Source organism: Ochotona curzoniae, unplaced genomic scaffold (genome assembly GCF_017591425.1).
Source record: "Ochotona curzoniae isolate NIBS_2020 unplaced genomic scaffold, NIBS_Ocur_1.0 patch392, whole genome shotgun sequence".
Classification (NCBI taxonomy): domain Eukaryota; kingdom Metazoa; phylum Chordata; class Mammalia; order Lagomorpha; family Ochotonidae; genus Ochotona; species Ochotona curzoniae.
In genome coordinates, this window is record NW_024466964.1 from 82,616 (window position 1) to 153,161 (window position 70,546).

The 70,546-nt window shown below is 53.3% G+C and overlaps 1 protein-coding gene across 1 annotated transcript; it reads left to right on the forward strand.

Annotated features, from left to right (window-relative positions):
* Positions 1 to 4,231: 4,231 nt before the first annotated feature.
* LOC121167579 (von Willebrand factor A domain-containing protein 5B1-like) lies at positions 4,232 to 35,101 on the forward strand. The gene is made up of 21 exons (XM_040997065.1): positions 4,232 to 4,370; positions 6,276 to 6,428; positions 7,491 to 7,761; positions 9,787 to 9,932; positions 10,663 to 10,794; positions 11,336 to 11,460; positions 14,803 to 14,979; positions 19,127 to 19,237; positions 20,991 to 21,193; positions 21,383 to 21,497; positions 22,639 to 22,824; positions 24,631 to 24,817; positions 25,228 to 25,442; positions 26,857 to 27,058; positions 27,499 to 27,813; positions 28,772 to 28,909; positions 30,203 to 30,334; positions 32,129 to 32,203; positions 32,706 to 32,775; positions 33,210 to 33,327; positions 34,601 to 35,101. Exons 1-21 carry the CDS (start codon positions 4,232 to 4,234, stop codon positions 35,099 to 35,101), a joined length of 3,711 nt encoding a protein of 1,236 aa, XP_040852999.1.
* The last annotated feature ends 35,445 nt before the right edge of the window (positions 35,102 to 70,546 follow it).

Consider the following 70,546-nt stretch of genomic DNA (forward strand, 5'->3'; position numbering starts at 1 on the left):
ATTCCCCAAAGTAAAAGGCCCCGGTAGAGACAGGTGTGTGCCAGGCCCCGGGGAACCCCCTCTACTCGGACATATGCAATCTGCTCCTGCCACACTGGGCACCCCCTCAGCACTTGCACACTACCAGAGAGCCCTGGTAACATTCTGCCCGTCCTGAGACCCACTCCAGGCCCAGCTGGCCTGCGGTCCCTATCTCTCAAGGAGCCAGTCCTAGGTGCCCCACCTGTCCTCCAGGACCCCAAACTCAAATTCACAGCTAAGCTCACCCCTTCTGAGGCCTCAGCATCCTCATCAACAGGCAGCTCTATTACCGGGAGATTAAATGAGATGCCACGTGGGCCCATTGTGCTTATTCAATCACTTCCTGCTGCTTCTATGTTAACCTCCCTGCCCCAGTCTCCCTCTGCTGCTCACCTATTCCCTCACCAAAGCTGGCTGGTGTCTGATTTTCCTAACACAACAGACACACTCGGACTCTGGGATACGGCAGGTGCTTCCCAGTGCTGGCTGAATCTAATTCTTGATGTCAGACCTCACTCGGCCAGCCCCACTCCCTGATCGCAGATCATGGGGGACAACTGGGTTGGACGAGATGCTCCTGACCAAAGATGCCAAGCTGGGTCCCAATCTACCACTCCTCTCATGATACTGGTTCCTTCATTCTGTGTTCTCTAGCCAGCATTCTGGATGGGGATAAGCTAGGACGGTGAGCAGGTGAGTAGGAAAGAGTGGGCCTCAGGAATTGTGGTTCCTCCAGAAATGAACGCTGCCATCTTTTTCTGCCCCCACTGGGAGGAGCCAAGCCTTGCACTGCCGCTGGGTCAGAGAATTCCCAAGAGGAGGCGGCTGAGAACCCAGACACCTCTTCTTTTTCTTGGGGCGGGGAGGGATCCTCCTTTTTTTGGTTATATTTTTATTTTGGATTTTTTAATTTTGTAATACAATTTTGCATAGACTGGGATTCCCCCCCAAAACTCCCACCCCCTGACAGATTTTCCCCATGTTGCCACAACAGTATAGTCCCTCACAAGGAGTCACAATTCCATCAGTCTCTTATTTAAGTGTGCCTGACATTGCTGGTACAGACAATGTCAGACAGTCCAGCATCCCATTGTCTACACATTTCCAACAGTTTCATTGGGAGTCCATCTTTTGTTTGGAAGCAGGAATGCATGTTGCATTGTACCCCCACATCTGGATATGGTAGACCCCAGTACTCCATCACTATACATTTCCATAAATGAGAAGCCATGAAACAAGGTCAACAACTGGTATGAATTAGAACAACAGCCACCACAGCAACAGCAACAACAAATTACAGCACCATGAAAAAAACATGCCACTGAGTAACCAACACATGGGTGACAAAAAGGAAACACAAAAGTCTCTTGGGAAAAATGATGCCACTGTGTAATCCATGAGCCAGCGATGAATTCAACAAGAAAAAAGAAAGCATTTGTAATAAATATAACTGAAATCAAAAACATTAAAACACTTGGGATGTAGCCAAGAAAAAAACCAGTGTGAATCGGGTAATTGAAATTACACATTGAATGATCATTTTCTTATATTAGATTGTTCTTTTGTGATTGATTCATGTCACTGAGCATAATGGTCTCTAGTTGGGACCACCTGGTTGCAAATGGCATAATTTCATTCTTTTTAATAGCTGAATAATATTCCATGGAGTTGATGTACCACAGTTTCTTTAATCACTCTTCTTTGGACACACATCTGGATTGCTTCCATGTCTTTGCTATTGTGGATTGTAAATATAGAATTACAGATCCCCTTCTCATATGCAGATTTCACTTCTATTGGGTATATTCCTAGGAGTGGGATAGCTGGGTCATATGGCAGGTTTATTTGCAATTCTCCAAGCACTCTCCATACTGATTTCCACAGTGGTTGTACTAGCCTACACTCCCACCAGCAGTGAAGGAGGGTACCTTTCTCCCCACATCCACACCAGCAGGTGTTGTTAGTTGAGTTCTGAATGTAGGCCAGTCTCACTGGAGTTAGGTGGTACCTCAACATGGTTTTCATTTGTATCTCTGATGGCTAGGGAGCCTGAGCATCTTTTCATATGTCTGTTAGCCATTTGAATCTGTTCTTTTGAAAAATGTTCATTTCCTTTGCCCATTTTGACACAGGGTTTTTTTTGTTATTGTTTTGTTTTTTGTTTGTTGTTGGGTTTTGTTTTTTGTTTTTGTTTGTTTGTTTCCTGTCCCTGGGTTCCTGAAGCTCTTTGTAAATCCTGGATATTAGCCCCCTGTCACTTGCGTAGTGTGCAAAAATTTTCTCCCATTCTATTGATTGCTTCCTCACTTTGTTAATTGTTTCCTTTGCTGTACAGAAGCTTTTTAGTTTGATGTAGTCCCGTTTGTTCATTTTGGCTTTGATTGCCTTGCTTCTGGCGTTTCTTTTTTTCTAAGAAGTCTTTCCCTGTTCCTATATCTTGCAAAATGCTTCCTATGTTTTCCTTTACTAGTTTAATGGTTTCTGGGTATAGATTTAGGTCCTTGATCCATTTAGAGCTGATTTTTATATACTGTGACAGGTGTGGGTCTTGCTTCTTTATTCTGCAGGCTGCTATCCAGTTCAGACGTCTCTTCTTGGCTCTTATGTCAGCTGTAAGTCTCCCTAATGGGAGATAAACTATCTAGCAGCTATCTGAGTCCAAGCCACCAGGGAAAGCATAGTTTTAAAGATGCTGCTAGCCTGGCAGGTGCAGGGAGCACCTGAGAATCTTAGCTGGGGGACAGGAGGAGGATCAAGAGAAGATTCCCTTTCTTGAGAAGGGGAGAGCAGTGTGAACATTCATCTAACAGCCTTACATCCAAGTGGCCCCAGGGAACCAGCACGTGGAAGCTCACACAGAACAGAGAGAACCCTATGGCCAACTTGTATCCTACACTCTTAATGGCTTCCTCTTCCTGTGGTTCCTGGTAAGGGTCTCAGATCCTGACAGCATCAATCATGACAGCCACCTGAGGGTTCTTTGGCACTGCAGGCTGCAGAGAGCAGAACCACTGGTGCTTAGACTCCAAAGGCACAAGGGGATGTAGAAGGAGCCACGGCCCATCAGCACCTGCATGAGGTGTACTCCTTAAAGAATGGCCATCACCACCAGAATAACCTCGCACCGTACAGCACAATGCAGCAGCCTGGAGAGATGATGACATTCAGCACGAAAAGAGCTTAGCTCTGTGAGACCACAGCCAGGGGACACCAGCACAGAGGCCTGACACATGTGCCAGAAGTCACTATCTGACCGAGGGACCAGAGGTTGGACTGTCCTGGAAGAGTGTGGAGCACCAAGTCCCAGCCAGCAGGACATAGCTAAAGAATGGATGCTGTGTGCTTGGGGCCCACCACCAGGTTGGCTGTGGAGACCAGCAAAGCCTAAGCCACACTGGGCTCTGGGGCCACCATAAGGGTTTTGGACTCTGTCCAGAAAGCCACTGGAAGCCACTGGTGAGAGACAGGTTGGTGGGAGTGGCAGGGATCTGTCGTAGCTATGCTTCATTGCTCCGATGCTGGCCCCAGACTGGAGAATGGCCTCCACGGGCGCTGCCATTGGTGGCTGCAGCTTGGGCTGAGACGGCAGTGATGTGGGCCATAGCCATGGGCAAGTGCATCCTTAACCCAGGGAGAAATCTTTAGTGATGGGTGGGGTAAGAAAGAACTGAAAGAGTGACTCGCCTGTACACTGGATGCTCCAGGGCTGTCCCCACATGGATGTCCCCCTGCTCCTCCCCGCCATCACAACCCAGGTGCCCACTGAGAAGGGTCAGCTTGGCAAGCTGATTCCTTGTCTTTGTTTGGCAGAAGACACCCTTGAGGCTTGGGGACTGGGATAGTTGGAGCCACAGACCCCAACTTCTGTCCCAGCATGGTCTAGGGTAGGAGGAGGATTCCTGCTTGGATGGGAACTGTGTGGGTTTTAGCCCCAAGCTGCGAATGAACCCCAGCACATCACAAGTCCCCCAACCTCAGTTTCTCCACCTGGAAAGTGGGAAGAGACTGGCTGCTCCTCTCTGGTGGTTGGGAATTTGCATGAGATTCAGTTCCTGGGAAGCTTCAATGAAGGGAAGGATGTTGTGATTGCTCCGGAAGAGGAGGATGGTTCAGAAAATGGAGGAATGGGGTTGGGGAGAGATGGGGGAACCCTCCGCAGGTCCCACCTTTCCTCTCTCTTGCAGGCTCTGAAGGCCGAGTAGCCAGCGGCATGCCTGGCCTGTTGAACCTTCTCACGGGAGCGGCCCTGCCCCTCACCGCGTCCGATGTCACCTCCTTCGTCAGCGGCTACGCCCTGGGCCTGACCGCCTCCCTCACTTATGGCAACCTGGAACCTCAACCCTTCCAAGGTAAGCGCCCCAGTGGGGATGGAGAGGGGAAGTACCGTTCCCTGTGCTAACACTGGCAAGTCAGGGAGCTCTCAGAGCCATTGGCTCCCCATCTATAAAATGGGACTCCATTTCTGCCCTGCGTGCCTCACAGCTAACAGCAGGAAGGGGCAGGATTCAAACTGGCATGGTTTGGGTACAGCCCCAGCCAAGTGTTCCAACTCTCCGACTTCCCCACATGTACGGGGAGCCTCATGGCAGGACAGGCACTGCGACTCAGGAGAAAATAGGCGTGCCCAGCCCAAGGCAAGGCTCTGGCTCCTGTGACCTTGAGGAAGCCACTGTCCTCCAAAGGTTAGGATACTCCTCTTTACCGGTAGGAATGCTGGGCGGGAGTGGGGGCGGGGCAGATGAGGTAATGCAGCGGGGAGGTGGTGCGGACAGCAGGCAGCTGCGACTGAGTCATCAATGCAAGGATCAGGCTCTCAGATGGACAGATGGACAGGCGGCTGCCAAGAGGCATCAGTGAATTAGATGCCCCGCTCCCCGAGAGTGTTCGGTAGGGTGCCATGGGGGATGGGGGCTGGTGGCAACCAGGGTCTCCTACTCCCCTGCAGAGATGGGACCTCCTCAGCACCAAACGCCTTCCCTTTGGCACCTACCTGCAGCCCCAACCCAAGGCTCTGGAAACCAGTCCAGGGCTGCCCCGTGGCCCTACCAACCTGAATATACCTGTCAGGAAGTTCTCCTCCCAGGCAAAGCCAAGTCTGCCACTTTCCAAGGAGAGCTAGAGGGAACAAATAAGGCCAGTCTGGGACCCCAGGGAACTAAATTCTTGAATACCCTGGAGATAGTTCTCTCTCTGGCGTTCCACATGCAGGAAGAGAGGCTCAAACAGGAAGTCAGGGTTGGGGAGGGCTCACCATGTCCAGTGTCATTCTCTCCCTATCTTGGAGAGCAGATTAAGACCTTGATACTTCCTGTGGTCCCTGAACCATCAGCACCACTTGCAAGCTGCTAAGAAATGCAGTCTGAGGTCTTGGGGGTGGGCCAGGGTTTATTTGAAAAAGAAAGAAAGCTTCCATCTGCTGGTTCACTCCCTAAAAGGTCACAACAGCCAAAGATGGGTCACGTCAAAGCCCAAAACTCCATCTGGATCTTCCACATGGCAGCAGGTCATCGTCCCCTGCCTTCTCAGGCACTTTAGCAGGAAACTGGATCAGAAGCAGAGGAGGTGGGACCCGAACCAGTGCTCTGATCTGGGATGCAAACATCCCAGGTAGGACTCGAACCACTGCACCACAACACTAGCCCTGCCTTTTCACAAGACCTCCAGGCGCTGTACACAGTCCTAAGGCTGGAGAACAGCTGGGTGACAGATAAGCAAGTGCACACTGAGACACACATCTTCACCCGTGGCAGCCACTTCTCCGCATGTGGCTCTTATATTCTTATCTTAGAGACAAGCCAATGAGGCTTTGAGAAGTTAAACTGCTCGCACAAGGCCACCTGGACTGGAAAGGAGGCAAGTCTTGGACTTGAGCCCTTGTCTACCTCCTCCACAGCCCCAGCTCCCAGTGCTACTGGTGGCAAACTAGTGCCAGTGGTGGAATTGCCACACAGGTGTCTTCTGTTAGGCTTACAAAACAGATCCACTTTCTCTCTCTCTCTTTCTCTGTCTGTCTCAGCAAATCAGAGGTCCTGGGCACACCACACCTGCCAAGTAAGAGCTGGCTGGAGCTGAACAGACCCCACACACACCGTTCCCCTCCCAACCTCCCCACCCCAACCAGAGCCTTGGTCCCAGGTCCCTTACATCCCTAAGGGACAATCCCCTGCTGGACAGGTCTAAGTCTCAGGGTCCTTTCCAGAAGCAGGTGTCTGGGATGGGACTGGACACCCCAACACAGAGCTCCACCCCTACAGGTCTCTTTGTGTACCCACTGGATGAACACACGACTGTGATAGGCTTCGAGGCTGCCATTGCCGACCGGGTTGTCACGGTACAGATCAAGGACAAAGCCAAGTTGGAGAGAGGCCAGTTCGAAACCTCCGGGGTGCGAACAGCAACTGTCACAGGTAAGGACACACCAAGGGGGCTCTAGCCTGGGGCACATTGCAAGGGTATCCAGGGCATATGCTAGAGAGAATGTGCTGGTCTCAAGTCAGGACTCCAGAACCAGCATCCTGTGTGGCCTTAGGCTCAGAAGTAACTTCTCTGAACCTTAGCTTTGGACTAAGTAGGCTTGGTGGAAGACATTATTATTCAACTGATAACACATCTAATGTGTCACTGTTTACCCACTTGAATGCATCTTGAAGTATGGGGAAAGTACAATAATGAACTAAGTAGGGTGTAATCAAATAAGCGATTCTGTCCACCAGTGTGCCCAACCAGGCCAGCTTACAACGAACACTTACATCATTGTAAGCACTCAAAACCTGGATACTGGGTCTGCCACCAAGGAAAGTGGGACTCAGAGAGGGAGAGTGTCTGGCTCAAGGCCACACAGCATGATCCTGGCAGAGCTAGGGAATCCTATGACATAAGACAGTCTGACCGTTGGAGCTCTGACCCTGGTAGAGTTTGTTCACCTGATCCTAAGCTGCTTGAGAATCTAATTTGCCCACCTGAAGAAGGTGGGCAACTGGATCGGGCTATCCCAACTTTCCCCAGGCTGGAAAAGCAGATGGGCACAAGCAGGGAGAGCCCTAGGAGGAGCCTGAATGGTACTGGAGGAGAGAGAGGAGGGGAGCAAGGGAGGCTTTGCAGAGACCTGGGTGGGTAGGTGGGAGTGGCAGGACTAGAAGGTCAGAGCGTGAGAAAGCACGGCTCCCAGCCATCAGAGTGCTTCCGTTTGAGTCTGGGGTTGGTGGGTGAGGGTGGGAAGGTGAGCCTCTGTTGAGGCTTTCCTTGGACTGCCAGCAAGGTATAGTAGGGAAGGCACAACCCAAAGTCAGCCCCATGTGGCCTAGCCCACAAGTAAGTGCTCCATTGGGTGACTTGGGCTGGTAATACGCCCACACAGAGCCCCGGCTTTCCCTTCAGCAAAGTGGGACGACTCCAAGCTGCCCCACAGCAAACATGGAGGGGACCAGAGTTAACCAATGCACAGCCCCTGACGCCAGCCTGGCACTTAGGGAACATCCTGCAAGAAGGGGTTTCCATCACCCCTCACTCCTGCACACCGGGAAAGGTGGCCTTGGACGAGGATTTGGAGCGCATCCTGTTTGTGGTCAACCTGGGCACCATCGCCCCCATGGAGAATGTCATCATCTTCATTAGCACCTCCTCGGAACTTCTGACGCTGCCCAGCGGGGCCGTGAGGGTCCTGCTGCCCGCTGTCTGCGCCCCAACTGTGCCCCAGTTCTGCACCAAAAGCCCCAGCTTCTCCACTCACCAAGCCCAGGGGTAAGACACCCTGCCCACACAGGGACATGAATCTGAGGTGGGCAGCATCAGTAGGGTGAGGGTGGTGGACACAGAGTGGGGAGATGGGGACCAGAGAGGAGGCTCTGTTCTCTGTGCCACTGCTCAGTAGTTTGCACTTCTGCCCTGTCCTCGGGCAATTGAGAATCCCCCAGAAGCGACCCTGTGGTGGCACCAGCTACTTCTAGAATTAGGGTAGCTTGGGATCAGCATTTTCAGGCTTTGCTTGTGAATTTGCTCAAGAGATTTTTTTTTTTAATGGTTTATCTAAAACATAAAATGACAGAGGGAGAGAAAGGAGAGGTAAATTGATTTGCTGATTCACCCCCCAAATGATTACAATTGCAGAAGCCAGGAACTCCATCTGGGTCTCTCACGTGGAAGCAGGGGCTCACGCACTTGGACCATCTTTTGCTGCTTTTCCAGACTCATCAGTAGGAAGCAGAAGTGGGGCAACTGGGATTGCAAATAGTGCTCATACTGAATTCAGGCACCTCAGACGGTGCCTTAACTTGCTGCACCACAATCGCCAATCGCAAGAGATATTTTCTGAGTACCTACTATGTGCTGGAGCCTGGGCAGAGCATTAAGGATAGAGAGAAAATGAAACTGGGTCCTGCCCCATAGGAACTTCCCCATAGGTGGAAGAAATTATTATTCAACTGATAACACAACTAATGTGTCACTGTCTACCTGCTTGAATGCATCCTGAGGTATGGGGAAATACAATGAATAAGTTTGTTGAGCTAAGAGTATAGAAGAGGGACCCAAATCAGGGTCAGACCAGGGGTACAGAGGAAGCACCTCTGCAGGTCATGACGCAGGGACCTAGGGAGCAAGCTCGGGATCGCCACGAGGAACTGAAGCATAGATGCTGCGCAGTAACCCTGACCTTGACCATGGCAGAGATTCTGTTCTCAGCAGGGTGAGGGTGTGAGCACTCAAGACCAGCACCAGGACAGCTGCTTCTCAGGATACCCTGTGGGAAGCAGATGGAAAGAGAGACAAAACACAGTCTGAGGCCCCCATTGCCAAGGTCACGTGCTGTCAAAACAACTGCTCTCAGACACTGAGGGGAACAGACGGAGTAGCCTGTTTTAGCTGGCATAGATGAGGCTTGGGTAACAGCCGGGGCCTGCCCTGAAGGAAACAGCTAGCCACCAAAGTCCTCTAGAGGAAGGACAGAGAGACGAGCAGGTGTGATGGGAAAGCCAGCACAGCTGCGGGAGGTATGAGACAGGGACTGTGACTCGAGAAGGGAAACGGGTAAGGAGCGAGGTTAGAGAGGTGGGGAGGAGTCAGAAAGACCAGGGTCCTGAAAGCCAGGAGGAAGACAGATGGCCAAGCAGGAAAGTTCTGGGCACCAGCTGGCCTCAGAACAGGGTGCACAGCTGCGTGTTTGGTGCCCCTTGAGCTCCGCTACTGGCCATTCCTTGTGCATCTGAGAGGCAGGGCCTCACTGGGACACTCAGAACTATAGCAATCCACAGACAGGAAGCTCCAAAGTGGGTTCTGTGAGCTCACTGCTGCCCATCCAGTCATGAAATTAATAGTGATTGACACACCAGAGCCAAGATTGTCTCATCCCTGTGTGCTTCACATAGAGTGATGTCAAACCAAGTCTGAGAACAGATGGCATTTAGAGTAAGTGAGGCCGCAGGAGACAAGGTACTCTCGCTCACCACTGATAGGCATGGGAACTGGGGTGGCCGCTGTGGTGACAACATCACTTGAAGATCCCAGGAAAGTCACCATGATCTGACACAGAGCAGTGGAGGGAGAGCAGCAAGTACCCACTGTGTCACAGAGGCCTGGCCCAGCACAGGTGCGTCTCAGAGGTGGCTGTGCCTTCTGACTCCAGGCTTTCCCTGTAGCCATGTTGAGGAGGATAACATGGGTCTGAGGGGTAGCAGGAATGTCCCAGGCCCCCTTAGCTGGAGCGCCAGGGACTCACCCCCACTCCTTGTCTTCTCATGCCCCTCCCTCACCTTTGTCTACCCTCCCCAGCAAAGACAGGCATTGTTTTGGCCCCCGGGCCCTGGACTCCTGGAATAAGCTGTGCCTGGCAACTTTGCTAGACACTAATGTGTCCAACCCCATGGAGTACGACTTCAACTTCCAGCTGGAGATCCGGGGGCCATGCTTGCTTGCAGGTGAGCAGGGGCTGCCCAGGGCAGGGGGCTCCCTGGGTCAGCAGGGCTTCAGACCCAAAACTCCCAGGGATGGACAGAGAGTGTGGGGGGAAGAGCTGGGGAACCCCTCCCTGGACAGCTTCAAAGGCCGTCCCTGGTATCCACAGGGTCACAGGTGTCAAGGAACAGGGACATTTGGTCATCTCCAGGAGGTTGCAGCAACAAGTCTGCTTCCCACACCCTACTCAGAGACTCTGGGATGTGTCCGGTTTGGGTAGGGGAGGCATTTAAAAGCATCGCCGCCCCACCCCCATGTAGTGGTTCTGCCCTGCAGCCAGGACCAAGGGCCATCGTTTTTGTAGTCTCTTCATCCCTCATGGGCCTTTGCCAGGATACCAGGACACTGGCTGTGGCTGGTGAGCACCCACGATGTGGCCTTCCAATGTGAGATGCATTGTGATGCACCTGCCAATGGGTAGACACAGATGGAGCTGAGCTGTCCGTGTCTGCTTGGGACCAGCCTGGGTGCTTTGTGGGCCCTGATGGAAGAGCAGCCTTTCTAGCCTCTGGATTGTGAGGGCCATCAGACAGCATCTTCCCAGGCCCACCACATTATACATATAGGGAAACTGAGGCAGCATGTCTCCCAGAGCAGGTTAGGGGGCTCTCATGTGGGCAACATGCCAATCAGCTCCAACCCAGGCCCAATTCCTGTCTCTTCTTCCCCTCTGTGCCCCACTGAGCTGCTCAGGAGTGGAAAGTCCCACGCATGAGATTCGTGCCGACGCTGCCCCCTCAGCCTGTTCAGCCAAGAGCATCATCATCACCCTGGCCAACAAGCACACCTTCGACCGACCCGTGGAGATCCTCATCCACCCCAGCGGTACAGTGTCCCTGGCGGGACCTGGGCTGCCTGTGGGAGGGAAGAGGGGCTGACCCAGTGGGCCAGAGCATGTGAGCCTCCCAGCAGCTGATGGGTCCAAGACTCAAGGCTGTGGCAGAAGGGAAACTTATTATGTGCCTCCTGGGAAATGACTCTGGCAGGCAGGCCAGAAGCCCCTGGTCTCAGCTTCTGCCTGGGGCTTTTAACTTCAAATCAGCTGACTAGAAGCTCTTTGAAACTCTCCTTGGAAGCTCTGAAACCTCAGAGTAAGACTCTTGGTCTCTTGAAGAATTCACAGAATGCCAGGATCTAAGAAGACTGCAGAGTAGCTAGCTCAATCCCACTCCCCTTTTACAGATGGATAAATGGAGGCTCAGAATGAGGCCCACCTAAAACATCAGCCCCACTCCCTCCTGCTCCAGGCAGCCAGCAACTCCAGCCCCTTCTTCCAATGAAGGGGTCTTACCCCTGTGTAGTTCCCAAGGGCCCTGGAGTCTCCCCCAGCCCCAGACAGTGCTAAGCGCTGGTCTCATCTCTGTAGAGCCCCACATGCCTCATGTCCTGATGGAGAAAGGGGACATGACCCTGGGGGAGTTTGACAAACACCTCAAGGGAAGGACCGACTTCATCAAAGGCACCAAGAAAGACAGCAGCGTCGAGCGGAAGGTGAGTGGATGGCAACAGAGTAGAGCCAGAGAGGAAGGAGGCTGGGCCTGGGGAAGGCATGTGACCCACCCAAGGTCACACTGAGGGGTGGCAGACCCTGGGTGAGAGGTGCTTCCCTCCGAGGCAGAGACGCTGCAGAGCAGATGAGCAGGGCACTTCCAGATGCCGTAGACATCTGCTCTGCCTTCCCGCCTCCTTCCAGCACACTTCCACAGTGCCTGAACCAGGCAACATGGGCAGCAGTAGCAGAAACAGGCCATCCTGTCCCCAAGGGGCAGCTGAGACCCTGCGGATGCTGGGTGCCCTCCCAGCTCAGCTTCTGCTTTATCTTCTGCGGCCCCTCGCTTCTCCTCTTACAGATCCTCACTCGCTCTCACATCAAGGACACACGCAGAGCTGGTCAGCCCAGAGCAGGTTCCCACGGTCCTCATGGAGCTAAAGGAGGAAGGGAGTCTGTCCAGGGAAGCAGAGATGGAGAAGGGAGTTGGCCTAGTGACCTCCATTCAGCACGGTCCAGAGAGCCCAGATAGGTTCATGGAGACAACATGAATCTTTCTCTCAGCTCCCTTCTTAGAGAAGAACACCAAGGCCCACTGCCCAAAGAGAATTAGTAAGCTGGAGGAAGAAGGCGTGTCCTCAGAGTTTTCCCTGGTAACAAAGCTGAGGAATTGGAACCCACTGTGCCATTTAGCTGAAATTACCAACCCTTGCCATGAGGAGCTGGAAGACCAACAGTGGCTAGGAAAGCATGGATAGCTTTCTGCCATCCTGTGGTTGGAGAGCCCTGTGGAAGCCCCTGACTTCCCAAGTGGCCCCTCACCCAGGTGCATCACTTGGGAGAGGAAGCTGGATAGAGTCAGTGATGCCAGGATGGCACCGAGCTCCAAGAACTGCAGCAAATGGGCAGGCAGGGGCAAGAGGGGCTCCCTGGCCCCAGAGTGGCTGCTATGCCTGCCGAGCTTTAAATCCATTAGCTCGGGGACTACAGAAGCAAATGAGAATTAATTTGCCACCTTAGATTGATTATGCAAATACACAGGATCCTCTCAAGCCCCAGGGTCTGCGCACAGCTGCTCAGCAAGATGAGTTTATTGTAACTGGGTAATGGCAGCTGGAGGAGACCCCCGGGAGCCCCACCCAGGCCCTCCACCCGGTCCTCTCAGAGGCAGAAACCGGGCTCCTGGAGGTGGCTGTTCTCCCTGACAGATGCAGCAGTTGCTGCCCTGGGCTCTGTCATTGCAAAGCCAGGCTGGGCAACAGCCCTTGGCAGAGGGGCTCTGCATGGGCGGGAAGGGCAGTGATCAAATCCACCTGGGAGGATGTAGAAGGTTTTCCAAAAGCTGCAAGTGGAAGTAGAGATGTGTCCACAGAAGGGAATCAGTAAGTCTGCAAAAGCACACTCACTGCTGAGAAAAGCCAGAGCAGGTTCCACCCTGAGTGGAAGAGAAGGAGGCCATTACTTGACTGAAGCGGGCTTCTTGCTGGTGCACCAACTCGACACATTCTCACAGTTGCCCTCAGGTGTGGCTGTGTGTACTCTGGCTTACTTAGACATCTTAAAATATGTATTTATTGATTTATTTGAGTTAGAGAGAGAGGAAAAAGAGAGGGAGAGAATGAATCTTCCATCTGTGAATTCACTTCCCATTTCCCAAATGATTACAATTGCCAGGGCTGAGTCAGACCAAAGCCAGGAGCCTGGAACTCCACATGGTTGGCAAATGCCCAAGCACTTAGGCCATCTTTCATTGCTTTGCCAAGTACATAAGCAGGGAGCTGGATTGGAAGTGGAGCAGCCAGGACACAAATTGACATTCCAATAGGGAATGCTGGGCCCAGCATGAAAGCTGAATGGCTGAATCCTCACCTTGGGTCCACCAGGATCCCATATGTGTACCATTCATGTCTAGGCTGCTCCACTTCCCATCCAGTTCACTGCCTATGGCCTGAAAAAGCAGTGGAGAATGGCCCAACGCCTTGGGACCCTGCACCCATGTGGGAGACCCAGAAGAAGCTCCTGGCTTCAGATTGGTTCAGCTCTGGCCTCAAGCAGGTACAGCCACTTGAGGAGTGAACCAGCAGACAGAGAATCTTTCTGTCTCTCCTTCTCTGTGTATATTTGCCTTTCTAATTAAAAAAAAATCTTTAAAAAATTAAAAAGCAATGTGGGATGCTGGTGTTGCAGATGTTGGCTTAAGCCACTCCACCATAGTACCAATCCTAATTGGCCCCACTTTAATGGGAAAACAGACTTAGAGGAGGGGCTTGCCCAGGAACATGTAGTTGGATAGTGGCAGATCTGGGGTTCACAGCCACGTTTGTCTGCCTGTGAAGTCTGAGCTGAGCATTGAAACCTGGGAAAGTCTAGCTCACAGTAGAACCGAGGATGCTCATCCAGGACATCTATGGAACATAGTGGGAGAGGGAATGTTGACTTGGGAAGGGATAATGGGACCAGCGTGAGTGCCCCAAGGATCTCCAGACCCCTGGACTGCCTGGGAATGGAGATGGCATCTTGGGGATAAGGACCAGCGTGAGTGCCCCAGGGATCTCCAGACCCCTGGACTGCCTGGGAATGGAGATGGCATCTTGGGGAGGGATAAGGACCAGCGTGAGTGCCCCAAGGATCTCCAGACTCCTGGACTGCCTGGGAATGGAGGTGGCATCTTGGGGAGGGATAAGGACCAGCGTGAGTGCCCCAGTGATCTCCAGACCCCTGGACTGCCTGGGAATGGAGATGGCATCTTGGGGATAAGGACCAGCATGAGTGCCCCAGGGATCTCCAGACCCCTGGACTGCCTGGGAATGGAGATGGCATCTTGGGGAGGGATAAGGACCAGCGTGAGTGCCCCAGTGATCTCCAGACCCCTGGACTGCCTGGGAATGGAGATGGCATCTTGGGGAGGGATAAGGACCAGCGTGAGTGCCCCAAGGATCTCCAGACCCCTGGACTGCCTGGGAATGGAGATGGCATCTTGGGGAGGGATAAGGACCAGCGTGAGTGCCCCAGTGATCTCCAGACCCCTGGACTGCCTGGGAAAGACCCCTGGACTGCCTGGGAATGGAGATGGCATCTTGGGGAGGGATAAGGACCAGCGTGAGTGCCCCAGTGATCTCCAGACCCCTGGACTGCCTGGGAATGGAGATGGCATCTTGGGGAGGGATAAGGACCAGCGTGAGTGCCCCAGTGATCTCCAGACCCCTGGACTGCCTGGGAAAGACCCCTGGACTGCCTGGGAATGGAGATGGCATCTTGGGGAGGGATAAGGACCAGCGTGAGTGCCCCAGGGATCTCCAGACCCCTGAACTACCAGAGTCAGAGAGCCTTTCTTTCTCCTCCAGACAGAAATCATCCGGAAACGCCTTCACAAAGATATCCCCCACCACTCCGTGATCATGCTCAACTTCTGTCCAGATCTCCAGTCGGTGAAGCCGAACCTGAGGAAGAGCCATGGGGAATTCATCTTCCTGGTGGACAGGAGTGGCAGCATGAGCGGCACCAACATCCTCCGCGTCAAGGTGGGCACCTGCTCCCAGGGCTCCTTTCACCTGTGGGCCCTGTGCTCTCCCAATCTGCCTCTTTCAGCCCCCTACACTCAATTACTCCATAAATGAAATGCTGTGAGTGAAGGCAGAGCTGTCTCCTTTGCACCAACGGTGGGGTCCCCAACAGCTGTCATCTCACTCCCTAAACCTCAATTGCATGTATGCAGTGGCTAAAATGTGTCGTCAGATGCTGGATGGAGAGGGACACAGGAAGGAGATGGGAGAAGCCAATATTTGGGGGCGGAGGATGTGGTGGTCAGACACTGTGCTAGTCACTTAAAGCACAGCTTGAGATTGCAAATCCAGACAATATCCCTCTGCAATTAGCCCTACTGCCACTTTCTCCAACTGGGAGATTACCCCAGATCACACAGCTGGTGTGATCAGAGATAACACCCACATATGCGTGACAGTTCTCACCACCCCACACCAAAAAACAAACATTGAACACAGTCCCTGCCACCAAGGAACACATAAAATCTAACAGAAAAGAGTAGACTCCTCTTTTTTTCTGAAATGTTTACCTTATGCCAAGCCCTGTGCTTGGCCCTCTGGGGAGACAGCAAGTCACAAACACAGGGGCTACTCTGCAGGGGCTCCCAGTCAAGCGAGGGACTCAGGTCAGCCAGCCTGGTTTCCCTCCTAAGAAGAGCTTTGAGGGAGAGTAGGACAGAGTGTGGTGGGCCCTGTCCCCTTCCCACCAGAAGCGGTTCCTCCTCCTGTTTGTCTTGATTATGGCACTACCCAATGGTCCCTTGTGGTTTTCGTTGTACATATAGAATTGTGAACTCAGTAAGAGGAATAAGGGCCAGATCTTTCTTATCCTTCTGTCCTCATGGAACCTAGCCCTGTGTTCATGCGAGCAAACCCCAGTCTGCTGTTGAACTGAGTAGATCATACTTCAGAGAACAAGGGGTGGGAGGACAAGAAGGGAGTAGGGTCCTGCTGTCACCTGGAATGTCATCCACCCCCTGGCACAAGCTCTTGTTTCCAGGGCAACAGACTCAGCAAGGAGAGGTGGGGTTACTGGGTAGAGTATGAAGCCAGCCACCTCTGAAGTTTTCCTAGATCTGAGTTTTGCCTTGAAGTACGACAGAGGACACCTACGGAAGACCTCTGGAATGTGTGCAGCTGGCTGGGGCTTTCTCCCTCCTCTAACTCCACATCAAAGGCAAGAAACAGAGTGTGGAGCTATCCAGCGTGCTGTGGTCCTGAAGCACGATCCAGGCCTGTCTTCCATCTGTCTCCCATTGAACAAGCAATAGGAACATTATAAGAGAGCCCCTCCCTGATGCTAGAGCCACATACCTGTACCATCCCTAGGGAACACTTCGTCCATAAAGAAACAGAGTCCCCAGGAGGCTAAATTCTCTTCCCACTACCACAGGGCTGATAAGACTGAGCCTCCTGCATAAGATGAGCCTCAATGCTCATCTCCCCTTGCCTTGCTTGTGGGGAATTATACACACTTTTCCACTAAAACAGTGTCCTCTATGATTATGTCATTTCTGCTGTATGGCATTGTGGAAAGAGAAACTCCTGGAGCTCAGTGTTGATTCTAGCACTGACTTGCTGTGTGGCTTTAAACAAACAGGATCTCCATTCTGGGCTGCATATGTCCTGTCTATGAAATAAGGAAGAAGGGTTAATTCAGGGAGGACAAATATATGTCACCCCCTTTCTGCTGTCCTCCCCCAAGCCCAGGCAGACATCACTAATCAATTATGACTCTTTTTTTCCTCTGCTGAGCCTGAACTGTTTCAATGTCTTTCTTATCCAAGTGTTCTAGCCAATAACAACCAGTTTGCAAATGTAAGTGTGCTTCCTGAACTGAAGACCTTTGCTTTCTAGAATTTTCTAGCAATTTTATCTGGCACTCCTTTCAGTTCTCTTTTCCTTGGAGCCTGCGTTACTCTTCTCCAACTCAACTCTCTGATCTCAAGCTCACCTCCTCACAGATGGTTTTGCATTTATGCATGCCACAACACTAGGCGTGCACTTTTACAGAAAGCTGAAGACTACCTAAGCCACAGACACACACATCTCCGAGGACAGTAAGGTCCCTGAGGAGTGCTTGGGCCATTTATTATGGCACATTGGGTTGAAGCTTTAGGAAACACTGGGCTTAGGGAGAAGGAAGAGAATAGAAATCCAAACAACGTGTGCCAACAGAGAAAGTTCAGCCAATTTAATTTCCTGCAGCTGGTCTCATTCTTCAGCTGCCACTTGCTGCCAAAACCCATGCCTTTAAAATTCTAATAGGTGTGAGCAGAGACAATCTGCGTGGATCAGCAGAGTCTCCTGCTAACAGGAACATGCGCCAGTGACTAATGGAAAAGTAAGCAGGTATTGACTTCCTTTGTAAAGACACAGAATGTATTGACACAAGCAATGGAGAGAGGGAGACAACGTCAGTGCTGATGTTTAGTGTTAATGTTTGCAGAACAAGTGGGCGGGGGGGTCTGTGGATCTGCCAGCTTGGAAGGCTGTAGGTGGGCTGTGGGAGTGACCAGCATCCATAGCATCTGTTTCCTCCTAGATCTCGAAGCATAATGGTTTCTCTCTCTCTGAAGCCAGGCTGAGATTCCTCCCATCAGTAAATTCTGGGAGTGGAGGGGAGGTTTTTGTTCCTGAGTTCTGTACCAAGGCAGAACAGACATGAATACAGATCTGGGAACTATGTGAGGTGTTTTTTTTTAAGATTCACTTCTTTATTTGAAACACAAAGTCAGAGCAAAAGAGGGGGGAGGAAAGAGATCTCTTAATCATTGATTCACTCCTCCAAGTAACCATAACAGCTAGAGTTGAGCTGGACTGAAGCCAAGAACCAGGTCTCCCACATGGGTGCCAGGGGCCCAAGCACTTAAGCCATCTTCTGCTGTTTTCCCAGGTTCATTAATAGGGAGTTGGGTCAGAAGTGGAACAGCAGGTGCTCCAACAAGTACCCATGTGGTGTTGCAGATGGTGGTTTTACCTGCTATGCCAGAGCACCAACTCCAGGAGTTGTGTTTTCAGAGTCTGGGTTGTATTCTCAAGTTCTATAAGCCAGAATGGCCCCTTAACCCTCCTGAGCCTCAGTTTCCTTATCTGTATAATAGGATTACTTTTAATGTAGACTTTAGATGGGTTAGCAAGAATTGTCATTTATTGCAGGTTTACTTTGCACCGGAGTACCTCTCAGAGGGATGATATAACCTACCCAAGGTCAAGTTAGTAATGATGAAAGTGGTATTTAAATCTAGATGCAAAAGAAGTCCCCTTAACCACCATGCTGTAACCCATGGTGGAGAGATGATATCAGATAGCTGCTCTCAAGGGCTTAGCACCATGTGTGGCATGCAGTAGATATTTAACATCCCAATGTATCATCACCATTACCACCCCCCTCATCATCTGCACTTCTGCCAGCACTTCTACCTTCTTCTCTCTCATTATTTTTCCCCATATACATTTATCTGGGGTTCCCAGGGGTGCACAGCTTTATCAATGAAAACTCCAATGTCCATTAACTTAGGAGGCAGATGATGTGTGCTTGCTGTCTCCCTGGCAAGCCACTTCACCTCTTCTGTAAAATGGAAATACTGGTGTACCTACTTCAAGGGGGTTTTGTAGAGATTAACGAGGCAGGGCATGAAAAACACATTCTGTGCTTATAACAATGGTGAGCAGAAGAGACCGTCCCCAGGGATAGAGCTGAGGCAGGCTGAATCCCATGCAAAGGCCCTGAGTGAGGGCCAAGAGCTGCTCCATCCACAATGTGACCTCCTCTGGCCACTTCCCTCCCTTGGACATCTATTTTGCTTTGGCAAAAGGGAACAGGTACCCCCTGCACTCAACCTCTCAGGGTCAGGGAGAGGTGAAATGGAACTGGCGGCTGGAATCGAATGGCTTTGGGAAGTTGGACCTGCTTCACTGCTGAGGAGTTTTATAATAATGGCTTTATCCAGTCCCTGTTCAACATCAGTACATTTCCTGACATGAGAAGGAAGTGCTGGGTGCAGAGAGGGAACACGAAGGCCTCCATGGAGGCAGCCCTGCTGGGGGTGTGGATGCTGGTGTGTGGCAATGGCAAGGCCAGAGCCCCTGCCTGAACCCTCGAACCCCTTCTCTCACCTCCCAGGATGCCTTGCTGGTGGCGCTGAAGAGCCTCATGCCAACCTGCCTCTTCAACGTCATTGGGTTTGGATCCACATTCAAGACTCTCTTCCCTTCCAGCCAGACCTACAATGAGGTAAGGCAGGGGCAGGCCTGGGCACCAGGAAAGTGGTGGGTGGTGAAGAGCAGAGGAAGAGGAAAGAGGAGGTTACCTTGAGGACTGTCTCAGCCACTGCCCACCCAAGGAGCCCTGATCACAGCCAGGGCAGCCAAATGGGGTGCAGAGGGGAGAGACCCATCTCTGCTGAGGTGTTTTCCTGACCCCTCCACCTCATCAGAATAAAATAGGGGTGTGTGTGTGTGTGTGTGTGTGTGTGTGTGCAGAGATGGGAAAGGATAAAGGGGAAAGGGGAGGGCATGCCCTAGACATGGCACATGGACAGTCTCATGAGAACAAAGGACTCATGCAGGGCTGAGCTAAAAAGGTGAGTGGTGTAGAGAGGAGTGAGCAGGTGGGTGAGTGGGCATGAAGTGGGATAAGGAGAGGAGCCCTGCAACTGCTTGAAGCAGGAGGGCTGAGGCCTCAGCAGCAGGTGCAAAAATCAGAGCATCCTGCCCAGATCTAAGGAGGACGAAGGGAGAGAGGGAAGCAGGAAGTGAGAACACTGGACAACTTTTTAACTAAGAATAATTTTACGAATTTTTTAAAATGCAGATGAGTTACAATTGTTAAGTTTAGGTCATCAAAAAGAGATGTTTTTTTTTTTTTTAAATCTCTCTTGATTACACCATCCAGACAATAGAGAAGGCAAAATGCTATGAGAGCTTGGTATCCATCCGTGAAGCCTTGTTCTGTTTGTGTGTGCATGAGTAGGTAGGACCAGGCCTCCACACTGCTCAGAATCCACTTTTCTAACACCAGAATCTATATGCATCCATTTTTATACTATTCAGTATTTATTGCTTACCTTAATTTTAATAACCACCTAATATTTCACTGGAGAGATTGAGTTTTTTCACAAAACCCTACAGTTAGCATTTAAATTGTTTTTATCTTTTTCCAGGTAGTCAGTTTTGTATCATAGATTTTGCTCATATACTTAATCATTCCATTGAAGTGAATTCCTACTCTTACTGGTTCAAGATCTTAAGAATATTTTTTTTTAACACTGACTTATTTGAAAGGCAGAGGTGGCGGGGGGGTGGGGCAGGGACAGAGAGAGATTTTGCATCTGCTGGTTCACTCCCCTAAAAGACCGTAATAACCAGGACTGAGCCAGGGAGAAACCAAGAGCCAGGAACTCCATCTGGGTCTCCCACATGAGTGCCAAGGCCCAAGCACTCAGGCCATCTCCTGACATCTTATGTCAGGCACTCAGGGAGCTGGAATGGAAGTGCAGCAATGACAGGAAGTTCCAGCCAGCTAAATGTGGGTCCAGAGGGAGGAGACCCGAAGCCCAGACACAAGGCCTAGTTTCCTCAAAGTGTCCCAGGAGTCGGTACCAGAATCAGGCTCAAGGTTCAAGTCCTAACAATTTCTGGTCTGGGATTCTTCCCACATCACCTGTCTCTCGGTGAAAAAGGAACCCTCGCTTGTGCTGAGAATTCAGGCTTCACATGCTGCCCTTGGCAGAAAGACATAAATGTGTAAAGAAGCATCCAGAAAGGAAAAGATTCAGGGACCACAAAAAATGGCCTCTCAGGCATCCCTGGTAGAGGTGTAGCTGGACAGAACTCTACCAAAAAAGTGACCTCCTGTGTTTCCTATGAGCAGCACAGCAATACAGTTGGGAGTATCAACTCCAGTGAGGCTGCCCTTGGATCCAGGGGGAGGCGTGTTTCAGGGTCTCCATGCCACAGGTGACCCTGGGGTCCACTTCCCCCAACAGGAGAGCCTGGCCCTGGCCTGTGACAACATCCAGAGGATGCGCGCCGACATGGGTGGCACCAACATCCTTTCCCCACTCAAGTGGATCGTCCGGCAGCCGGTGCACCAGGGCCACCCACGGCTCCTCTTCCTCATCACGGACGGCGTTGTCAACAACACCGGGAAGGTGCTGGAGCTGGTGCGCAACCATGCCTTTTCCACCAGGTCAGCCCAGGCTGAGGGCTGAAGGCCTGCTCGCCCACACCCCCACACCCCAGGTCCAAAGAGCAACCCACTCAGTGCAGGGCGGCTCTCTCCTTCACTCTCCATTTGAATCTGAGGCCAGCTCCCAGATGCTCTGTGCCTTTCCCCACCAATGCACTAAAGCAGCCCGTCTCTTCCCCCTGCCCCCAGGTGCTATAGCTTTGGCATTGGACCCAACGTCTGCCACAGGCTGGTGAAAGGCCTAGCGTGTGTGTCCAAGGGGAGTGCTGAGTTCCTGGTGGAGGGGGAGCGGCTGCAACCCAAGGTAGGTGGAAGAGCCCCCAGTTTCTCCCCATGCCTGGAACTTAACAGCCCCAGAGAGATCAGGCAGCAACTCAGGCGGAGCTGGGAGCTGCACCCTGGTGACAATCATTGAGGTAAGACCACAGCTTGGGCAAACCGTTGGCGCCATCCCTGGAGCCCAGGCCACCTGGTCTCTAGCCCCTCCAGCCTCAGCCACTGGATGGCCAGGAAAGAGGCATCTCAGGGAGCCCCCATATTTATGGCAACAGAGTTGTGTTTGGAGTCATTTCTGGCGCATTCCTGTTGACCAAAAGGAGTGGTTCAGAAAACTCCCAAGGACTCAGAAATAGAGGCATTTTCAGTCTACTCACCACTTCCCAAGTATTCAGCACAAGCAAGTCCAGACCCTCCAGGAGGAGCCACAGACTTCCCAGGAGCACAGAAGGGAAGACTGCAGGCCATAAGGCAGGCCCAGCACCGAGAAAGCAAAACCAGGGCCAGCTTGGGCCAGGAGTCCTGCAGTGGAGACTTCCTGTTAGAAAATCTGCCTCCGCTGAGCTTACAGGCTTCCTGGAATGAGTGTGATCAGAGCTCAAAAGCTCCAGCATTGCAGCTGAAAACCATCTCCTAACAGCATTTTTTGCAAAAACACGTGTGGTCCTCCTAAGAGGGAGATTGGAGCACGTGCGTCTGCAGGTGCTGTGCTCTCTGAGTGGCTTATCCCGAGGCCTGTAGTCCATCTGAGGAAACAGCCTGGGTGATACCAACCCACAGCTGTCATTGCTTGAACGCCTACCACATGTTAGATATTTCAAAGTCCATCAGTGCATGTCATCCTAGCTCAGCGCCTCCACTTAAACAGAAGTAGCATGGAGAAAGATAGGGGCCCACGCGTGGACACAAACCTGGGTGCTAGTCACAGCTTCCTTTTGAGCCTCAGATGTGCCCATTTGACATGGGAGGTTTAGGAAAGAGGAGAGCAATGAGTATTTTCCAATTCTGATGTCAGAATTCCAGCAGGGTTTGCCCTGCCAGGCCAGCCACCCGAGGCTGCTGCACCTGCTCCCCCATCAAGCCCCACCCACATGGTCCCCATAGCCCCCACCTGCCCATGTCCGGCTCACACACATTCACCCAGCCTGTGTTCTGCTCCTGCTCAATAGATGATCAAATCTTTGAAGAAGGCAATGGCGCCTGTCTTGAGTGATGTGACAGTGGAGTGGATCTTCCCTGAGACCACCGAAGTCCTGATCTCACCCGTCAGCAGCAGCTCCCTCTTCCCAGGCGAGCGGCTGGTGGGCTATGGCATCGTGTGTGATGCTTCCTTGTACATCTCCAATCCCAGATCTGTAAGTATCCAAGAAACTCCAGGGGTCCCCGGGGGTCCAGAGCCCCTTGCCTACAAGTCATCCATTGCTGTAATCATGGTTCGTGGCATCCTGGAGCTAATCAAGACTGAGTTTGCAGTTGAGGCCAAAGTTGCCAGGCCTTGGGCATTCCATCATAGAGATGCTATTGGAGTGGAGCCCCCAGTCTCACTGTGGGGTCCTCAAGAACCCCTACTGCAGGTCCTCTTGGGAAACTTTTTTAATATGTGGAGCTAAATCTGGATCTGCTGTCCTGAGGGCAAGGCCAAGGAATCTGCATTTAACATATACTTCAGTTCAAGAACAACTGCACTGGGGGTCCTTTCTGTAAACACTCTTGTCGGCTAAGATCTTGAGTAGGTTTGTGGCTTCAGCTATTCACATGAATCATTCTCTTGTATTTGGTGGTAGACGTGAAAGAAAAGCAGTGCACTTTCCAAAGGGAGGTCAGAGTCACGCTAAAACACGGGAAGTGGCCTGAGTCGTTCTTTCCTCACCCATCCGTTCTCTGTGGGAGATCTCCAATCTCCTTTAAAAGATTCCCCATCTTGTTTTTGCTTTTTAAGAAGCAAACTCAGTCTGCAAAAGGATTGGGTAGGTGTGAAATGGGCTTGGTCTATAAGTGAAAGGCACAGACATCATGCTTGATAATAGCAATCACTGAGTTTATAATTCAAGAGGCATTAAGGAGTGGTGAGAGTGTGGCCGGCTGGATAGCATACTGACTAAATCTGGTAGCTCCTTCTTTCCTCTACTGTGTAGAAATATGGGCTCTGTGCTAAATACATTTCCAAATTTTCAAGAGAAATTGGAATTTGATGTGAAAAGCCCAGATTTTTTAATGTTATGGAATGTCTCAAGAACCATGAGCAGGGTCATGGTCCATGCCTTACAGACTGTTCAAGTCCAGCAGGAAGACCATCAACAAATGTTGCTGAAGCTTTTGCACAGGGCAGACCTTCCTGGAGATCTACGAGGTACCAGATCAACAGACCCTGCAACCAGAAGAGACCCAAGTCCCCCAAGCCCCGTCTCCTTTCCTTACCCAGATATCCTTCAGATATTATGGCTGCAAACCTGACCTGCCACAGCCCTCCTGGAAAGCAGTCTAGAAATAATGAGACGTTAGAAACACAAAAATCTCCCATCTTGCAGATGCCACTGCTAGGAATCCAATGCGCAGAAATAAAAGCGATGCTATGGATTCAGGACCAAGAATTAATTATAGCAGTTCTTGGGGTGGTGAATGACCAAAAAATGGTTGACAAGAAGGGATGGCAAGAGAGGTGATGGGGTGTTAGTGTAAGATATTGTACAATTGAATACTAAAAGGAAAGTTTGACACGGGCAATTTCTAAGGTGTTTCAAGTGTGAAGTGTCAGATACCAATACATGCTAACAGCTCGGTACAATTTTTACAAGCCAGAAAAATCCTCGTGTGACTCTGGCACTGAAGTCAATTATATATATATATATATGCATGATGTATGTGTGTATACCATGTATATATATGTTTATATTATGGAGTGTGCTAGAGACAATCTGTGATTCATTATGTTCATTTTGATGACCTGTTTAGAGACAGGAATAGCATTTTTGACATTTTTGAAGAATGACGTCAAGGATTGAGAACGCAAGTGACATAGCTAATAGGGAAAGACAACTCCATTTACCATCTCTTGAGCAGGAATTGGGCTGCATCCCTGCGCTCATGCTCGCCGCTGCCCCATGCGGAGTCCCTCCTGGCATCTGGCCTCAAGCCTCGCCCCCTCTCTCCCCTCCCTCCAGGACAGCAAGCGGCAGCGGTGCAACTCACTGCAGTCCCAAGAGTCCAGCAGCTCGGTCTTCTGCCACTCTCCAGATGAGGGGCCTGGCCCAGACAGCGGCGACTGTGCAAAGAGCGTGGGGGCACCCTTCCACCTGGAGCAGGCCAGGGACACCCGGCTGTTCAGCGGAGACTCCACCCCTCATGCAGGTGCGTCTGCTCTGCTGCCTTGTCCTTGTAGGCAGCGGATGCGAGATCTCTCAGTGTCTCGCCCTCGTCCGCCTCTGTAACTCCTTCAAATCACTCACTCAATAAAATCTTTAAAAAGCAAGCAGAGAAGGGAGGCACCAGGCATAAGCGGGGGGTGTGGGGTGTAACATTCAGGAAGTACATGCTCCTGGCTGCTCATCTCCTCTGCCTAGAATGCGTGGGACCTCCCGAAGGATCAGAGGGCGCGTCGCTGGGAAGATGGAGCCGAGCTACCACGGGCAAGGCTTCGGGGCCCGGGGGATGGGAACAGAAGGGAGTGCAAGTTTCCAAGCAGGAAAGGGACACACAAGTCCCACCCTGTTCCCTCACCCTGATGGCTTCCCCCATCCTCATCTCTACCCCCTGCCCAGGTCTGGACTCCTCCCCACGACGCAGGGCTTACAGCACCAACCAAATCCCCAACCCCAAGCCCTGCCCAAGGGCCATCACGGCCAGTGACCCCACTGTGCCTGCCAGGAGATACCCACTGCGGAAGGCCAAGCTGCAGGACCTCTCTAATCAGCCCACCTCAGATGTTGCCACTGCCGCCGCTGCCTCTGCCACCCGTGGGCAAATCAGTGTGCAGGTACCCACATGCGGCAAGCTGGGGATGAGCCAGGGAGGATGCGGGGAGGGGCCGTGGTTCAGCCACAAGGACAGGGTCTATGCATGGTGCCCACTATGAAGTGAGTCACCACCTTCCTAATTACCATGCCCACTGGTTCAATTCCCAAATGGCCATAATGGCCGGGGCTGGGCCAGGCCAAAGCCAAGAGCCAGAAACTCCATCTGGATCTCCCACAGGGAGATTGTAGGCCATCTTCCACCAATTTCCCAGGCATATTAGCAAGGAACTGGATCAGAAACAGAGAAGCCACGTCTTTAAACTGGCATTCATATGGCGTTGCAAGCAGAAGCTTGGCCCCCTGCACCACAACACTGGGCCCTCCATGAACTGTTTGCAGTCCCCAGTACTGCACTGCACAGAGATAACTATAGCCTGATGTGCTTCCCAGGACTGAATTTCTAAAAGTAGAACTGCTGGGTCCAGGGGGTGGGACACCTTCTTTCTTACTGGAGAAAGCATTGCTCAACTTCATAGCAGTTTATTCTCCTGCCAGACTCCACCAGATACTCCCAGTGAACACGCTGGCTGTCATGAGATATTTAAACAAGTGCCAATCTGCACGAGAGGGGAAAGTGGTAACTTGCTGTAATTTACCTTGCCCTCATTTTATGGGCTGATTGGGGCTCCTCTACCAAGTCCTCCAAGCTGCCTTGCACTTATTATGAAATTTACCGTTCATTCCCACTGACTGGTAAGAGGATTCTCCTTACGATGATCTTGGTCAGGTGTGATGCGTGTGTATTTCCTAGCTGGATTTGTTGTTTGTTCTAGCGCCAGGCCCATACATGAAATCAATAAAGCAGAACAGAGAGATCATACAGAAAACCAGCTTTGCGCAGAAGCAGGGACGGAGGTGGGAGGCTGATTAGTCACCGTGACTCAGGGGATAATCTGTTTTCAATAAACTGTGGACATTTGTGCCACTCAGAAAAGCAGGGGAAACCCGGCTGCTAGCTCCTCCTGCTGAGACAGATTTCATGTGAATCCAAGACCTGAATCCCCAGACAACACTAAAAGCACAGGCACCCAAAAAAAAAAAAAAATCTAGATTTTTGAATGGAAAAGACCTTTGAGGCATGACAGATGGGGAAAATTGATCATTTTAACCACACATCAAAAAGCTTTATGACCAATTTTATTTTAAAAAGTGGTTTTTGACTTATCCGTGGTTTGTGTTTTTGCGTGGTTTCTGAAGCTTGGAGATCAGCCCATGGCTGGAGATGGTTTTTGCTGGCATTTCTCATGGGTGTCGGAGCCCAGGCCTTGTGCTATTGGGCACCGGAGGGGCAGTGTCCTGAAGTTCTAGGGGTGGTAGGAAGAAGCACCATATCTGTCACCTTGGCCTCTGACTCCCAATCTCGCACCCCTCTAGCCCTTGCCAAGCGCTGGCCAAGACAGGAACCAGGTCCCCAAACTCCACGGCCCTGGGGCCCGTAGGCCCTCTCTGCTGCCCCAAGCCTGCCAGCCCCTCCAGCCCTCCAACCAGGATGCTCAGGCCTGGAGTCCCCTGGGAGAACAGGATCAAGGCTCCAGCCAGAAGGCTGCGTCAGACCCCTGCAGTCCCAGGGAGCTAGGTAAGCACCTGCTGGGACCACTGCCAGCCAAGGGGACACTCTTGGCTATAACCCAACTTCACTAGACAAATGGGGAACCCAGACCTGTGTCCAGGTCCCTGAGGGTCCCCAGTGGCCAGCCCCTCCCTGACACCCTCATCCACTCCATTCAACCTGCCTGGGTGGCCTGGGAGGCTGCTTCCACCCCATCCTTGCTGCCCCCACCCAAGGCTCTGGGTTCCCAGGAGGTGGACCTGCCCCTCCCTTGGGGACAAGCCCATGACACCCCCAACTGGCCTAGGAAAGGGATTTATGATCCCTGGGGGGGTAGGGGCTGATCGTGCTTTGGGGTGAATTTACCTGTGGGAGGGATGGAGCCACCACCCCCGCCCCTGTGTGCCTTCCAGGCAGGCAGCCTATCCCCAGTTCAGCGCAAGGCCCTCTTCTCTCTTGGCCGGCAGAGCCTTCCCGTCACTCCTCCACCTTGGAGACAGAGACATCCTCGGACTGGGAGCCCCCGGCTGAGTCGGAAAAGCCCACCAGTCCTGGAAGATCCACCACCCCTCGCCCGGTGCTGGGCAAGGCCCTGGTCAGAGGTCTGCGTGATAGCCAGCACCTGCAATGGGAGGTGAGCTTCGAACTGGGGCCCCCTGGCCCGGCGCGAGGCAGTGGGCGCGACAACGACCTGTGGAGCGAGACCTTCCACCACCTGGCAGCCCGTGCCATCATCCGTGACTTCGAGCAGCTGGCGGAGCGCGAAGGCGAGATCGAGCAGGGTGAGCGCCCCGACCCTTGCCACTCTCGTGGTTCTACCCAGTGCCCACTCACAGCCCGGACCGTCCCTACACACACACATACCTGCGGACCCTGGCCCCTCCTCACAGCACCCTCAGAGCCTGCCCACTGCCCACTCTGCAGGGTGAGAGTTCATTCCTACTCCACTGATCAGCTCCTCCTCTGACTCCCACCACCCCACCACCCTGGCACCTGGAGTCCTGCCTCTCACCTCCCCCGCCCCAACACACACACACATCCATGCCTCCTACTTCCCCCTGGGGATCCCTCCTCTGTGCTTCCAACTCCTTTCCCCTCCCCTCCCAGGGCTTGCCGTTCCTCTGCCAGTCCCACTGTGGGTCTCTGGAGACTGAACAGTGGCAAGCCCTGACTCCCACCCCATCAGCACAAGAGCCAACCAGATGGTATAGGTCCAGATCCCCATGGCAACTGGGGGGACAGGCTCCCCAACAAGCTGTTAGACACAGCTGAAGGTCACCGGGAACACAGCTACCCCCTCAGCCCTGGGCGCTTGACACCAACAACCCCACAATTGAGTGCACCTGCCCAGGCCTGGGTTCCAAAAACTGTCTCATCGGGGTGCTGGGTGAGCCAAGCTGGGCACATGCAGCACCTTGGAGGAAGGTGCCGGATAGGGAAGGTCTCGTTTTCCTACAGCATCGTCCCATATTTAATACATTCTTCTTTTCTACATCGGCAGCTCATCTGACCGGTTCCAAAGCACCTGCCAATCCTTCTTGCCTGTTCCCCACACCCACCCCCAGACTGCCTGTCTTATGGGTCTCCATTACCATGCCCTTTAATTTGACGGATTCTTTCCTGTGTTTGCTTAGCAAGCTGCCAGCCAAAAGCAGAGAACGCTGACCAGGTCCTGCCTTTAGCTGCTGGAGGAGTTCCTGAGTCCTAACCATGACCCCTGCCTCTCCCCTGCCCCGCCAGGGTCCAACCGCCGCTATCAGGTGAATGCCGTGCACACCAGCAAGGCATGCAATGTCATCAGCAAATACACAGCCTTTGTGCCCGTGGACTTGAGCAAGAGTCGGTACCTCCCCACCGTGGTGGAATACCCCAATGCTGGTAAGGCAAGCCGCTGGCTGGGGCACTCCTAGGAGCCACACAGGCTTTCTGAGCCACAGGAGGAGGACAACTGTGATTTGGGGGCGGGGGATGGAATGAGTGTCACAGATCTGCAGGATAGGCTACAAGATGGGCCAAGAGGCTGAAAGGCCCTAAGCAGGAAGTCACCCTTTTGAGGGGCCCCATCCCCTCTGTGAAGCCACCTCACCCTTTCCCCGTCACATCAAAATGACTTTGTTGTAGTTTTCCCAATTGCAACAATGATATGCACTCATTGTAGAGGATTCCAAAATGTAACAGCACACAACGAAGAATGGGATGGGATGGGATGGGATGGGATGGGATGGGATGGGATGGGATGGGATGGGATAGAATAGAATAGAATAGAATAGAATAGAATAGAATAGAATAGAATAGAATAGAATAGAATAGAATAGAATAGAATAGAATAGAATAGAATAGAAAAAAGACAAAACACCTGGGAGCCCAGTCACCCAGGAATGAGCACTAACTACCCCCTGGTTGTGACCATCTTTCTAGATTTCCGTCTGTGGATATATCTACATGTAAAGCAATCAAATGTCACAGGCCCACAATTACACCAATGTGTGCCATGCTTTACAAATATGGGTGTGAAAAATAGTCTCTATTTGATTCCGTTTAACAGCATAGTGTGATCCTTTTAACAGCATAGAGGGTCTCCCTTATCATGGTAGGTCCAAGGCATTTGTGTATTTTCCAGGTTATCTAACCCTGAGCGCTGCTCTGCCAAGTCGGTACTGCCATCACTCCCATTCTGTAGGTGGGAACTGGAGGCAGAAGTGAGCTAAGTAACTCTGCTGAGGCTCCCCAGGGGCCTGGGTCAAGTCTGTTTTCTTTTCCGAGATTTATTTATCGGAAAGGCAGAGTTAGAAAGAAAAAGGAAGCAGCATGTTAAGTGTGGCCCAGGACACCAGCACTGGGCCAGAGGTTTCTAAAAGCAGAAAGGAAAAGAAAGGAGAGTCCCTATCCAGAAAGCCACACTGCTTCCTGAACAGCGTCGGGGGCAGCCTCACCCTGTCCAGGGGAGTGTCATCCCCACTGCCCAACGAAGGGACCCAAGGCTCAGAATGGCCAGCGCCTCATCCCATTGGTAAAAGATGAGGCTGGGTTGCAAGGCCAAAGGTCAGGTTGCATGATGCCTTTGGATCATTCAAGCATTGGAGCCAGAAGCATTCCTGCCAGCTCTGAGAGGAGGCAAAGGCCTGGTCCACCTATGGGTCCAACTAAGTCTTCTCCCTGTCCTCCCCAAAGGGGTGGGCTTGCGGATGCTCAGCTCTCGGGTCCTGACTCGACAGTGGAAAGGCACCTCTGCGGGCTTCGGACGGTCCCAGGCCACGCTCAAAGAGGACTCGGCAGCAGGAGATGGCAAATTCCATGTCCCAAGTAAGAGCCACCTGAGGCGCATGCAGAGTATGGGCCCTGGCAGTCACCCTGCCCTCATATTCAATACTGGAGAGACCTTGCTGGGCCTGCGCTCCGGGTGCATGGGCAGGGCCAGAGCAAGGCCAGGCCTACTCAGGGTTCAGCAGACCCATGAGTATCGTGAGGAATGCAGCACCCACCACCCCCACCCCTGGCTTTGCCCCCGCTCCTCTACGAAGTCTGCAGATCCCAGTAACGGGTCCCTGCCTCCAGCCCCTGAGTCCCCAAGGACCCTGAACAACAAGGGACTGAGCAAAGCACAGAAAGCCCAGCACACCTGTTCGTGTGCCACCAGCTGCTGGTCGGGCCTTCCAACAGCTTCCTTTCAATCCTCTCCAGGACCTTCATATGTCCTTGACCTTCATGTAACCTTTCACAGGTTTGCAAGATGGTATTCAACTCTCTCCCACCTTAAGCTAGCATGGGAGCCCAGAGTTCACTGAGCCACCATCCCAGGCCCCCAGACCATGAGCACTTGTTACCTGTGGTCACAGCAGGTGTTCCCAGACCCTCATGGGTTTTAAACAGAAAGTCAGAGGCAGAGTTCTTCAAAAGCAAGATGTCTTGCCAACTCCTCATCCCTCTGGGACCCCAGACTCAGAGGATGCTGCTCAGCCCCTGTGTCAAGCCGAGATGCTAGGCTACAGGCTGTTCCTCTCTGCCCTTCTCCACAGCTTGGCTCTCAGAGGCCACGGCTTCCCCCAAAACCCCAGATCCCTCTGTCTTACGCCTCAGGGTGTCTCAGATCCATGCCTCAGGGTGTCTGATTTCCAAACCCTTACCCTCCCCTACAACTCTCCCTCCCTGAGGGAGACCACAGATCAGGCGGAGAGTTAGATGGGTGGCGGCCCTTGCTCCCCTTCCCCGGGGCTCCCCACTACCAGCCTGAGAGGTGAGCAGAGCGAGGCTCTGAGCTGATGGTGGTGATGGAGCCAGGGCTTGAACTCGGACATACTCAGTCCAGAGTCCCCAAGGCATCCACATCCCATCTGCCTCCATCACTCGGGCTCTAGCCCACTCCTGAGCTGGGAGTTTGGGACAACATACTGGGCTCCATTCAGCCCTGGCAAAGCCAGGGTTTTACTGAGGGTTTACTGAGCCTGCTGGTGCTGGAAGCTTCCTCTAGAACGTAGTCACTCCCTCCTCCAGCATGGGCCACCTCCTCCTCCAGCACAGACCACCCCCTCCTTCAGCACATAATCCCTCCCTCCTAAGTAGCCTGCCCCATCCCTTTCTAGCCCTGGAAAGGACGACCCTAGGAATAACCCCTTTGATGACACATTTCCAACTAAAGAGGTGTGGTTGTTATCCCCATTTCACAGATGGGGAAGGTGAGGTCCAGAGGCCTCTACCGAATAAGTACCATGTGCTGGTGTCCCTGGGCCCCTTCTCAGCAAGGCTTTGCCCTGGAGACACCCCCTTTGCCTCCTGACCTGTGAGCTCCCAGGAGCCCCCAGTGGTTCCTGCTTAACACTGGGTCTTGGTGAGCATCTAGCCAGGCACCAAACACTGCCCACTGTCTGTGCATCATGTTGTTTAATTCTCACAACAGCATTGTGAGACAGGCACCAAGATCCCTAGCGTGCAGGCGAAACTGACAAGGAAGTGACTTTGCTGAGGCCCCACAGCTCCTCGGTGGGCAGACCACAGTTCTGTGTTGGGAAGGTGGAGACGGGAATTCGGCCCATGAGAGCTGGTAGGGAGGAGGAAAGGCCGGGGTCAGCCCTCACTTGTTGTCTCCCTCCTCCGTCATAGGCAGGGAGGAGAGCCCAGGAGTGACCATTAGAGAGATCCTGTCCCCTAGCCGCGAGAAGCACACGGCCTTGGAAGGTGAGTGGCAGCCAGCCCTGTTCCTCATCCTGATTTAAAGGGTGACAGCGACCAATCCAGAAAAGACTTGTTCCCAACTTGAAGATGAAGGGTAAAGTGACTCACAGAAGTCTCCCTACATACATCTTGGTGACAGAGCAGGGCCTAAGTCAGGCCTCCTAGTGTCCAGAGAGGGGCCACTCTGGGCCCGACCCCACTGTGCCTGGAGTCCCCCAGCAACATGCCACAGACTCACTCAGTGTCCCCACTTAGTAATAAAGGGATTAACATAAACTTAGCACTGTCCCCATAAGGTCCCAGAATTAACCTGCCGAGGAAACTTGCAGTCAGTGGTTCCACCCCTCCCCATGCCAACCAAGTCACAAACAGCCCAGCAGCCTAGGGACTGGCTCCTGTTCCTAGTGACACAGGGATGCAGGCAAGCCCTGCCCCGAGGTCTGTCCCCACTCCCACGGGGACAGGTCACTGTCAGGCCTCAGGTCTGATTCCTGTGGTTCTCTAGGGTCCGTGCGCAACCTGCCTCCTGATTCCCTCTCTTCCATCAAGGCCTCAGACGCAGTTTTTGGATCCAGGTAAGCAGATTTCCAGCAAGGGGTATCCCGCTGAGGTCCACCGTCCTGGGACTGTCCCCTCAGACAGGTACTATAAAGGCCCCACTGTAGCCAACGCTGCCTCCCAGATCTTGCCCTGCCTAACACACCAGGTCCACCTCCGTCCCCCACTTCCTACAGTCTCCTAACCACATGTGCCCCCGGGAGGGTCGTACACAAGCATGACCGCTGGGCTGAGCAAGACCTGGTATCCAAGGTGGTCGCAGGAAGACCCACCCTCACAGAGCCACCTGCAGCCGATGCTCCCCCATCCCATCCTGCCCAGCCGCCAAGGAACAGAAGGGTGGAGGATGCCACTGCTTGGACCCCTTCCTGGCCCTGACGTTCTGAGGCGGCTGGGCAGGCCCTAAGGGGAGAGCTAATCGGAGACACCTGACCCTCCCCGCCCCCAACAGGCTGAATCTCAACAAGACCAAGCTGTTGACACGGGCAGCCAAAGGCTTCCTGGGCAAGCCACTGGCCAGGACTCCTGAGGTGGCCTCGGGCAGCCGGAGCTCTGACTACATCCCGCTGGTGAGTGCGCCCCCATGCGGCCCACAGGGCAGCAGGGCCTCTCTGTGAGTGCCCCCTGCCCGGAAGGAGGAAGCCCTTAGCCTGAGCCCAGACTCCCACAGCTGCCTGCCACGGACGGCCCCAGTCAGCAGGGCAGAGGGCATAGGCCTGAATCTTCCTTGCCCTGGGCACTTGGGACTTGCTAGAGGCCACAGCTAACACCACAGCTATTCTTTGCAATCTACTGCATTTGCCTTTTAAAAAAATCTCCAGGCTGTTTGCTTTGTATGCCACATTGTCCATGTGTGTATGTGTGGCAAGCTGGCAGTGACTCCCAAGCAAGCACAACGAACATCCTGGGGTCGGTGGGGGGAGGTCCATGCTGCGGTAAGCGAGCGGCACCACAAACACCCCAGCAAGAACAGGTACCAAGGCCTGCAGACAAGCAGAAGAGACGGGTCAGGCCACCAAGGGAATTGTGGATCAGAGGGTACTCAGGAAAGGGGCACCCTTAAGCATCGCTGCACACCCACGTAGTGTCCCCTGGGCTTCCAAGTGCACACGGCCACATTCACTCTGGCAAGCGCTGAGTCAGGCTCAGTGGTAGTGGAGGCAACGCTGAGCCAAACGCATGTGGTCCAGGCACTCATGGGGCTGAATGTCTGCAAGGACCCACACAGGGAGCCAGGCAGTGCTCATCCCAGGGAGCTGCAGGCAGGATCAGTGGGGGAGTGCAGGGGTGGGAGACACCCAGGTCAGCTTAGAGGTGCATAGGGGCAGGGGATGGCCAAACAGGGCATCCTAAGGAAACTAATGCTTGTGGCAAGCCCTGACAGCTGGCCAAGGGCCTGGGCAGGGGGAGGGGAAGGCTAGACAGCTGGAGCCACAAGGCTGATTGCTAAAGGACAACGGCAGACCACGGCTGTAAAGATCGCATTTATGCTAAGCAAATCTCAAAGCCACTGACTTGACTCCAAAAAGCACAGAGCTCTACCTGACACAGCCTGCTCTGACAGTCTGGGGGTACAGGACAGGTAGACTGGGTGAGAGTGGGATGAAGAGGCGGGGACACCACCGTGAGGAGGCACTGGGTGGATGACAGAGCTGCAGGGGCCCAAGGAGACTTGGAAGCTGATTGGTGCTGAGACAGGAAGGGGCGGGGCAGCGGGGATGGAGCTGCTTCCTGGGCCCAGGCAGCCTAGGTGAGTGTGGGAGGCGAGCACGTGGGCTGTGTGGGTGTGAGGGCTCCAGGGACTGCCCCCGGGAAGCCCACTGAGGGCTCCTCCACACACAGGTGTCTCTGCAGCTGGCCTCCGGAGCCTTCCTGCTCAACCAAGCCTTCTGCGAGGCCATCCAGATCCCTATGGAGAAGCTCAAATGGGCCTCGCCCTTCACCTGCCACCGTGTGTCATTCACGGCCCGCCAGGCAGAGCCCGAGGCCCGTGGCTCCCAGCCGTGCACCCCAGCACAGCACCCCACATGCACCAGCATCTCCCTAGATCCCTTAGCTGAGGGCCGGCCGGCCTTGGAGCCCGGGGCGATGGTGGAGCACACAGGAAAGCTGTGGGCCACCGTGGTGGGGCTGGCCTGGCTGGAACACAGCTCTGCCTCCTACTTCATCGAATGGGAGCTGGTGGCAGCCAAAGCTGACCGGTGGCTGGAGCAGCAGGAGGTACCTGAAGGCCGCTCTCGGGGCACACTCAGGGCCGCCGCCCGCCAGCTCTTCGTGCTTCTGCGGCACTGGGATGAAAACCTGGAGTTCAACCTGCTCTGCTACAACCCGAGCTACGTGTAGTGGTGGTGGGGCCCAGGGCGGTAGGCGAGCGACAAGGGGCCTTTGCGGCCCACAGCAAGGAACTAGGAGAAGCTGTAGCTGATACATCGGCTGTTTAAAAGAGCCCTGGACTAGCAGATGGGAGGCTGGGTTCAGTGCTCTTTGCTATCAACTTTGCTAGCTCTGCCACCGTAGGCCAGCTCCTGCCCCCTATGTGGGCCCCAGTCTATAAAACAAGAAAGTGAGATGAACGTGTCAGACTAGACCTCTGCGCCCAGGCCTGGGGCTTCCAGCTACTGTGGGTGGTGAGAGAAGACAGAGGAAGACCATGTGGGCACCACTCGGCAGCACTGGGGATGCCCTTTTCAGTCCAAGAGTGCCTGGGCAAGCCCAGTACCTACCAGTACCCAGCAGGCCGGCTCCGCATGGGAGGCCCCCTCCATGAGTGCCTGGACTCTTAGCGCCATGCTGCCAGCCTTCAGACCATCCCATACCCACATGCAAAAATGTCCCCACTCCTCCCACCCAGCAGTCCATCTTAGTGTTGGCTTGCATGCCAGCTACAGCTTCCTGCCAGAGCAGAGTGGGTGGCAGCACTGCTGAGAGACCCCGTGAGCCCAGGTGCTAAACTTAAGCTGTGCCCCGGGCACACCTAGTCTGAGAAAAAGGGACAGTGGAGAGATCCACAGCACCTGTGATGATCCGCACGCAGGAACTGGGGAAGGCAACCCCATGTGCCTATGCTGAGGCTCCAGAGAGGCACCTGCGTGAGCCTTGCATGCTGGGATAATGGGGTCCTGCTCAGTTATAGCACAGTGTTGAGGAGAGCAGCTGCCTGGGCACCGGAGAACTGGGCATGGATGCAGTGCCCCTGGGGGCAGCAGCTTGGGCATGGAGCACGATTTGCTCGATATCATGAACAGATCTGGAAGTTCCAAAGTAGAAGTGAGTCCCCAGGGGCTTCCCTCCTGCAGCCCCACTCTCTGACCCCTGCATGGAGATCTGGCTCCCCCATTACCAGGGCCACAATGTCCAACCACAGAGTCCCCTGGAGGTGGGTGTGGACCTCACCAGCTTGGCATCCCAGACTGAATCTGTGCCCCTTTTCTCCATGGCCTCACCTGATCAAATTCTCCTTCTGGGAATGTCCCATCGCCCTGGCATGGAGCCCACATCCATGGCCTTCCCCCCTCTGTGTCCCCCCGCACTTCAGGGAGACCTTGACAGTCCCTGTTCATCAGACCAATATGCAGAGGCCTAGTGAGCTCTGGTGCAAGTCCAGATCTGGAAAGGTCCATTCTACAGCAGGGGCTAGGGACAAGGGAAAGGAGACACCTGTTTCCCATAGCCCAGCGCCCTGCATCCAACATCCTATTGTGCTGTGAAACCTCCCCGGGAGGGGGTACGGGGAGGGGAGGTGGCTGTACAGCCCCACTGGAAACTTGGTTAAAGACCACAGCTGCTCAGACTGCTGGGCTCAGGGGCAAGCGCACAGCCAGGCAGGGTCCAGCCCTGTGGCCATCTACTAGCCCAGGAGAGTGCAGGATGTGGGGTATTAGCTCAAGGCTGGTGCTCAACTTGGGGAGGCCAAGGTTTTAGGGCTCTCACTTGAGGCCCCTAGGAGGTAATAGGAGAGCACGTCCTACCCCTGCAAGGCCCACGCTGCAGTCCAAAGTCCCCGCTTGGAGGTGAGGCTGGGCAGGGCACATGGCATCCACTTCCCAGCCCACCACACACAGACAGCCCATTGAGTGAGGCCCAGTCCCGGTGTGAAGTTGAGAAGTGACTTTCCCTTGTTGGCCACCCAGGAGCTGGGGACTTCCTTCTGCTCCGACATCCCCAGGGTTCTCTGCTCCAGAGACACCACCCTCTTAGCAAACATGAATTTGCTCTGATGCTGTGCGTGACCTTGAAGAAGTCATGTGTGTCCCCTGGTTTGAACAAGACCAGGTTTGAACGGGGCTGTGCAGCCCCATTCCCACCCTACCCCCGCCAGCTGGATTCTGGATCAGCAGGCCTCAGTATGGACAAAAGCCAGGGCTTGAGGCTGCGCAGCCCCTGTCCAATGCAGAGCCCAGGTTCCCCCAGAAGCCTGCTGGGAATCATGGAGAAATCCCTGCAACACTCCTTGGCCCCTGCCCCTGTGGTGGCCACTGCAGCCCAGCTTATATTTGATTTAAAGATTTATTTCAAAGTCAGAGTGACATGGAAAGAAGGAGAGACGGGAGAGAGATCTCTCGCCTCAATGTCCAGAGCTGCGCCAGCCTGAAACCAAGAGCCAACAGCTCCATCTGGGTCTCCCACGTGGGTGGCAGGGATCTGAGCACTTGGACCATCTTCTGCCACTTTCCCAGGAGCATTCAGAGGGAGTTGGATAGAAAATGGAACAGCCAGGACTCGAACTGTTGCTCCCAATGTGGGATCCTGGCATTGGAATGGCTGCCTCACCCACTGGACCACAACTCTGGCCCCATGCTCTGCTCGCGTTTGATCTCCACAGTCCCCCGTCCCACATCCAGCACCGAAAGTAAAAAGGGACATTCTCCTTGATAGCAAATGCTCCGAGGACTCCTCCAGGACCTCAGATAAAAGACACCTTCAACAGAACTGCAGCAGAGTTGAGATGGCTCAGAGAGAGCCAGCCTTCTGGGACCAGGAGTGCCAGCGTCGGGCCTGAGGGTCAGGCTCCACTACAAAGCTCAAGTCGCTTCCACGAGGTTCTCAAGCTGGAGGTACCTAGCGCTGGCTTCCGGTCTAAGGTGGACTGGTGTGGCCTACGGTAGAACAAGCCAGTTTAAGGTGGTAAGCAGCTGGGAAGGGTCGTGATGTCCCTCTTCTCTGGCAGGAAGACTCCGGGCCCCCTGTGGTGCTCCTGACTCCACGGCCAGTGTGCAGGTGACTTGTGGCAAGTTGTTTGCCTGCCGTTTTGTGGGTGGATGAGATCCCATTCGATCCAGTGCTGCAGGTGAGACCTGAACAAGCCATGGGCACCTGCGCTGTGGGCCAACGTATTAGAGCCACACCAGGAAAAGAAGCTACTTTGGGGTAAAATGGTGGCTTGTCGGTGTGCATAATGCCATAGCAGCGATGCTACACAGCCCCTCCTGGCAACTGAGGCCACTGGCCCACATCTCCCTCAGGGTGGGTCTTTGGGCATTTGTAAGAAAAGTACCTACTGTGTGCCGGGCACTGTGGGGCATCGTAGCCAGTACAGTAAGAACCATTCCTGTCCTTTGCAGCTGGGTGGGATGGATGTGACAGGTGTGTCGCATGGACTGGTTTCCCACTTGTGGTGCTGACTGGGCACACTGCCGCCTCCTTGGGTCTGCCCTGGGTGTACCTGGCCTTGGACTTGCACCATCCAGTTTCCCTGCATGCCCACAGCCAGTTCCTCCTCCCCAAGCTGCCAGGCTGACCACAGAGCACAGCATACCACAGAGAGAGGAGCCCCTGCTGTGAGCCTCCATGCCCAGGGACAGTTCCTGTGCCTGAGTGCCCAAAGGGGCCACTTCCTGAGGCCCCTCCACGGATGACACCAGCTGCAAGGACTGGAAGAACTGGGCCCCAGCCTCAGCAGCCTCATCTCCAGTCTGCGCCTGCAACCCATCCTCTCCCTGCAGGCAAAGCAGGAGACGGCCAGCCTGAGCTAGCACTCACTGGGACTGATACTTGCTGTGACCATTTCCAGACCCAGCTTCTAGTGGAGTCGGTTCACAGTTGTTCCCCAAATGTTTGAGAAAGCAAAGGGGGGTCGTCCTCCTCCTCCCTACTAGGTGGCTCACCTGTCAGTTAAGTTTTCTGGAAGTTTCTTCTAATTCCCACCCTGGCCCCTGTTCCCCTCTCCTCTTATTTGAGGGCCACATTTCCTCCTCTCCTGGTAACCTGAGAGGCCTTCTCCTCTTCCTTGGCAGGGTCTCCCAAAAAGGGAGAGTGAAAATGGGGTTCCCCTCCATCTCTGTGCAGCCTGCTCCCCGCACAGTGATGGGCCCTATTTACTGCTGTGGCTGCAACCTGTGTGACATCCCAGCCCCCTGTTAGTCAGGGGTCCCAGGATCACCTGTCTGTCCCTGCACACTGTAACACCACTAACTACTCCCCAGACACCTTCTGCACTGGTGCCCTGGCAAGGAGGGGGAGGGGTGCTACCCGGGGAATGGGGCATATGGTCATTGCCAGGACACCCGGAAGATCTTAACTCCTACCAATCTAGCAGCGGCTAGAGAAGTCACCACCAACAGAAGTGCATGCGCGTCCTTCATGCTTCCCCACACCAGTGTGAGACAGCCAGGCAAGGCCATACACAGCACTTGACAGCTGGACAGCCAGACCCAAGAGATCTGTCCCCAGGCCAAGGGCTTGGCAGCAGCAGCATCTGGCCAGGCCCACAACCCCTGACTGCAGGCCCCCTTGACCCTGTGTCCAGCCTGTGCCCAGCCCGCCAACTTTAGCCTCTCAGCAGCACTGCCCCTAACCCCTCTCGACTCCAGGTCCCTGACCACCAAATGGGATTTCCCCTGTTCATGCTGCAAACCTCCTAGGCTCAGTGCCAGCCATCTCGAGCTCCCAGCTGCTTCCAAAGCAAAGCTGACCGTGGCGACACTCGCAGGGGCACATTCCGTATGCCCAGGTGGCTCTGGCTCAAGTGCCATGGCCGGTGCTTGTCCCCACAGAGCCTCAAGTGCCTACAACATGCTGCTCTGTCCCTTTGGCTGCCGCCTGTCCTGGCCCCGTGGTGCCTGCAACACCTGCTCGTCCTCGGAGTTCGTATTGCCTTCCTGCCCGGCAGCCAGTGGTATTGATGTTGTAGAATTTCCAGATGTCCACTGTCTGCTGTCCACCAACTCTTAGCAGCAAATCCTGCGCTGTGGCTGTGTATGTGTGTGTAAGTTCTCAAGGGAATGGCTTTCCTGTACTCAGTGGCTCCTGCGCCATCCTCTAGGCTTCGGCTCATAGACCAGCTGCTGGACCAATGCTGACAAGATGATAAAGTCATCTTTGTGTCTTCTCTCCTGTTAATAAATACTTGGCTTTCACACTAATTGTTCACCGACCCCTACCTCGTTTGGTGTCTTGGTTTGAATCCCCCCAGCCTCAACTTTGTCAGCTTTCCAAGGACAGGGAGGGTGCCAGGATACAAGAGCTTCAGTTTTAGACCAGAGATGGCCCTGGTCAAGCTGACCACGTTGGCCTCAGAAGCAGAGCAGACAGAATCAGTGCAGACAGTTGATCTGGGAGTGTACACCTAGCAGAATAGGAGTTAAACAGGGACGTGATGGACACAGACCACGGGAGTGTTACTCAGCAGCTCCTACCGAGCACTCGGGGACCAGCGCAGGTCCTCTCAGAGCTGCCGGGAGGGAGCGGGGACAGACATGAGCTCACGCAGTCGTTGGCCACTCTGGGACAGCCACAGGTACAGCAGCTGAGCAGGCTCCCACAGCCAGAGAAACGCTGGTAGAAGGAGAACATGATACAACGTGAGACGCACACCCCCTTGCACCTCCCCTACAGCAACAATGAAGCACCACGGGCAGGTCTTTGCAGATTTAAAGTTCCCAAATGCTATGTGCTATTCTAAGGCTTCTACATTAATAAGTAATCAGGAAGCAGCATTATTGAAAGAGTCTGAATTACAAAAGGGAACACATATTTCTTTTGTACATTTGATTTGGTTTGAAATTAGGAAGATGAACTGTGAAATTGATTTTTTTTTTTTGGTGGAAAAAAGAGGCGTGAGTGCTAGCAGTTGGGAGTCAGGCCCATGTGCATGGGAGCAAGGGGAGGGGCCGCAGCACCTGCCACAGTCTCTGGCCCGAGCTTGCCCCACATTTCAGAATTTTCTCGGAAGCAATGATCAAAATGCATTTGGAAATGGTCACCATTTTAGAGCCCACACAGACTGGTCCCAAAATCAAACAGAAAGCTCATTTGGAGAGCCCTGTGTAGCTTGCTTCCTGGCAATCAGTCAACCCTAGGCTGTAGGTGGGAAGGGAGGAGCCCAAGGCTCAGGTGCCTGAGTCCCCTGGGTCCCCTGACCCATGGTGGCCAGGCTGCTCCAAGGCACTGGCTGCCTGACTTGCCCAGGAAACGTGGGCTCCATATTCATCCTGGAAAATAGGGGTGGGGGAGTGCCAAGTTGAGTCTCAGCCTGGCTCTGCCAAGCTCTCTTGCCCTGCCGCCAAGAGCAGATGCCTCATCTTGCCCCCCTCCCTCCCGAGCATGTCCTAGGATCTTCCATCGTGACTCCTGAGGGCAACCACTTCTGAGGTCCAGCTACCCGGGTCCGCAGCCTTGCAGGAAGGAAGGAAAGGGGCAATACAGTGAGACTCTGATTCACTGGGTGCTCCAGCCAGCACTTGCTGGGAGGGCTTTCCCTTTGCATGGAGGAAACAGGGACCTTGGATGTCCAAGATGGTGGCCATCCCAGTCAAGAGCCCCCAGTAAGATCTGGGAGACTAGCTTCGAACGCTTCCTTAGCCACTCCCAAGCTCCAAGACCCTCCAGGAGCAGATAAGAGCTCTCCAGGGTGCTGATGCAAGCCCCTCCTAGCCTTCCTACCTGTCTTCAGAATCCACCACCCGGCCAGGTACAGGGACTGGGGAGCTGTTTGCTGGAATTGCCTCTGCCGGCAGAGGCAGCAGTGCGGTTCTGACACCATCCAGCAGAGGGCGGTGTGGACGTGCACTGCCTTCCAGGCCTTAGCCGGCTCAAAGCAGACATTTGGGGAAAGATGAGGGAGGCTTCAGAAGCTATTCCTGTCCCTGCCAGCAGCCCTTTTCTCTGCTAAAAATGAGTGCCTCGTGATGGCTCGGAAGCCCACTGAAAGCCTGTGCTGGTCACGTACTCACGCATGTGTGCAGGCTCCAGGCCAGCTCACCTGGGGCTGGACAGAAGATAGCAACCTGCTCCTTTCCTGTGTGGCCCAAGCCTCCTGCTGCCCCCTCCCGTTGATGTTCCCTCCATGCAAAGTCCACTTCTTTCAAGAAGCCCTCCCAGACTCCTGTCAGCAGCAGCAATGGATGGGACACACTGTTTACAGCGCGTGCTCGTGTGTTCTTGTTGGAGGTGTCCTCCAGGACAGGGGCACTGCACCCCTCCCACCACCAATGCCACCATCCGGACAGAGGCTTTCCAGGGCCAGAGAGGGTGTCTCCACCCTCAGGCTGGGGTTGTCCCAAAGAGGGCTTTGTCTCTTCCACCAGACCTTGCACCCTCAAGAAGCTGCTTTTCCTTTCCTCCCAAATAAAAGGAAACTGTTCTTCCAGGCTCAGCAGCTGGGACGCCACACCCACTCTGTGCTTGCCTGACAAGTCCCCTCTCGCTGTGCCATCCCCAGAAGGCAGACTCCTCTGTCACTCCCCCAGGAAGGCAGCTGGAGACACCAGAGGAGACCAGATGAATGCTCGCCCTTCCCTTGCTCATCACACACTGCCCACTGGGCCCAGCAGTTTCTGCCCAGTCCCCGCGCCCACTGCCACTGCTATGGCCAGTTCCCAGATGTCAGAGCGGGAAAGGGGGCGGACAGCCTTCCACACCCACATTTTACAAAGGATTGGGGAGGCTTAGGGCCCTGACCAAGGTCACTCGGGTCCCTGCCCAGCCTTCGGCCATATTCTAGTTAGAATTACTCCATGGTGATGCCTTCACAGGGCCACCTGGAGATGCACAGAATGGGAGATGAGGTGCCTGAGGCCCCGGGGCCGGCTGCAAGCAGGTGCACAGGGGTGACTCTCACAGTCTGGAGAGGTAGACTTCAGGAAGGCAGGCCAAAGAGGTGGGAGCAACAGCTAAAGAGCCACAGAGGAGCAGAACACGGGAGACAAAGCTCGCAGGCCGGGACAGGCTCCTCCCACCCTCCGGCTCTGCACACTCCGACTGGGGTCGCAGAACTCCCTGAGGGGATCCGAACCTCCCTGGGTCAGAGGCATGGCCCTGGGCTGGCACCTCCACATGCTGGGCACCTCACTTCCCTTCCCAGCTGGAAAACCCACCACACCCACCAGGTGAGGGAGGACTGGAGATGTGTGTTTGGCCCCCCAGGGGCGCCATTCCTACCCTCTCCCCACTGAGTGGGTGGGAGAGACAGGGAGGGCAGCTGCCCGGGTTTTATAAACTGCAGTTCCCAGCCCAGAGAAGAGACCTGGGGGGTGCCCCCTCCGCACCTTCAGCACCAGAGGGGGGGGGGGGGGAAGCTCTACAAGAGCAATTGTCCCCAGGGAAGTCCCCACCCCAAACAAGACCTGCCTGGGAGGCAGGAAGCTAGGGTAGGAGGAGGCTGAACCCCCAGAAAGGCCCCGGGGGACAGAGGCTCGGATGACCTGCCAGGGCCCTCTCCCCTCTTGGGGACCTCGGGCCTCGGCCCTGCCCCGGGGCTGGCCCACCTGCACCTGCTTCTCTCCCCTGCCTGGGTCTCTTCCCGCCTCCCCGACCTGCACTGCGCTCCGCCCCGCCTCCAAACCCAGCCAAGCCACATCTGTCCTTAACCCACAATCCTGCCAATTAAACCGCTCCCTCCGGCTCGGCAACGGCTGCTGACGTCGGGACAACCAGGCGAGGCGAGGCGAGGCCGCCGCCTACGCGGGCGGCTCGGGGGAGGCGGCAGCCCCTCCCGGGGTTCGGTAGCCATCCGTCTGTCCTCCCACGGCCACGCGAGCCCCACGGGGCCCCGGCGTCGCCCTCCACCGGGGGGTGCCCTACCTAGGCTCTCGGCGCCGCCCCTCGAGTTCGGGGTCCCCCATTCCCCTGGCCGAGACCCCGCCTCCCGCCTCCCGCGCTCCCGTCCCCGTGCGCGCTTGCTGCACCCTCCCCGCGCTCCGTCCTCGGTTTCCCCGCCGGGAACGGCGTTGGCTCTGCCGCCGCGAAGGCGTCGCAGTGGGAACCGGGAGGGGGCCCATTAAGAGCAATTAGCGGGCGCGCATTTGGCAGCGATACCTTAATAAATGATAGGCGCACAGCATGTAAATAAATATTAGCGCGTATTACGCGGACAGGAGGCTTGGCGGGCCTCTCCTGGGCTGGGCTCCCTGGTCCTCCTGCTCAGAGGCCCTCACCTCCATTCTCTTCCTCACCTCCCTGGACTTAGCACCTAGTGGCCTGGGGCACTTTCCCCAGCGGCCAGCACGCCCAGTCTGCTCCCCCAATCCAGCCCGTGTCGGTACTGCAGGCCACCCCTGGCATGTTGAGTCCGGACCAGGGCCCACACTAAGCACCTGCACACCTGCCCAGGCCACAGCTGGACCTTTTGCGAGTGAGGACAAGAGTCCCGGCAGCTGCTGCTGACACCCTGCCTGGCCCCAGCCTCTTCTACGTGGACATCCGTCCCTTCTGACTATCCCAGAGCCGGCATCATCCATCATCCACCGGGATTAGTTGTGGCTGCTCCTGCCCTGACCTCCATGACCCCTCATTCCCCCCAGAACCTGCTCCGTGGACAGAACGAGCTATAAAAATACAAGTTGGCAGTGTCTCTTGCAGAGGAAAAGCCAGTCCTTAGAACGGTGCCCAGGCCCCAGAGGCCTCCACATCAGCCTCTCTCTGACCTGGATCCCATGGCCCCCATCCGCTGCAGCCATCCCTGCCTTCTCCCTTCAAACCTACTAGTCTGCTTCCTCCTCGGGCTCTGGCCTTCCAGAAGATGTCCCAGACGGCAGCAGAGTGTGACCTGTCACCTGCTCCGAGGCCTCCTTCAGATGCCCTATCCCACGACAGGCGCTGTGAACTTTTCTCACAAAGCAACCCCTCGCCCCACACCCCTTCCCCCCGCCTCCCCATCCGTCATCCCTTTCACTGTGGCCAAGTTCTTTCCCTTTTCCCACTCACCCAAGGAAGCTCTGTGGAAGCATTGGCTTTGCTCTCCCCACCAGCTCGCCCTACCGTGGCGTTCCCAGTACCTAAAAGAAGGCCAGGAATAACAGAGCATTGGCAATGGCAGGAGTGAGGGAAAGGAGGGGAGTGGGAGAGGGAGACTGCCAGGAGGGCCATCCCTGGGCAAGGGCAGGTGCAGCTGGCCAGCTGCAGGGTGCAGAGGGCTTAAAAGGATGCTGCTGGGCTGGCACAGGTAAGTAGCTCCATCACCAGGCCAAAGGAGTGCCAGACTGGGGGGGTCTAAAATGCTGCAACCCCTCCTCACCCTGAGGCTGGCAGCACCAGCTCCGCTTTGGTCCCAGCTGGGTGTTGGACTGGGTACTGCGGGCGGTATTGCATGGGTAGGCCCTGGTAACAGCCACAGTAATTACTGGTTGTGTGCGATTAGGGGATAATTATGCTTAATAAGTCCAAAAGTAATTACCACGCAGGCTGCTTGCTGCTTTGGAAAACAGAGGCCCCCAGTGAGCAGTAGCCGGGGGATGGAGAAGGGGGAGAGTGGGCATCATGGCCATCGGGGTGCTGGCCTACTTCTCCAGCAGATGCCCAAGTCCCACCAGAGGCTTGCTCACCTCTAGTGACGAGGTGCTCGCTGTGGCCCAGGCAGCCCCGGGAGTCGGCGCACATTCTCAGCCATTCCTGGCAGCAGGAACTTTCCTCACATTCCCGCTCAGCATCTTGGTGTGTGAGGACACGCGGCACTCGTGTGTCACTCCTGACAGCAGCATGTATCACCAGAGATACCAAGCTGCACTGACTCATCAGCCCACAGCCACCTGAGCGTGTGCTGCTCCTTAGCCCCACTGACTGTGGGGCTTCCAGCAGTGGTGCAGAGCGGGATGGCACCGCCCCTCACAGTCACCTGGTGCCAAGTCTGGCTTCGTGCATCTTCTACCTGATGCTGTGCCAGTACTTCCCAGGACCTTTCTGAGCCCATCCGATCCATCTTCCTAGAAATGAACCTGGAGTGGATGTTTTCAGGACACAAGAAAGTCATTCCGAAAGGTGCGTGCCCTGCCTAGGGGCCCCTCGGTCAGATTCGTTTGGGTGATGACAGTAAATTATGACAGCTTATGGGACACCAGTCTAGGTCGGTTTTCCTACCTGATCTCCGCACCCCCGCCCCTGCTGAGATGTGGCTAGCACAGTCCATATTTTTACACTGAGACCCACTCAGTGGAAAGAGCTTGACTAAGGTCACGTGGCTAGCAAAAGGCTTAGCCAGGATTTAAATCCAGATCTGGCTCCAAAGCTTGTGCATGTAACCTGCTACCACACACATCCTCTCAGGCTCAAAGCAGTCTGCTCCAACAGCTGGGACATCAGATAAGAGGGCGAGATAGGATTCCAGGGTCAAATCCACCCTCCCATCCCCAGCGTTAGAGCGTGGGGTAGCACGCATCATGGGCTAATGAAGCTTTCAGCCCCTATCCCAATGACATCTTCCTTGGTAGAATGTTCAATGTGATGTTTTTCCCACCGAGGCGGATTTTCCTCAGGGTGCCAGAGGGAAGGAGGAAGATCTAGATGAACAAATATCACAATAGAGACTATTCCTCTATCCCCAGTGGGGTGCAATATGGAAACAGGGACCACGTGAACATGATTAAGGTCATTTGGTTCCCCAGCCACCAGACCTGCAGCAAGGGGAGGCAGGGTCCTTAGTAGCTGTGGGCTTTAGAGGACCACAGATGTGAAATTAAGAGGGAACAAGCATCCCCAAGCCCCAAGAGCAGGAAAAAAAAAAAAAAAGCTACTGCCAGGAAAATGACAGAAGTGCCAACAGCCCATAAAATCTGTTCCATTGACATGAAGCATGCACAGTCATTTTCTCAAGGATGCCAAATTATAAATTCTTTTGCAGAAAATCATGTCCCTGAAAAGCAATCATCTGTGGGAAAGGGCTTGGTTTGGTATACTCGGATGCTCCTCCAAGATAGTGGGGCCCCAAACCAACCCTTTGGGAGGTCTCCAGGCACCATCCCGGGAACTGTGATGCAACAGTAAACGACCTTGAAGTCTCAGTGTCCTGAGAATGACCCCAACCACCCACCCTGGGAGGCTTTTGCAGCAGCACTGGCTCCAGCCAGAGCTGGAGGTTACAGAACCCTGCCCTGACACTGGGCAACATTTCAGCACCAGGGACAGGGCACCCAGGGTGGCTCTTTGCACAGTGCTTGGGGCACACTGTCTATGCAGGGAAATTTCTCAAACACCTCCATCCTTTTAGCTTTTTTGATGGATGGGGAAAAGAGTGGGGCCTCAGCTCTTCCTTGTCCCTGCTTGGGAGGAAATTGTGTGCTTTAGATGGCCACTGAGGTCCCCAAGTCTTAAAAGATATGAAAAGCGAGTTGGGTTACTTGATAATGAAGGAGAGAACAGTCAGGCGGTGAAAGAGTCTTGGCCTAGAAATGGCATGGAACCATCTTGAGTTGCCTTGATGGTGGTGCCCACAGCAACCCACTTCCCTTCTCTGGGCCTGGCCAAGCCATTTCTTGGATTCTGTGATCAGTGTGGGTGATACTGGCATTTGACCCCCAACCTTTCTGAAGAACCAGATAATACCTTCTTCCTCTAGCTCGTTCCCCATGGTTTCCAAAGAGTGAATCATCCCAAATTAGTATTTCTCAAACTGTGAGCCGCCTCCTGCCCGAAAATGGATGCCTGCCCAGAGGTGTTCTATGAACATGGAGAAGGGGCATTCTAGCACACTGAAGTGGGAGCCACAGGCTTCCCGACCGCCTGGCACCCCAGCTCTCCAATGTGCTGCCGTGTGCCCATAGTCCCAGGACAGTGCTCAGTGCTGCTTAAGCTCGCTCCCCTGTAACGCCTAAAGTTAACATGATAGCAGTGTTCTCAGGTCATTCCATTTCATAGTAATCTGTGAAATAGGATGATTATGATCATTTTACAGGGGAAACTGAAGCATGGAGAGGGCTACATGCTTGTCCAAGGTCACCTAGCCAGGACACTGCTGAGCTAGGGTTTGGACCCAAACTCTGTGTTTTTGCCACAGGATTGAGCAGCCCCTCCCACCTTGAGGGTCTGGAGGTCGCTGACCAGGGTGGGAAGCCTCTCTGTCTAGCTTTGGACATGTTTATCCATAGTTTTTTTTTTAATTCTTTTCCATTTTGCTTGATTTTTACTGATGTTTAGATTCCTTGAACAAACCAAGGTAGACCTTGATGAGAGCTGGGAGGCCAGGGGAGCTCAGTGGGTTTGATTGATTGATTTTTAATTAAGATCAGCTTTGCTGCGCAGAGGCCAAAAGCAGCTGCCTCTCAAGTCAGCTGGTGGGAGGCAGGAGAAGGGGGAGGAGCCAGAGCAGCTGCCGGGAGGAGGAGAGGGGAAGGCAAATGAAAGAGCCGCAGAGAGGGTCAGGAAGGAAGAGAGCGTGGCGCATGCAGGGAGGGAAGAACTCAGACTAGAGAGCAGAGAAGAGGGCTGGAAGGAGAGAGCAGAGAAAAAGAACAGAGGAAGAGGAGCTCTGAAGATCACCCCCTCAGCGTCTGGAGTCCGGGGCTCCTCCCTCCTTGCCCTCCACCCCCAACCTTCTGCTCCCACCATGTAGAGCATCCACAAGAGGGAGCACCTGCTTCCCGCCCAGCACCAAGGAAAGGCCCTCTCCTGAGCAGAGCCTGGAAACAGGTGTTGGGACTGGCCTGCCTCGAGCCTCGGATACCCGTGCTGGCCTGGCCTCCCTCTCCAGGCTGCAGCAGGGGACATCAGGGCCAGCAGGAGCCTCCATGCTCAGGTTCCCTCCCTGGACTTCTCAAAGGCCTGACATGGTCAGTCTCTCTTCTGCCTTCCAGCCTTCTTGGAGGCCCTGTCTGCTCCAGGACCCAGCTGTGCCTCTAACGTTCTGGTCTTTAAGAGGGACAAAAAGGTGAAGCATGGATCCTGGTTCTCTGCAAGGGAGCGTCAGCAGGGGCCTGAAGTGCATCATTAGCGCTCTGGGACCAGCCCTGGAGCATCCTGGAGGGCATTATGGTGATGTCATCCCACAGGCCTGAGCCCAGCAGAACCTGGAGGACTCCCACCGCTGTCCGGGTCAGCCCCCACCCCAGCCGCAGGCTTTTCGCAGCCCAGCCCTTCACTCCCAGCGCTTCTGGGATGAAATTTGGGACCATTGTCACCATGGTAACATGGTAACAGTGATTGTTATTCATCATGCTCAAGGGATAGAATTATATGACCTGGAACCCAAAAATGCGAAGCAGCTAATATTGTGGAAAGAGCAATGGAGTCGGAGACAGTGCCTGGACTCAGCCAAGTTATTCCCGACAGAGCAACTTCCACTAATTTCCTACCACTGCAGGGGCTCAAGTGACACCTCTGTGAGAGTGTCAGAAGCACTGAGTGGAATAATCCCCAAAGAATCACTGCTGTCCCCCAGAACACACAGCCAAGACCCTCTACCCATCCCCTGCTCCTCCTGGGAGAGGGAGAAGACAGGGCATTGCCAAAGCTGTCCCATGGGTCTGGCTGAAGTCAGGAGCATGCCTGCCAGGCCAAAGGCAAGCGGGGTTCTCGCTGAGCCAGGCTTGACCCCCTGCCTCTTGCTAGGGTGGGCTTCGGGAACACTCTGTCCTCATCCCATCCACCAACTCCCCAAAGCACCTGCTTTCCCTTCCAGAAACCTTGGCTCAGGGGAAACAGCCGAAGGATGGGAAAAGCTTGAACACAGAGAAAGTGCGGGCTGAGAAACCCTGGCATCTGCTCAGAGGGTACACCTCCCAGCTAGCATGCCACAACACCATTCAAGGTGGACTTAGGGGGAGTTCCCACTCAGGTAAGAATGCACTTGCGCTATCGGGACAAGCAAGGAAAACAAGTGGATGTGCTCTGTGATGTGTGTGAAGATTGATTAATTTCAAGGAGAGCGAGAACGAGAGAGAGAGAGAGAGAGAGCCATCTGGTGGTTCACTCCCCAAATGCCCAAAACAGCCAGGGTTGTACCAGACTGAATCCAGGACTCCATCTGTGTCTGCCCTGTGGATGGCAGGGGTCCAGGTACTCCCAGGCGCATTAGCAGGTGAGATTCCAACATCACAAGCAGCAGTTTAACTCCCTGTGCCACAAGACCAATCTCTTCATGGTTCTTTTTAAAGGACAAAGGTAAAGCCAGTTGGTTAGGATAAATTCTATTTTGCTTTTCTATGCTTCTTACTTCCCAACATCTTTGCAGCCAGTTTGTATTGTATTCTATAGAAATTCATCTATCCTTCTATATATATATTTTTTATTCGAAAGTCAGAGAGTGAGAGAATACACATTTTGATTCACTGGTTCTCTCTCCAGATGTCCACAACGGCCAGAGCTGGGAAATGATAAAACCCGGAGGCAAGAGCTTCATCTGAGTGACCCAAGCACTTGGACCATCTTCTTCTGTTTTTCCCAGGAGCATTAGCAGGAAGCTGAGTCAGAAGTGGAGCAGCCGGAACATGAGCCCATATAGGATGCCAGCATCACTACCCTGCAATGCCAGCCCCAGCAAACCTCTTCTGAAAGCTGGGCCTTGGCACTAATATCCTCCAAGACTTCTCCAAGCTGTGATTTCTGCACTTAAGGATGATCATGATGCCTGTGGCCAATGGCAAATGTGAGGATGCACTAAGACCAGGTCCTGGCACCTGGCACCAGGCCTGGCATGTCATAGGTACACAGGAAATAGCAAGCACTGTGGCCATCAGAGGGGGCTGACTCTTGGTGCTCCCTCACCAGGTCTCCAATCCCATATGGAAAATCGACTCCTCTCCTGCCAGCCCAAGCCCCAAACCAGGCCCCAGGCCCCCCCCCCCACCGGGGCTGAGCACACAAGGCCACTCCCACAGGCCAGGCTGCATTGAGTACACAGAGCTATCACCTCCTGGCCACCTGCAGGACACAAAGCATGCATCCCAGGGCTCTCAGAACCCAGTGGCTCTACAGAAAGGCTATGGCCCCAGGGCCGGAGCCAGGGGGAGGAGTGCCTTTCAGTGAATCAGCCCCACAGTGCTGGTGACAGACACGCTGTGCCTCTGATCATTCCACCCGTTTTGGCACCGAGAGGCTGGGAGAGAGAGAGCAGGGCAGGCAAGAGAACAATGAATATTTTGTGGGAGCCAGAGGCAATGGAAGACCTGTGCCAGGCAGAGCGAGGCGGCAGGGAGCAGGGACAGGCTGGTGTCAGCTGTGCGGGGAGGACAGAGGGGCCACAGGGGTACCAGCTGAGCCCTCCTCCTCCCTCTGCTTTCCCAGATCCTCTGCCTTCTGTCTGCTTCCCTCCCTTCCTTTCTGCCCCTTGGCCTTGTTTTTCTTTCTCCCCTCCCATCCTCCTCCTTTCTTCTCATCATTCTTTCTTCTTTGTATTGACTCATTTCTGTTTGTAGTTCCTTCTTCCCCTATTCAAAATCAAGTGATGTTCCCTGAGCTGTGCTCAGAGCTGGCTGTGGGATGAATAAACGCAGCCGTGTCCACCCACCCTGAATACTAGAAGCCTCAGCATTCTAGCACCAGGACAAGTTTCAGCACTGGAGCCAGGTGTCTGGGAAGGCTTCCCGGAGGAAGTGCCCATTGCTTAGAAGGAGGAGGCCAAGGCAGGGAAAGCAGAAGGACCAAGAAGACCATATGGGGGTACAGCAGAAGAAGGGGCTGCAGCAGCAGCTGGGGGTGAGTGTACGGCCAAGTGTGCCCCTTCCATTACTTCTTCCAGTTCACACAGTGACAAATACTGTCCCTTTTACAGACGAGTAAACTGAGGCTCGAGGTACCATGATGTGACTAATGACACGCAGCCAGCAGGTGGTCAAACTGGAACTTGATCCCAGACTCAGATGATTCTAACAGACATAATCTTGCCTCTTGGCCCTGACAGAGCTCAACTCGGGCAGAGGTGCAGCCCCCCACCCACAGATAAGTTCTGCTGCTCCTACTAACAAGAGGCCTCTGTGCTGTGACAGGGAGGCTGGCAGTGCCCTGTGCTGGGGCACCTGGTTCTGGCACCTCTGGGCCCAGCTGCTGGACGTGGTGGGAGGACCACAGTCACCCAAGGACCCCTTCCTCCCAGCCCTGGCCTCCCAGAGTTGCCTAAGAAGCAAGAAGCAGCCTAGAGGCATTACCACCACAGGCCTGTGGGGGCAGTGCTGAGCATCATCAGCCGGAATCAGGACTAACTGGTCTCTAAAAGGCCAGTCATGCCCACCCCACATCTTCATAGCCCGGGCCTCCTCTGTACCAGTCCGGGGTAAGAGAAAGATGGAGGCTTAGCAGGCAGAGCCGGGTCCAACTATAACTCCCCCCTCCAGACACATTGCAAGTTGGTGTTCCTAATGTCCACATGAAGTGACACAAATGAAAACCTACTACCCTGCATTCACTCAATGAATGCGCTGACATGGCGATGGGAACGGGATACCCCAAACCCAGGAGGGACAATATGAAACTAACACTGCCAGTGACCGGGAAACACCTGAGGCAGGTTCGTCATGGAGGGCTGCTCAGAGGAGATGACTGGCAGGAAACAGCCAGCCCCGTAAAGACCAAAAAGATCAGCATGTGCACAAGCCCCAAGTCTGGAAAAGACTTCATATACGTGAGGCTACAGAGGTTGATGGACTGGGAGTGGGAGGGGAACTGAGGTTGGAGCAGCAATTATGGTCAGCTCAGGGGAAGGTTCTGGAAGGCCTGTGACACAGTAGGAAATCCGCATGAGGAGAGCTAGGGATGACCTCGCGTTCTAGCTGGGACACTGAGACTGGCAAGGTAAGTGCACGTTCGTCTCCCTCTCTCCTCCCTCCCCCACGTGCTGTGGGGCTCTGGGAGGCTGTCACAGCTCAGGCCTCAAGTAGCAGATACGATAAAGTGTGGAGGTTTGCTAATTGTGGAGACCACCAAGTGTCCAAGGGACCCCAAATCTCAGCTGTTCTCGGCAGACTGAGGATTATGCAGGAAGCAGAGTTTCTGCTGAGATTGCAAACCACCTTGCTGACGGGGGAGGTGGGAGGCGTCTTCCCTGTCATTTCTCTCTTTAGCGATTGTGGCCTGAACGTACTGACTATAAAGTTGTGTTAGATTCCTTTTCCAGTTGGATTGGTTCCTGCAACTCATGTTTGCTCATATAGCCCTCTGAGCCTGGTAATTGCTCCCCTAATCTTTGTGATCTATCATTAGTATAGCTTGTATGCTATTGTTTAGTTAACTTGTAACTTTTACCAGCCTGCTTGCTTTGCAAAAAAAAAAAAAAAAATGGTATAAGTTGCCCCAGAAAAATTCAATAAAGTGTGCATTGGTTCATCTCACCTTTGCATCCCCTGTGTCCCAAATTTCTTCTTGGCACGGATGTCACACCTCGAGTCCTGGTCCCTAATAGAGGAATCTCTGAGAATAAAGTAAGGCCCAGATTCCACTGGGCCAGGCAGGATCACCTTCCCCAGTCACCTGCAGCCTGCCTGCCTCACCTGCTCCAAACTACGAAAGCAGGAGTAGCAGGGCAGCGTGGTCCTTGGAAGTGGCCTGTCCATCCCAACAGGCAGGCAGGAAGACTCAGCCCTTGCCCAGCAGTGGACCCCCCTGCGTCCTGGGGGCTGGAAGACTTCTTGCCTCCCCCTCAGCACTTGTGCTCACTGGTGACCTCCGTCCCTGGTGAGAAGGTCACCTCAGGCCACCCTGAGACCTGTCCCCCCAGAGTGACCACAGCCCCACTCAGACCCTCTTGCTCTCTCTCGGTCTCTCTGTTCTCTTTCTCCTGTTCCTCCACTCCCAGCTCTGTTCTCCCTCCCCTCTCTTGTTCTCCCTCCCTTCCTTGTGAGTTCCTCGGGGGATTTTGGTTGTTGCTATTGCTGTAATCAAATATCTGAGACAGGCTGGCTTACATGGAAGACGGTGAAAGTGAGAGAGTGCGAGCCAGAGAAAGGCATTCAACCCTCAATTTTGGAAACTGAAAGTGCAAAGAGCTTAATGCAGACCCACCCACCTCCAACCGTGTCACCTCAGGTGGCAATGGTGGGACAACAGGTGCCACCTCCAAACAGGAAGCTGAATGAGCCTAAGGTCTCACCGCCCTGCGAGGCCATGTCTCCAATGATCTAAGCAACTTCCCTTAACCCCACCTCTTTTTTTTTTTTAAGATTAATTTACTTGAAAAGCATTTAGAGAGAGAAGAGACAGAGAGATCTTCCATTTGCTGGTTTGCTGCCCAAATGCCTAAAACAGAGCTAAGTCAAGAACCAAGAGCTTCATCCAGGTCTCCCATGTGGGTGCAGGGGCCCAAGGACTTGTGCCATCCTCTGCTGCTTTCCCGGTCCATCAGCAAGGAGTTGGAGTGGAAGTGGAGCAGCCAGGACACAAATTGGTGCCCACATCAGATGCCTGTGTTACATCTGCGTTACCTCATATACCACAACATTGATTCCTCAGTCTCTCCTCTGTTAAAGAAAAACTTTTTTTTTAATTGGAAAGTCAGGTTTACAAAGAGAAGGAGAAGCAGAGAGAAAAGTCTTCTACCTGCTGGTTCACTTGCCAAGTGGCCATAGGCCAGAGCTGAGCTGAGCTGAAGCCAGGAGCCAGGAGCCTTTCTGCATCTCCTATATGGATACAGGGTCCCAAGGCTTTGGACAGACCTCTACTGCTCTCCCAGGCCACAAGCAGGGAGCTGGAAGGGAAGCGGAGCAGCTGGGACATGAACCGGCACCCATACAGGATCCTGGCGCATGCAAGGTGAGGACTTTAGCCAGCAGGCTACTACACACCACTCCCCCGACACCACCACCAGTCCCTGCTTTTAAAAGTCCCAGCAACATACTGAAGATAAGCTCTCTCACACAGGAACTTTGGAAACAAAGCACAGCACCCGTCCCCTCCTCTCCCTCTCTTCTCTGGATTGACCGACAGCCTGGCTGAATGATAGGCTGCCTCAACTCTCTTTTCTGGTTCCTGACCAGTTTCCAGAAAGTTTACAGAAGACCTAAAAACTCAAGCCCACTCGCAACCCAGTGCAAGTCGTCAGGGAACTGACACATACAGTCCCTGATGAGGAGAGGGCTGCCTGCGCCAGTCGGAGAACCTCTGCCAAGAACCCATCTCCCCACGGCTGCAGACCAACGCTGCAGGGAGCCCAGGGGTCCTCCCTGTGCTACCCCTCACTGCTGGACCTCAGCTTGCAGCAGTACCCAGCTCAGGGCAATTGAGTGAAGTCAGGATCATCTAGGGAGCTCACATGAAAATGCAGATCCCCAGGCCCAACCAAGACCATCCAGGGCTAGTGTTGTAACACAGTGGGTTAAGGCTCTGCCTGCAATGCCAACATACCGCAAGAGTAGCCACTTACAGTCCTAGCTTTCATCTCTTGGGCCCTTAGTTACACGCAGAGCTCCTGTCTCCTGACTTTGGACCAGCCCAGCTCCAGCTGTTACAGCCACTTGGAGAGTGAACCAGTGGATGGAAGATTCATTCTCTATCTATCTGTCTATCCATCTTTCTATTTATCTCTAACTCGCTTCTCCTTCTCTCGGTAACTCTGCCTTTGAAAGAAAAACAAAATAAATCTAAAAAAAAAAAAAGTTTAAAGTAATGCTAAACTATACTTTGTAGCTCTACACTTTGGAGTTCTGGTGGGTTTTGTTTTGTTGTTGTTGTTGTTTGGGGTTTGTTTGCTTGCTTGCTTGCTTGCTTGTTTTAGATTTATTTCTTTTTATTGAGAGGAGGATAGACAGAGAGGAAGGTCTTCCATCCATTGAGTCACTCCCCAAGCGGCCACAACAGCTGGAGCTACACCAATCCAAAGCCAGGAGCCTGGACCCTCTTCCAGGTCTCCCACACGGGTGCAGGGTCCCAAGGCTTTGGTGCGTCCTTGACTGCTTTCCTAGGCCACAAGCAGAGAGCTGGATGGGAAGCAGGGCTGCTGGGATTAGAACTAGCACTCATATGGGATCCTGGCACGTTCAAGGCGAGGACTTTAACCACCAGGCCACCACACCAGGCCCTGGTGTTTATTTATTTATTTATTTTTAACAACATTCCCAGGAGTCTGCCTGGAGAATGGGAAAAGGGGAAGTCAAGCAAAGTGAAGGCTGGAGAAAAGGAATTTCCACCCCTCTTTCTTCTGTTACTGGCCTTGTGACTATGGACATCACCTGCTGTGTTCCTGGAAATGTGCAGAGCCAATGCGCACTGGGGACTGATGCTACTTGGTGACACCTTGCCAAGCTCGTGCTGCAGGGACCTGAGCCCTGACATTCCTCCTCATCCCACGCCCGGGCCCTGCCCGTATGCCCCTGCACTCCCAGGGCACCTCCCTGGCTGCATCTACTCTCCCATATTCTGCCATCTTCTTGCCACAGATGTCCTCCACCTGGCTTCACACCACCTGCTCAAAACGCATTCCTCCCCGCATCCGCCATGTCTTGGCTTTCCTTGTAATTCCCAAAGCCTGAATTTCTGCCCCAACTCTGTTTCTGATCCCAGCTTCCTGCTAGGGTACACCCAGGGATCCCACAGGTGATGGGTTAACCAGCAGGTCCCTGCCTCTCATGTGGAGGGATGCATCGAGTCCCTGGTCCCCAGCGTTAGCTTGGTCCAGACCTGGCTGCTGTGAATACTTGAGTAAACCAGCAGGTACAGGAGATCTCATTCTCTCTCTGGTCCCTATGTCTCTCCCTCCCATGTAAATGTTTTAAAATGCCATCACACTTATCTCATCTGCTAAAAACATAGGAGAGTGTTTGGCAAGAGGCTAGACCTGGGTTCAAATCCTCACCCACCCCCCACTTTCTAAGTTTAAATGATTGGACACTTTTCTTAATATTTCTGTGCCTCAGTTTCCCAACTTATAAAATAAGAATCAGTCTTATCATGGGGTAAGGATGAGATGAGGAGATAAGTTCGTCCTTATAAGGGAAGCAGCTAGAGTGATATATTGCTATGGGGGTGACAGAATATGAAACACCTGATCCAACAGAAGTACCTGCTACACCAACAACGTGGTACTGACTAAAACAACAGCACAGTACTAACTAAACCATCATGAGCACTAACTAAGCCAAAAGGACTGTGCTAAATGAACTAACAATATGAGTACTAGCTAAACTGTTAGCATGGATACTAACTAAATCAGCAGCATAGTAGTAACAAAGCCAATATGGGCACTAACTAAAGGAAGAGCATGGCATTGCTTAAACCTACAGTATAGTGCTGACTAAACCAACAGGGCACTAACTAAACCAATAGCACAGGTACTGGTTAAGTTAACAACGTATTTACTAAACTAACAACATGGGCCAGAATTGCTAACAACTGAACCAATAGCACAGATGTTAACAAAACCAACAGCCAGCGCTCCGGCTGCAGCCGGCCCGTCAGCAACACTTGCAGCTCCTGCTCTGCTTCTCTGCTCAACACGAACACCCTGCCTCTCTGGAATAAAACTCGCAATGATATATAATTGCCTCTCCCTCCGCGTGGCTGTCGGAGTCATGTCTGTCTTCTCTCTTCCCCACAAAGGCAGACACTGCATCCACTCTGTCCTCACCACTGGCTCTCCGTTCCTAGCACAGGCCTGACACTTGGTGGGGGCTCAAAAAGCAGCCATTGAAAGAGCAAATGAAGGATTTCAGGGTGAGCTGTCTTCGAGCCCAGTCATCTTGCCTCCTCATTGAAGTCAGCCTCAGCATGAGTCACTTTCAGAGAAACATTAGCCTCATATCCAGAAACCATCAGAAGGCGCGGGGAAGGCTGCACTGCAGTCCCCTGGAAGGATGCCAGGAGGTAGGAGCTAGACGCCTGGGTCAGTGCTGACAGCCGCCATGACTCCTGCTCTTGCCAGCTCCAGGCTCCCCGGAGGAAGCTGCTTGCCCCAGTGGGGGATGTAGAGACCCTCTAACTCCCTGGAGGACTCCTGGAGGTCAGGTGAACTTTGGATGGCAGTCCAGAAAGCCCCTGACCACAACCCCAACTCCAACCCCACCACCACCACCACCAATCACTGCCTAGCCTGGCAGATGAGCCCAGAGTACCCTGATTTGGGCACCTCCCCTTCCATTCTTGATTGCCTGTGAGTCCATCCCACCATGAGTGAGCTGTCAGGGACCTGGAAAGCCAGACTCTGCCTTTATCAGGCTCCCGGCCTTCTCTGCACCTTGCTTTTCTCAGCCTACACAAGAGCTGCTCAACTCCCTCTGGCTGGAAACCAGTTGGCGGGCCTCCAACAGCCAGACAATGGGCTGGGGGTCAGGCAGGTGGAGCTGAGACCCAAGTGGACTTGGAATTGGCCAGACTCCTGTCGTAAAATCAGGAGGTGCTGAAGCCACCAAAAGCCTAGGACAGACCTCACTGAAGGACGGCCCCTGGGTGTGGGTATAACTGTAAGCCATTTCTCTCTACCTAGCCCTGGCTTGGACCTTTATAAGACACACCTAAAGGCCACTCTGCTTTAATTTTGTGCGTCTGATCTGCCGCCAGAAGCTGGAAAGCATCCCCACACTTGAGAAACACATTTATTCTCGTATCTCCACTAACCGGAGGTCTTGAATTCTGTGTGCAAATAAACGTGCACTAAATGCTGACTTGAGTTTAAAAAGCAACTTCACCACCTGCTGCTGTGTGTTGTTAGGCACATTTCTTAACCTCTCTGAACTTCAATTGTCTCAGCTTTCAGGCAAGGATAGAAAAGAGACCTGCCTCCATGGTCACTTTTGAGGGCTACCGTACAAAAGCTCTCGATACACATCAATAACAATGACACATCCTCTTTCATAGAAGAGAAGAAAAAGTTCGCTGATAGTATTATAATTTCAGTGCTGGTGGTGACCGTGTGGGATGGCAGTGGTGATCACAGTGGCCCAGTTGTGAGTGAGATGCAGGTGGTTATGGCCGCAGCTATGATGACGACACTTGGTGATGGTGGCAATGTTGATGGCTACGGTGAGAATAGTGCTAGCGTGATAGTGGCAATGGTGGTGATGCCGATAGCCATGTCAGGGATGAAGACAGTGACCTGTCCAGGGACTGGCAGCCCTGCCTAGGTCAGCTCCGGTTAGTCCAGAGCCAGCTCCCACACTGGCCCTTGAGTCCAGCCAGTGCTTGGTCAAGCAGGCCCTTGGAGCCCTGACAAGCCCTTCTGGCCTCCATGCTGTTCCTGAGGTGGAAGTGAAAAGCAGACACCGACACACCAATAAAGGCTGGGCTGTTTCATATGGCATGTTCTACCAATAAAAGGTGGACGTAATAATTCTGAAAGGAATAGCTATGCATGTGAGCTGCTGACCAGCCGCTGAAAACAGCATTTGGCAGGGAAGTCAAAACACATGGGTACCGAGAACGTGGTATGTGCCACAGTGCTGGGGCCAGCAGTTGTGCATGCATGGATCACAGGCTGAATTCTGTCCATCTGGGAAGAGGTTACATGGGAAACAAACTACAAACCTTTACTCAGCACCTACTACGTGCAAGCCCAGCTGTGTGCCTGGCACCGCTGAGTACAGACCCAGCTGCTGCCTTTGAGAGCAGCGTACAAAGGAGAGGGAAGACAAAAGGCATAGAAATGAAATCCAACCTCCTGCCCATTTGCAGTATAGACCAGCCTGTGCAGATCAGGCCTGCAGCAGGAGCTAGGGATGCCCAAGTCAGCTCTGCCCTCCAGGAACTCCCTGCCTGGCGTGGAATGCCAGCCGACAAGGTAATAAACACCTGCAGGATGGCAGGCAGCAAGTAACCCCTTGACATCATCGCCAGCGGCTCCCTGGGTGCCTGGTCCTTGCTGGTGAAGAATGCTCCTTTTGTCTGTCATTTATCTCATGGAGTCAGACTTTCCAGAAGCCTGGGATGTCCGGGCCACTGTGCATCCCACTTGACAGAGGAGCAGCAGCTGAGGCCACTCGCTCCTGGTGGAGGAATCAGGGTTGGAGCCTGGCCTTGGGAGCCTTGAGCACCCCGCTGGGTTCATGGAAGGGATTCCCAAATTTGGTGATAAAGGACAAACAGTGGACCCCGAGCTAGGTGGTGGTGGAGAGCTGGCGGGACTGGAGCAGAATAGAGCAGTGTAAAGGGAGTCACAGTGGGAGAAATGGGGTGCCAATGAGAAAGCCCACGGTGTCCCAGGGTACAAGGAGCGAGAATGGCTGCCAGCTGGAAGCCAGGTGCAGTCTCAGGTCTGGTGGTTGGGGTGGGGAGGCGGGTAGTCCCAAAACAGTGCTGGGCTCCTGCTAGGTAGGCTGTGCAAGAAGAAACAAGAACTTACCTGACTGCCCCTGAGCCCCAGTTTTCCCATCCTTAAAATGGCTCAATAACTTCTACAAGAATTACGTGGTGAGAAACTGGGAAAGAAACCAGCAGAAGCAAGCCTAACACCTGGCATCCAGATGTTCACAAGTCACAGGGCCCTCTTGCTTCTGCTCACCCTTGCCAGTTGTCCAGTTCTAAGGTGGCATGGAAAGCAGGCAGCCTCAGTTTTCTGCAGGTTGGTTGATCTCCAGGATCCTTTCCACCGTGCTCACAACTACCCTAAAGTCCCAGGAATTCTAAAGTTTCCAAATCCAACCACATGATACATCTCTCTTGGGAAGGGTGGAGAGGGAGATGAACCAGTGGCTGCAGGAAGCCTGGCCCATCTCTCAGAGGTCGTAAGCTGCAGCCACACCACGGGTGATGGTTCCTGTCCCATCCCCCACCATCCTACCTCCCTGTATGCTTACAAGCCCAGAATTCTCATTTTTGGACAGTCACAAAGTGCAGGATGCGGCCTGTGGCTGGGTGCTGCGACTTGGGAGACACCACACCCCTATCTCCTCCCACTCTCCAGAACCTTCCAACGGGTTCCAGAGGAGGCCTCAAAGGCGATGCATGACCAGAACTCGATTCCCATCCTCCTCCCCAAACATGGGACTCCCCCAGCCCCATGTCCACCTCCTTCCTCAGCCCCTCCTGGCCCACTTTCTGTCCAGCAGGCTGTTCCAAAACCAAGAAGGCTTCAATCCTGACCCCTGGTCTTCCAGCAGCCTTGTCTGTTACCACTCCCACGGCCCCAGGCCTGGCCCTGCCCTCCACCTCCGCCTGCATGACCTTACCTTGAGCCCTTGACTTGTGCCCCCTGGGCAGTCCCTGCAGCCTTCAGCCCACCCAGTCTCCCCGCTGCTCTCAGAGCGAAGGAAACAAGCCAGGAAGGACCTGAGGAAGCAGACTCTCCTTCCTACCGGTTGTCACTTCCCACCGCTCACCACTCAGGTGCACCACCATGCTCCCTACACGCCAGGGCCCCTCCCCACCCCAGACCTCTTCCGTGTGCTTTTCCTTTACCTATATACCATCTCATTTTAACATCACAGCTCAAAGATGCTTCCTCCAGGAAGTCTTCCTGGCTTCTGAATCAATCTGGGGCTCCCGTCTAGCACCATGAACAACTCTGTGTAGCTCTTCTCAAAGCTGCAAATGTACAGGATTTGTGTGATCAGACAACGAAAACCCTGAAACTCCCTAAGACTGGGGATCATGGCTGGCCTTGCTGTTTGTGGGACAGAGGGCCTGGTACATTGCAAGCAAACTGTGACAAGAACCAGATGGACCAATAAGCTCAAGGCTCCTGGAAAGGCTGGGGGCACTCAGCCCAGCAGGTGTGCAGGACCCCAGGGTCCCCACTGGGCAGGCTTTCCTAGCCTAAGTATGGGCTTGAGGTCTGCGTTTCACAGGGAGGGGGCATAGGGAGCACAGGAGGGGAGAATTACATAAGCCTGGGGTCTGCACACCTGGACCCTAATCTACCTGCAAACATATTGGTGAGAAAAATATGCTTTTCCTCATCTTTGGGGGGCCCTGAAACACCGCATGCAAATATATGCAAATTATGTGCAAACACAGTCTGGCTGGGATGAGAAAAACCAAAGTGTGCTCCCAGGGGAGCCATGGAAGATGAGAACAAGCTGGAAGCTTGGCAGCCCCTTGGCAGTACAGCCCTGTAGGCTACTCAGCTAAAGGGGGTAGGGACCAGAACCTGGGTAGCTCTCCAGGGTGGGGTCTCACCTCTCGCTGGCCCATAGTCTGCTGTGCTGTTGGGGGGCATACACCTGCTCGACTGACAAATCCCTGCTTCTCCCTCCTGGAGATGAAGTTCAAGGCTCCCCAGGAAGAACCCCCAGACCCCCTCAAACTCCCCAGTTTGTGAGCGTCTCCTACCCACCCTGGGTTACCCATGGCCCTGGGCAGCCCCGACCTGGGTCACTGGAATCCTGGCTTGCTCAGGGCATGTTCCTTCATGAGGGCCTGACTCTCCTATGGCCCTGGAAAAACCCCAGGGTCACATGGCCAATAGGAGGGATGGTGAGTGAGTGAGTGAATGAATAAATGAATGAATGAACATGAGTGATGGGGGAGTGAGGAGAGAAGCAATGCAGCATTGACGATCACCCCCTGGAAAATCCTAGAGGATCTGAGCGCGCCAGTGAGGCCAACACGTGAGCTGGGTGGACCTGGCCCCACGTGCCCGAGGCCTCGCCCTGCCTTGGCTGCCATCACCCCCCGCTCCTGCTCCCGCAGAACCAGCCTAATGGGCTGTCAGCAGCAGCCTCTCATCCAGAAAGTGAGCTGCTCCTTGAAACCTCACAGCCCGTGATTAGATCTATGGCAGCTTCCTAAGCCGCTCAGCGGTTCCCATGGCAACCCGGCTGGCACCAGACTGGCAGCAGGCCACCTGGAGAAACGGAGGGAGAAGGGGAGACAGGTGTGTGTGGTAGCTGCCAAAGGCAGGACTTGGGAGGTAGGGAGCATGAAGGAGAGGCTGGAGGAACTATGGCAGGAGGCCTGGGAAAGGGTCAAGTGCAAGACTGTGGGACCATAGATGCTGGGGAGTGTAATGGCAACAGTGCCAGGCAGATGCGAGGCTTGGGGAGGATGAAGAAGACGGGAGAAAGGTGAGAGCTTGGAACGGGGGGAGAGGCAGTGGAGACAGGGCCGGCGGAGCAGTGCAGTGTGGCTGAGGAAGATACAGGAACAAAAAGAGCCTGGTTTGGCTAGAGGAGGAGATAGGAAGTCAGGGGCAGCAAGCTGGGGAAACCAAGGCAGAGACCGACCTGTGGCCCTGCTCCACACTGACTAACACCCCTGACTGAATAAGCAGGAAGAGACGGACATATGGCAGGTGTTAAGGAATGGCTAGCATTCCTTATCATAGTGCCTGTTCAAGTCCCGGCTGCTCCACTTACGACCCAGCACCAGGTGCAGGCACATGGTAAAGCAGCAAAAGACAGCCCAAGTGCCTAAGGTCCCTGCACTCACGTGTAGGACCCAAATGGAGCTCCTGGCTTTAGCCTGGTCCAGGCCTTCCCACGCTCTCTATCCTTTCTCTCTCTCTCTCTAAGGAGGGACACAATCATGACCTAAGGGCCTTTGACCTCTGACCTCAGCCCCTCTCTAGGCTTGAGGTTAGAGTGCTGATGGCATAGCCCAGCAGCCGTCACACAGGGTGATGTCACCTTGACATTGGAAAAGCCAGGGAGCTTTATCAATAAGTCACCACCACCCAGCGAGTGCTGTGGTAGAAAGCCGCCCCCTGTGATGCTGGCATCCCATACAGGTCCTCCTTGAAATCTCAGCTGCTCCACTCCCCCATCCAGCTCCTTGCTAATGCTCCTGGGAAAGCAGCAGAAGCTGGAACAAGTGTTTGGACCCCTGAACCTACATTAGAGACCCAGAAGAATCTCCTAGTTTCTTGCTTCAGCCTGGCCCAGCCCCTAGTTATTGTAGCTATTTGGAGAATGAACCAACAGATAAAAGATAACACTTTCTCCTTTTCTCTATGATTTTGCCTTATCAATGAACAAAATAAATCTTCCAAAAATAAAGTTCCCAGGGGGAACTAATTATTCTCCACCTGTGGCACCAGCATCCCATGGGAACTTGTTTATATCCTGGCTGCTCCACTTCAGATCCAGCTCCCTGCTTATGGCCTGAGAAGGCAGCAGAGGACGGCCCAGAAGAAGCCTCTGGCTTCTGATTGGCTCAGCAGCCTAAGCTCACAGACAGGCCAATAGAGAACTTCTCTGCCTGCGATGAGTGCTAAGGGCAGGAAGCCTTCCACCCACTTGGCAGCCTGCAGAAGGGTTTGATGAAGGAGTAGGGCTCTGACCTGTGAGCTGTGACAGCTGTGTCCCATTCACAGCACCTGAGGTTGATACCAGCTCCAGCTCCTGACTCCAGCAACCTGCTAATGCAGACTCTAGGCGCAACAGAGATGGCTCAAGTAACAGTTCCCATCACTCACGTGGGAGACCTGGATGAAGCTCATGACTCTTGGCTTTGTCTTGGTGCAGCCCCATGCATGGCAGCCATGCACCCTTGAAAAGTAAGATCTTGCATGCATAACATGATTTAGCTTCAAGGAAAAAAAACAACTCTTTTGGAGGATTTATTTTCACTTATTTGAAAGGCAGAGTTACAGAGAGAAAGAGAGAGAAAGAGTGGTCTTCTATCTGTTGGTTCACTCCCCACATGGTTGCAATAGCCAAGGCTGGGCCAAACCAAAACCAGAAGCCAGGAGTTTGGACAAATAGCCAGGACCAGATCAACACCAAGGCCACAGCAGCCAGGTTCTCCCATCTGCCCCGAAGCAGGGGAAACAACACCACTGAGTAACGGCTGTCATCCTGGGTAGTAGCAGACCCAGTGGGCCCGAGAGCTCCTGACAGCTCCCCCAAGCACTCAGCATCTTCCCCTGCAGCTCCAAGCCGTGGGTGGTGTTTATAGATCACAGAACTCTGTAATTTCTATTCAATGATTTCTATAAACTTATAGGATCCATGTCAGGTGTGGGCCGACTGACTGGCATTGTTGAACGGCCTGCTCAGTGGGTGACAGGCGGCAAGGAGCCTCCTGTGCTGGGTCTGCCTGAAGCTGTCAGCAACAGCTCCACACCTGAGAACAGCCAAGTGGTGGGACCAAGATGGCGTGGAGAACATCTGGCTCTCCAAAGCCCCCCCTAACGCTGGACCCTCACTGACAGCTGAGCCAGGAGTCAGGCTTCAGAGTCAAACAGGTTCAGGTTCAAATCCTGAATCCTCACTCTGCATGGATACAGGTGAGCACAATGGCTCCTCGGAATCCAGGTTCTCAGCTATAGAACAGAGCTAACAAAAGCGCCTGCCCTACAGGTAAGGTACAATGTCAGAGCCTTCCGGTACGGTGTTCCCTGGGTATCCAACACAGGGCACTGGCTCCAGGACCTCCCATGACAGCAAACTCCATAAGTGCCCAAGTTCCTATTAAAAAAAAAAAAAAGGAATAGCTTTTGTGTAAAACCTACACACTTCCTCCTGTGGATTTTAAATCACCTTCATATTACTTATAATACCTAATGCAGTCTCATGCTGTGTAAATAGCTGTTTCACCATATTATTTAGGGGAAAATGACAAGAAAATAGGCTGTTCACTACAAATGCAAATTTTTGCAAATATTTTCAATCCACACTTGATTGGCTCTACAATGTGAAACCCATGGATTGGAGGGTGGACCCTGGACACCCGGGTGTGTAACCAGTAAACAAAACAATAATTAGCTTCCTCTACGAATATCTTAGCTCCTTTGTGAGCCCTGTCTCAGTCACTCCTTTTTTCCCAGAAACATCACCAGTCTTGGTCCCAAGATGTCAAAACCCACTGACCCTGCAAGCCCCACCTGGTACAGACCACTGTTGCTGTGGTCTGCAGCAACAGCGTCTGCGCTGTGAGATGCATGGTGCAACACTGTTGCTTTTAAACACATGAAGCAGTGAACTGAGAGTGTCCCGTGATGGAGGGCCCCAGAACTATGCCTGGTTCAGAACAGGAGCTTACAAAACACCTGCTGACTAATGAGTCAGCTTGTATATCCTCTCATTCAGTAAGCAGTGCTGAACTTCTATTCTGTTTCAGACGCTGTGCACAGATACCTGGCCCAAGGGGCAGAGACGATGCGGAAGCCAAGGGAGGCAAAAGGTGGACACCCCTCCAGCAGACCTGGCTCTCAGCCCTAGGCTTGGCTTTGAAAAGCTACTTGTAGCCTTCATTCAAAGGTAGAAGCACTTGAAAGTCAGTTCTCCTACATTATCTATTGATGAAAACAAAATATATTGGGCCTGGTGCAGTAGCCTAGTGGCTAAAGTTCTCACCTTGCACACGAACTGGGATCCTATTTGACAGTCAGTTCTAATCCTGGCAGCACCAGGATGGTTGGATGGATGGATGGATGATTGGATGGAAGGATGGATGGATGGATGGATGGAAGAATGGATGGATGGATGGATGGATGGATGGATGGATGGATGGATGGATGGATGGATGATGGATGGATGGATGGATAGATGGGTGAGTGAATATATAACTGAATTGTTAGGTCACTGGGTACGTAGGACAGTAGATGTTCAATGGGAGGATGGATGAACAGTTGACTCTAATGTCTATTTTCCTTGTTATTGAACTGTCAGGGCATAAAAATCCATGTACCACCACCTTGAGGGTTCTCCTAGGATGTTTATCTACAGCCCCCCGAGACTAAGCCCTACTCACGTGAAACTTCCAGTCAATAACATCTAGTGAAATAAATAATACAGACCCTGGAAACTGCCTGGGTCCTGTCACCCACATGGGGGACCCAGATTGGGTTCCAGGCTCCTGTCTGCAGTCTAGCACAGCCCTGGCTGGTGTGCCTATTTGGGAATGAACCAGTGGGTAGAAGATCTTTCTCCCTTTCTCCATGTTTCTCTCTCTTGCAAATGTTTTCCGGTGTGGCCAAAGGCATAGACCTATACGTTCAAGATGAATGAGGTTCAGATAAAAGTAAAGAAATCCACATTAAGAACATCATGAAACTGAAGCCCTGGAGAGAGCAGTGACTGAGAGAAGCCAGGGAGTGACAGAGGCTTAGGAGAAATCACGGAACTCTGACGAAGGCAGCGTGACATTTCCAAGTACTGAAAAGAAGAACTGTCAACCCTAGACTCTATATCGTGAAATTTCCCTTCAAAAATCATGGAAAAGTCAAGACATTATTAGACAAATGCGAAACGAGAGAATTTGTCACAGACTTAACCTAATACATTGACTAAAGGAAGTTCTTAGAATAGTCGGGAAATGAAATCGAAGCAAAACTCCTAAAAGCATCCAAGGGCTTCCTCAAAAAATGCAGGGAAAATATTTAAAACAATTAAATCCTAAATAAGGCAGCAAAGAAACATTAAAGAAGGAAGTCTCTATATCTTACTCACATTGGTAAAATGTCAACATCAGCCAACTATGAGAAGTTATATTGGTTTAATGCAGTCCAGAAAAAAAAAAAATGCTAAAACAAAAAAGTCCAGAGCTACGTTCAAATGCACTATGCATAAATCAAAATAGAATTTTAGAAAATGCCAAAATAACCCATAAGAAAACAAGTGAAAAAGACTAAAATGGAAATAAAAGCAGAAACAAACAGCAAAAACTAAACCCATACACTTGGCCTAACATATCAATTATATTCGATGCTTGTGGTCTAAGTATATCAGTTAAAACAGAGTGGCAGTGCGGATTCAAGGGGGAAAAAAAATCACCCCCACCTATTATCTAAAAAAAGCTCACTTTAAATATGATGAGCCTTTGGAAAATTCCTAGAAAAGGCATATTGTGAAAAAAAAAAATCTGTGCATGGACTTCAAAAAAGTTTTGCAGCAAAATAAACTTATCTTTTAGTTCTACTTGCTGCAAACCTTTTCAAGTAGCTTCCAAAATGGGATAAATAAAAGAACGGAAAAAAAAAAACATATCTATCCTGTAAGCAAGATCAGAAAAGTCAAGAGTGGCTACGTTAGTGTCAGCTGCAGTAACATCACAGTTCTGCTGGCGATAGCTCGACACTGGGAACAGTGAGCACATAGTTGAACAAAGTGCACTGCCTCCACACCATGGAGTACCACTTAACAATGAAAAAGAACTCACTGCCGGTGCCTGCATCGACTTGAAAGTTTCCGCAGGGGATTATGTTGAATGGGGGAAAAAAAACTGAATCAAAGATCACACACTTAGATGACATTATCAGAATGATAAGCACACACAGCTGGGAACAGATGTGTGGTTGCCAAGGTTTGGGACGTGTGAGGAGGGGCAACCGTGACCGTGTCACAGAGTCTGGCTGTCACTACCACTGAGCAGCTGAAGCCCTCGGGCCCAGCAGTCTGCCTTTCCCATCTCCCTGCCGTTGGAGTCAGACAATAAAGCCTGGTGCTCCCTCCTTTGGCACTAGCAGGCAGTTCAAACCGCAAAGGCCACGCAGAGCCCAAGCACCAGGCACAGACCACTATCTTTCCAGGCTGCAGCATAGCTTGGTGGTGCAGCCATCGGTAAAGCTGGCAAGCCAGTCTCCTCCTGAAGCCATTTTTGGCCCTGCTTGGGAGCTTCTTGGCTCTCTGTGGAGAACCTCTCCATGTAACGGTGACCTTTTTATACCCTCCTCGTATGTGAGCAGACGCACGTGCCCGAGTATGTGTGTAGACGCATGTATGTGCACATTACATGCATAAGAGGCTATTCCTAGAGGGACTGGACAGACCCATGGGAGGCACCCAAGGCCCACGCTTTAAGTCAGGGAACTGATATTACAGGGTGATGTTTATTCCCAGCTCCCAGCCTCCAAATATTCTTCAAGAGCTCTTCCCTGCCCACCTCTGTGGGGTCAAGATGGATTGCTGTACTCCTGTACTCCCAGAACCAAAACCAGGGATGCGTCATGAATCTTAGAGAAGGAGGTTAGGGCAGGAACACCCCCAAGGAAGAAACTGGGTTTGGGTAATCTCCAGCTGCTCAGGCCCAGTGTGGTGGTAGCACAGAGCAGGTGCTCACTACAGAGCTAAGGAATGAATGAGCTCCCCTCTCTCCTTTGAGCCTCACCAGGGCACCCTTTAACAAGCAGGGTGCAGAAATGCCCTCTCCAGAAGGAAGACAAGAAGGAACTGGAAAGATAATAGGAGTTGGGGTGGAGTTTCCAGAACTGGAGCCTCAGGCTGGAGACTTTAGGGAGGCCCTGCCGGGCCCACCGTGGTGATGCTGTGGGCCTGGCTGAGCTAGACAGGAGGGCCGCTGAGCCTGGGGGATGTCCTGTATGCTTTTCCTGAGTTTTGAGTGAAGCTGTCAATGGGAATACTGGTGTTTCTCTGCTGGTCCCAAGAGACATGGGCAAGAACTGAGCGCTCATATTCACCCTTTGCATGGCCAGCAGCAGCAAGCAAAGCCAAAAGGCCCCAAGGGCCAGCCGACTCGGGAACCCCAAAACAGCTGGTCAGGGTGCAAACTGCTGACTAGCCACGGCTTGATCTTAGTAAGTTACTGCTCTGGGCCTCAGTTTATCTCTCTATAAAATGGGGACCCACACAGTGAATGTGAGGATTCTTCGCCCAAGAAAACAGTTTTTGTTTATATTTTTATTTAGAGGTGAGAATCACTGTTGTGGAGCGAGAGGACTTAGCCTGATTCCTGGCACATGACTGGCTGGTCATAGAGGCAGACTCTCTAGGAACAGGACAGCAGTCTGAGGAAGGTGACGTTGGGGATGGTGATAATGATGAGAAGGAGAAGAAGGGGGATGAAGATGATGGTCATGATCATCCTGGTGGAGACACAAATAATAATGATGCAGTGCTGGTCATGAGGATGTGGGTGGAGATGATGGTGAACCCCTGGCTGGGCCTCTACGCAGAGACAACTTTTGTGACCCACTCAGATGCTTGGGTCCCTGACACTCGTACGAGAGACCCAGATTGAGTTGTGGGTCTTTGCCTCTGGTCTGGCCCTGCCTCTTACGGCTCATTTGGAGAGTGAACCAACCAATGGATGCAAGATATTTCTCTCTCTCCCTCTTTCCCTCCCTCTCTCCCTTTCAAATAAATAAGAACAAGCACATAGAAAATGGCAAAGGACATGCTTGAGCTCAGGCAAGGGGGAGAAGAGAAGTCTGTCCAGGAGTGGAGCAGCCACATTCAGGATCCATGGAGAGGTGGGAAGCGGGGCTGGATAACAAAAGACCTCAAACCTGCGCCATGCAGTTTGGATGTCCCCTGAGGACTGTGGGCACCACAGAAGGGTATCAAGCAGATGAGGTTCACAATTTCAGAGGTGGCCCTAGTGTGCCAGCTGCAGCCTGGAGAGGGACTTGGCATGGGTCTGGATCTCCTTTCCTTGGGAGGAGGGCAGAGAAGGTGCCAGCAAGACCAGGGCTATACGTCCCTCCTAACCACCTCATCAAAGCGCCTTTGCTGCTACTTAGCTTTCATTTGCGCCATCTGAGGCCCCTAGTTTGGTGGGGCAGGGGATCTGGGGGAGCAGCAGCAGACACAGCCTAAGGCCCTGAGTTCTAGAGACGGATCCATTTTCCGCCACTTTCCAGCTGAGCAACTTTGGACCTGCCTCACCCGAGCCCTGGATCACCGAGGAACTGAATAGCCGATGCAAAGCCTTTTCTAGCACCTGTCATAAATGAGTCTACAGTAAGTGCTAATAATGGCTGTCCCATTTGAAAGCGGACAGGCAGGACCCAGAGGGGTGCTGCGACACTCACAGCCAAGAGCATCTGAGCTGTGAGTGGAGGCCCATCACTCACCTGCCTGCTCTGCCACATAGCAGGGACGCTGCAGGACAAGA

Excerpts from the sequence above, each read along its gene's own strand:
- LOC121167579 (XM_040997065.1), top strand. The coding sequence starts at position 4,232 with ATGCCTGGCCTGTTGAACCTTCTCACGGGAGCGGCCCTGCCCCTCACC. Across the intron at positions 7,762-9,786 it reads TCCACTCACCAAGCCCAGGG|CAAAGACAGGCATTGTTTTG; the intron begins GTAAGACACCCT and ends TACCCTCCCCAG. Across the intron at positions 32,776-33,209 it reads GACGCAGTTTTTGGATCCAG|GCTGAATCTCAACAAGACCA; the intron begins GTAAGCAGATTT and ends CGCCCCCAACAG.